The sequence below is a fragment of the Schistocerca cancellata genome, chromosome 3, assembly GCF_023864275.1.
Source record: "Schistocerca cancellata isolate TAMUIC-IGC-003103 chromosome 3, iqSchCanc2.1, whole genome shotgun sequence".
In the NCBI taxonomy this organism is placed as follows: Eukaryota; Metazoa; Arthropoda; class Insecta; order Orthoptera; family Acrididae; genus Schistocerca; species Schistocerca cancellata.
In genome coordinates this window covers 944416318-944488406 of record NC_064628.1, presented here as the reverse complement: position 1 = coordinate 944488406, position 72089 = coordinate 944416318, and positions in this window count along the sequence as shown.

The following is a 72089-nucleotide window of genomic DNA, read 5'->3' as shown; positions in this document are numbered from 1 at the left end:
AAGAAAAGATGTTATGTGGACATGTGTCCGGAAATGCTTAATTTCCATGTTAGAGCTCATTTTAGTTCTTCCACCTACGCTCAATGGAGCACGTTATCACGATTTCATACGGGATACTCTACCTGAGCTGCTAGAACATGTGCCTTTACAAGTACGACACAACATGTGGTTCATGCACGATGGAGCTCCTGCACATTTCAGTCGAAGTGTTCGTACGCTTCTTAACAACAGATTCGGTGACCGATGGATTGGTAGAAGCGGACCAATTCCATGGCCTCCACGCTCTCCTGCCCTCAACCCTCTTGACTTTCATTTATGGGGGCATTTGAAATCTCTTGTCTACGCAACCCCGGTACCAAATGTAAAGACTCTTCGTGCTCGTATTGTGGACGGCTGTGATACAATACGCCATTCTCCAGGGCTGCATCAGCGCATCAGGGATTCCATACGACGGAGGGTGGATGCATGTATCGTCGCTAACGGAGGACATTTTGAACATTTCCTGTAACAAAGAGCTTGAATTCACGCTGATACGTTCTGTTGCTGTGTGTTTCCATTCCATGATTAATGTGATTTGAAGAGAAGTAATAAAATGAGCTCTAACATGGAAAGTAAGCGTTTCCGGACACATGTCCACATAACATATTGTCTTTCTTTGTGTGTTAAGAATGTTTCCTGAAAGTTTGGCCGTACCTTTTGGTAACACCCTGTAGAGTGTCTTGCAGCCTTCATGCAGTCCATAAAGCAATTACTTCCATACAGATAAGGACCAGGTTGCTTCACGTTTATCTCTTAATTTTCCGGACCGTTATTCACCCATACGCTCATCGCCAGCAGTTGTGTATTTAAATTTTGTGCACACATGTAATTTTTTGCAGATGTTTATTGAGATGTTTTATTACTTTCGTATTGCACAAGACGAATTGGTCGACAAAAGTTAATGAACAAATGTTAGAAGACAACGTAGGACAAACAAAGCAATTGTGTCGGGCAAAAGTGATGTAGTCCCTTTCTTGACAAAATGTTGTTGTCACCTTTCCGACAAGTGGTTCTCGTGCCTGTTTAACATTTGAGAGCAGCCGACAAACGTGTGTGCAAGCGAAGCGAATAAATGTGGTGGAAAGTCTAACCTGAGAAAAACAACTATTGTTGTCGATCGACAAGAAACTGGTGAAGACTCTATGCAAAGGATGAATCAGATTGCTGTTGTTTAATGCCATGGACAACGATTATGTTGACTAGACTAAACTAACAAAGTTCGTAACTGGCTCTACCGTATAAGTCATTTCTACAGGCAACGATGCTATAGTAAATTAGCAGACGGACTGACCATTACATATTGAAGTCAAGGAAACTCTGACAAGATGGTCTTTCTGTCCACTTATATTGTTGTCAGTCCCATCGATTTTCCAGAATATCATGAAACCGGTACTCTATTCCCCTTGATAATTCTGGTTCTCGAGTATTACAGGGTATATCTTGGTTCAAAGTTTCCACTGCAGCAGCTACATTCAAAGTACTTCTTCGTTTCATAATCGGTTTCACAATTACAAAACCATATTAGAATGAATATTCAACAAATACGCAGCGACTGACAAATTTCGGGGTACAATCGTTGTAGGTTAATGAAGCTGCAGTCCGGAAGTCAATAATGAAAGAAGGAAGCTTGTTTGAATGTAGCTTTGATGGAACCTACTAATTGTGTTAAGTGTACAACGAAAAATTACACTAGCAGCTGCACAGACGCCAGGTACACTTGATCCCGTTCGACAGTGGCGCACAGTGGGCAATGACGTTTTAATAGGAGCTGGCACCCCTGTATTCGTACATTTCTACCACAACGCAGTACTAAACTCGTTTCTGCTATTCCAGTAGGGAGACAGAAAAATTTCAGTGAAGACAAAAATGAGAAGAAACTGCATTATGACAAGCTGTTCTCAGTAGAGGATCAAGGAGAGAAAGAGCCCAGAATGTGCTGAAGCAGCAGCAGCATCGCTGCATTTGACGAGATCAGTATCCGGTACTCAGACAGTTGTGCTTGTTATATTTCGCTGACATCAGCATCAACATTCGCTGAATTCCCTCCTCCCCTGGGCCAACAGTGTTACGTATGTGCATTTACATCACATCCTCCCCACTCCCCTCCGCACCATTTCAGCAATTTTAATTATTCTAATTCAGTTACGTGAGTGCTGCGACTTGCTGCCTACACTTTATCCTGTAATAAATGCAACCAGCAGCAGCAGCGATCAACTGGCGAAAGTATGACTATCGGCAAGTACACTCCTGGAAATTGAAATAAGAACACCGTGAATTCATTGTCCCAGGAAGGGGAAACTTTATTGACACATTCCTGGGGTCAGATACATCACATGATCACACTGACAGAACCACAGGCACATAGACACAGGCAATGGAGCATGCACAATGTCGGCACTAGTACAGTGTATATCCACCTTTCGCAGCAATGCAGACTGCTATTCTCCCATGGTGACGATCGTAGAGATGCTGGATGTAGTCCTGTGGAACGGCTTGCCATGCCATTTCCACCTGGCGCCTCAGTTGGACCAGCGTTCGTGCTGGACGTGCAGACCACGTGAGACGACGCTTCATCCAGTCCCAAACATGCTCAATGGGGGACAGATCCGGAGATCTTGCTGGCCAGGGTAGTTGACTTACACCTTCTAGAGCACGTTGGGTGGCACGGGATACATGCGGACGTGCATTGTACTGTTGGAACAGCAAGTTCCCTTGCCGGTCTAGGAATGGTAGAACGATGGGTTCGATGACGGTTTGAATGTACCGTGCACTATTCAGTGTCCCCTCGACGATCACCAGTGGTGTACGGCCAGTGTAGGAGATCGCTCCCCACACCATGATGCCGGGTGTTGGCCCTGTGTGCCTCGGTCGTATGCAGTCCTGATTGTGGCGCTCACCTGCACGGCGCTGAACACGCATACGACCATCATTGGCACCAAGGCAGAAGCGACTCTCATCACTGAAGACGACACGTCTCCATTCGTCCCTCCATTCACGCCTGTCGCGACACCACTGGAGGCGGGCTGCACGATGTTGGGGCGTGAGCGGAAGACGGCCTAACGGTGTGCGGGACCGTAGCCCAGCTTCATGGAGACGGTTGCGAATGGTCCTCGCCGATACCCCAGGAGCAACAGTGTCCCTAATTTGCTGGGAAGTGGCGGTGCGGTCCCCTACGGCACTGCGTAGGATCCTACGGTCTTGGCGTGCATCCGTGCGTCGCTGCGGTCCGGTCCCAGGTCGACGGGCACGTGCACCTTCCGCCGACCACTGGCGACAACATCGATGTACTGTGGAGACCTCACGCCCCACGTGTTGAGCAATTCGGCGGTGCGTCCACCCGGCCTCCCGCATGCCCACTATACGCCCTCGCTCAAAGTCCGTCAACTGCACATACGGTTCACGTCCACGCTGTCGCGGCATGCTACCAGTGTTAAAGACTGCGATGGAGCTCCGTATGCCACGGCAAACTGGCTGACACTGACGGCGGCGGTGCAAAAATGCTGCGCAGCTAGCGCCATTCGACGGCCAACACCGCGGTTCCTGGTGTGTCCGCTGTGCCGTGCGTGTGATCATTGCTTGTACAGCCCTCTCGCAGTGTCCGGAGCAAGTATGGTGGGTCTGACACACCGGTGTCAATGTGTACTTTTTTCCATTTCCAGGAGTGTATTTTGTCCTTACATCTCTAATTATTGCTGTGTGTGTGTGTTTTGCTGAACCTAGGTTTTATTTTTATTGTAGTCGAGCACATGCCGATGGTCCTGCTTGAACCACCAGAGCAGAAGCAACATATGTAACTGGCCACAGGATGTATTCCCAAATTCCGGGACCTCCTGCCATTCGACTAGGTCTTTGCACAGCCACAGCAGACATTAGAACTTCAGTCTTAGCTAAGTCCTGGTAGAATACTGCTATTAGCCACTACATTAATTCGGCTGCCAGTGGACTAAGAAGTGTGGGTGTTGGCCTACCACCTAACAGTGACTTCGATGCGATGTTTGAGACAGAGAACGTTCAACATCTTTGTGCTACACTGCATTATGTATGGTATGAATGGGTCTATCTGTGTAGCATGATAGTGTTCATATAGGGGAAGCTAACAACAGAATATAAACCCCACATATTCATTTTAACATTAGCATATTCAAAAATGAGATCGACAGGAAGTGCAAAATGGCTAAGCAGGGATGGCTAGAGGGCAAATGTAAGGATGTAGAGGCTTATATCACTAGGGGTAAGATAGATATTGCTTACAGGAACATTAAAGAAACTCTTGGAGAAAGGAGAACCACTTGCATGAATATCAAGAGCTCTGATGGAAACCCAGATCTAAGCAAAGAAGGGAAAGCAGAAAGGTGATAGTAGTATGTAGAGGGTCTATACAAGGGTGATGTACTTGAGGACAATATTATGGAAATAGAAGAGGATGTAGATGAAGATGAAATGGGAGATATGATATTGCGTGAAGAGTTTGACAGAGCACTGAAAGACCTGAGTCGAAGGCCCCCGGAGTAGACAACATTCCATTAGAACTACTGACAGCCTTGGGAGAGCCAGTCCTGACAAAACATTACCATCTGGTGAGCAAGATGTATGAGACAGGCTGTAACGCCGGAAAAACGAAATACGCTCAGACTTCAAGAAGAAAATAATTATCCCAATCCCAAAGAAAGCAGGTGTTGACAGATGTGAAAATTACCGAAATATCAGTTTAATAAGTCACACCTGCAAAATACTAACGCAAATTCTTTACAGACGATTGGAAAAACTGATAAAAGCGACCTCGGGAAGGATCAGTTTGGATTCCATAGAAATGTTGGAACACGTGAGGCATTATTGACCATACGACTTATCTCAGAAGAAAGATTAAGGAAAGGCAAACCTACCTTTCTAGCATACAAGGACTTAGAGAAAGCTTTTGACAATGTTGATTGGAATTCTCTCTTTTAAATTCTGAAGCTAGCAGGGGTAAAATACAGAGAGCGAAAGACTATTTACAATTTGTAAAGAAACCAGATGGCAGTTACGAGAGTAGAGGACACGAAAGGGAAGCAGTGTTTGGGAAGGGAGTGAGACAGTGTTGTAGTCTATCCCCGATGTTATTCAATCTGTATATTGAGCAAGCAATAAAGGAAACAAAAGAAAAGGTCGGAGTAGGTATTAAAATCCATGGAGAAGAATTGAAAACTTTGAGGTTCGCCGATGATATTGTAATTTTGTCGGAGACAGCAAAGGACTTGGAAGAGCAGTTGAACTGAATGGACAGTGTCTTGAAAGGAGGATATAAGATTAACATCAACAAAAGTAAAACGAGGATAATTGAATGTAGTCGAATTAAGTGGGTGATGCTGAGGGAAATAGATTAGGAAATGAGACACTTAAAGTAGTAAAGAAGTTTTGCTATTTGGGGAGCAAAATAACTGATGATGGTTGAAGTAGAGAGGCTATAAAATGTAGACTGGCAATGGCAAGGAAAGCGTTTCTGAAGAAGAGAAATTTGTTAACATCGAGTATAGATTTAAATGTCAGGAAGTCGTTTCTGAAAGTATTTGTATGGAGTGTAGCCATGTATGGAAGTTAAACGTGGACGATAAATAGCTTAGACAAGAAGAGAATAGAAGCTTTCGAAATGTGGTGCTACAGAAGAATGCTGAAGATTATATGGGTAGATCACATAACTAACGAGTAGGTATTGAATAGAATTGGGGAGAAGAGGAGTTTGTGGCACAACATGACAAGAAGAAGGGATCGGTTGGTAGGACATGTTCTGAGACATCGAGGGATCACCAATTTAGTATTGGAGGGCAGCGTGGATTGTAAAAATCGTAGAGGGAGACCAAGAGATGAATACACTAAGCAGATTCAGAAGGATGTAGGCTGCAGTAGGTACTGGGAGACGAAGAAGCTTGCACAGGATAGAGTAGCATGGAGAGCTGCATCAAATCAGTCTCAGGACTGAAGACCACAACAACAACATATTAAAGGGTGAGCTGTCAATAGTCGATGTCTGTGGACAGGCAGTGCTTGAGGTAACAACTGAAGGTCCAATCACATACATCAAATATTCAAATACAGTAAATGTAAATAATATGTAAAATACCTTAGTGATTGCAGCAAACAGATCAAGATACTAGTATTGTTATAATAGAGCTGCATACTGTGACTTCATTATTTGTGTTTACACACTGTGAATGTAAATCAATTAGAGCAGTGTATAAATCTCAATGTTCATACAACACAAAAATATGCATCTAAAATCCCTAAAAGCATTAAATCTGTGCAGGGTGAAATTAATGAAGGTTTGTCTTTGTATGTAATTGCAATTACAGGCTTGAATGCACGCCAGATCAAGCTATTTAGAAAAATATTATTTGGGTAATGCTGTAACACTGAGTGATTGTATGCATGTAAATGTGTAAATACATTAATGTTTTAAAAAAAAAAATATTGGTTCTGTTTCTTTCTACTCTAACATTCGTGGTGAAAGGATTAATATCCTTCATAAAGAGTGACACGGACAGAACAAATTAATTCGTGGTTTATTGTTGTTAACAATCCAATTTCAAAGTTATTTTATTTTAATAATTATTGTTTTCTCAAGAAAAACATTTCTTATATTCAGAGATATGTGACACTAATACAATTTAACGTTTTTAACATTACGGGCAGCAGCTGGTTGCTTATATACAGCATACCAATGCTAAGTGAGGAGGAGAATGATTTTATATGCATTTCATCATTTTATACATGACCAGAAGCACCTGAATGCCCATATGCCAAGAAATACAAGGCAATAATTACATGAGTAACAGCAGCTAGTTGCTCAGACACATCACACTAATGCTACTACTGTGTATTTTTGTATAGGGTGTTTACACTGCATAGAGACTAGCAGCCCACAGTGCAAATGAAACAAACACACATTCATATGTATACAGAACATAAGTCAGCATATATAGTGTACAAAAATGTATACATACGATACATATTAATAATATATACATTACAAAAGGCATGCATACTGTGCAGTCATTCACATGTATGCACACATACACACAAATATGCAACTGTCCGAACCACTGTAACACACACACACACACACACACACACACACACACACACACACACACACGCACGCACGCACACACAAACACACACACATATTCATTCTTGAGCAAATAGTGTGAGAATAGAAAGATCACATATTCCATCTGTGCAGATGAAGCATCTGTGGGCCACACGTCCACAGGTGTTCAGTTTTTCGTGGTTTTATCTAACTACTTCATATGGATTGCAACCTTCTACCTAGAAAATGAAACTATCTTTATCCATATAAAGTAACTTGGTGTCAGCGAAGTTTGGTTTTGCAAGCTCGTAGTTTAACCAGTGCATGTGGGGTTTCGAGAGGACCCGAATGGAGACCGTCATATTGACAGGCTTCATGAACTCCACTGAAACCTCGGCGATCTTCATAGTGACTAGTTCTTTACTGAAGGGTGTAGTCCACTTAAAATTTGACCTCGTTATGTGACCTCTTGCCCCATAACACCTATTCCAACGATAAAGTAAATGAGTTTCACTACGGTTTCTAACAATCTCCATAGTTTTGCCAAAAACTGAAGTATTCATTCATTTACAAATATCTTTTTCAAAATCACACATTATTAGAGCCTTCTTTTCGGTATATACACGAATGTACTCCTTCAACCAGGAACATTGATTGAAGCAGATGCTACATATAATTCTAATAGGTTGCATCCCACTCTGAGATGTTGCTGGAGGTCTCTACAGAGTAGAATGTATTTCTGATTGCTCTTCGGCGTTGTCATCATCTTGGGGAAGAAACGATTTAGCGGAACTACTTGCTTCCGACACAGCAGCAAGTCACTCTGCAAATCATGCGACTTGGCAGGGTCTTCCGCGTCTGCCTACACGACTTATCACGCACCTGCATCAGCTGCTACATCTTGTATCTCACATTTCAGTCTGACGATTTCTTCTCTGGATAGCCATCAGAACCGTGGATGGCATGCTTGTTGACACTAAAGTAAATGATGTAACTCAATTATTAGATGGCCTCTATTTCCCCTAATTATCCTGCAGGTTATTTGCCTTGGCGTATCAGTGCACATATTCCGAAATTCCCCTGCCAATCCTGCACCAGAGAAAAGAGCAACAAATCAACATAATTCACCCATTTGATCTTTACACATGTTCTCACCACTGCATCCCATGAAAGCCCTGGTGCAGTGCAATAGAAGGCAGGATCCTGAGAGTATCTGTCCAGGCGTACACTCTACATTTTCTCAAAAATGTTTCTGGGCAATTGCACATTGGTGTTTGTGTATGATCTAGCACATTCCCCCAAAATCAGTGATGTCGAGCTCCTACCAATCATCCACCACATGCCTGTACTCTGCATCCATTATAGCAGTGCCTGCAAGTTTGTAGTGAATGCGGTTGTATCAGAAAATGTGTTCTTGTCGAGTCCCTCCATCTAATCACGGTACTTACATGGGAAGCTCAAACTTTACATCAACTTCGTTTGCAGCTCTCGTGATGTGCATAGCCCTCAGGAAGTTTCTCAAGAGGTGTGTGCAAGAATCGTAATTAATCTAGAAAGTAAGTGCTATTCTTGACACCATGAATTTTTCTATGTTCCCTGCTTGCTTTTTTCCTTATCTACAGCCAGGCCATAAATGTGAATAAAATAATATCGGTTTTACATCTCAAATTTTAGTATGTCTGTGGTTTGAAATTATAATGTTTCCATATGTTAGATGTCTTCTATGTATCTGTACAATATGCAGTTTTCAGGTAATTTCTATCTCAAACTACAAGCGACCATGCGAAGCGATATTCGTCCTTCTCATCTGGATTCTGGACATAAATACATGCCTGACTAGTGGACTATTGTTTGGAAGAGGGGTAAAACTGGACCACGCATTAACACTTTGCAAATGAGCGACATTGATCCTTCGTCGCACTGATTTACTCCAAAAAGGCAAACAATTAGAATCTACGTCTGCCATTTCTCAGCTGTGTAAATGTATTACAACCTGTTTTATGTCTATCGTCTGCATAAAAGTATTCAATGACGTTCGTACCACCGTGAGAAAATACAGTTGACAGCACCTGTCACTCGTCTGGCAGGAAAGGTACGTCACTTTCCCTGTGGTGTTCTGATTCATCTCACAGCCATGCACAAGGGTTGCACGTCAAGCATAGGATCTCTATTGCTGTGTGTGTTATCAGCTTCATGCTTTGTACCTGTCCTCAAGATGGAATTACGTGATGATGAGATAGAGTTAGTGCTCAATAATAGTGGTTCAGAGCTGGTGAGAAATATTTCGGTTTCCAAAGCAGTGATGATGAGCTGTTTGCTTCGTCACGTTAATTGTCTGACTGCACTTACTGCCAACTCTACATCAGAAAGCTGATGTGTCAGCGAGCACTCAAGATGAAGCTGCTGAAGTTCATTCTGTATCAGAGATCCCTCTGTCTCAACCTATCAATCTGTCTTCATAGACTGGGCGGTGGACGTATGACGACACTTTCACTTCAAACCATCCAATTTTTGATGAACCACACAGAATTAAAATTCAAATTGACCAGAACTCTTCTTTGTTTTACTGTCCCAACAACACTTTTGAAGAAGAACTGCTGAAGAAGCTAAAACGAGTGACAAACCGCTGTGTTAGAACAACTATTGAGAAGCTAACAGTCTGATACAATCCCCGAGCTCAGGGGTTGTAATATGTCAGATCCACCGAGAGGTGTGGTTCGGGAGACAGGGATGACTCACCCGGAATTGTGCAGTGAAACACAGGCAAGAGTGTCATTGACACTGTCACATCGAACATGCACAGAGCACCTCCTGCTGAACTCGTAAGGCAGAAAGGCCGTAGACTTAGGTGCCACTTCGTTGCTATCGTCACTCACCCGTTCCACAGAAGGCAGATCAAACGTGCTTTGCGCTATCAGCCTTCTGTGCAACGAGTGAGTGACGATAGCAACGAAGTGGCACCCAAGTCTACGGCCTTTTTGCCTTACGCAGGAAGCATTTCCAACAGTATTGGCCGTATTTTGCGGAAATATGATGTGAAATGTGTTTCTCGACCACCTTCTAAGATTAAGGCCCTGTTGGCGTCCGTAAAAGATGATCTTGGTTTGCTTAAGGCTGGGGGTCTATCGTATTCCTCGCAGTTGTGGCATGTCATATATTGGTCAGACAATCACGACTGTGGAAGATCGGTGTATTGAACATAAGCGTCACACACGCTTACAACAGCCGAGCAAATCCGCTATTGCAGAACATTGCCTTGACACCGGTCATCCTATGGAATACAAGAACACGGAGATTCTGGCTTGCACGTCTAGCTATTGGGATAGTGTTATTAAGGAAGCTGTTGAAATCAGACTATCAAGCAACCTTATTAACAGAGATGGTGGATTTTGTTTAAATGCTGCTTGGAATCCGGCTCTGTCTCTCACCAAAAAACAGAGGGACAGAATTGGTGCTACCTCACCTGTTGATTAATAGTAACCATCGATATTTCAGATGTTGGTTATCGTCCGCAGCTCGTGGTCGTGCGGTGGCGTTCTCGCTTCCCGCGCCCGGGTTCCCGGGTTCGATTCCCGGCGGGGTCAGGGATTTTCTCTGCCTCGTGATGACTGGGTGTTGTGTGATATCCTTAGGGCAGTTAGGTTTAAGTAGTTCTAAGTTCTAGGGGACTGGTGACCATAGATGTTAAGTCCCATAGTGCTCAGAACCATTTGAACCTTTTTTGTTGTTGTTGGTTATCTTTGGTTGTGCTGTGTTCCTTGTTTCTCCTCTGTGAACCGAGGTATTAAATTTGCTTGCACATTTTTTCTTACTTGCTATTGTGCCTTGAGAGTGGCAGGGTGTGCTCCTGCCGAAATATCGGCGGTGTTCGACGACGTCACCCGGCAGCAAACCCGTAAGTTATTTGAACATTCAATTCGCCGGGAAAAGTTAAGGTCTCAGTGTGTGTGCTATCGCCAGTGAAAGTTGGTTCAAATGGCTTTGAGCACTATGGGACTTAACTTCTAAGGTCATCAGTCCCATAGAACTTAGAACTAATCTAAGGACATCACACACCTCCATGCCCAAGGCAGGATTCGAACCTGCGACCGTAGCGGTCGCGCGGTTCCAGACTGTAGCTCTTTTAACCGCTTGGCCAACACGGCCGCCCGCATCTCGTGGTCGTGCGGTAGCGTTCTCGCTTCCCACGCCCGGGTTCCCGGGTTCGATTCCCGGCGGGGTCAGGGATTTTCTCTGTCTCGTGATGGCTGGGTGTTGTGTGCTGTCCTTAGGTTAGTTAGGTTTAAGTAGTTCTAAGTTCTAGGGGACTTATGACCACAGCAGTTGAGTCCCATAGTGCTCAGAGCCATTTGAACCATTTTGAACCAACACGGCCGGCGCCAAAGTGAAGGCCGGCAGTGTCGGCTCCCGGTTCCCCAGCCCCGAGGACGTAGGGCTCCTATCCACGCAGTCCGCAGCTCGTCGTCTTGCGGTAGCGTTCTCGCTTCCCGCGCACGGGGTCCCGGGTTCGATTCCCGGCGGGGTCAGGGATTTTCTCTGCCTCTTGATGGCTGGGTGTGTTCTTCATCATCATTTCATCATCATTGACTCGCAAGTCGCCGAAGCGGCGTCTGCTACAAAGGACTTGCAATACGGCGGCCGAACTTCCCCGCATGGGGCCTCCCGGCCAACAATGCCATACGATCATTTCATTTCATTTCCTATCCACGCAACGGCTAAGTGGCCGCCGCGTTCGTTAGCTGCGTCCGACAGCCCGGAGCACGGTTCCCTGTTCCCTCGAGCGCGACTCGAGCGACGAAGGGGAGCAGCCGAGCGCCTTGGCAGCTCCCTCACAGCCGCCCAGGGCAGGTGGTGCAGTGTTCACAGACAGCTCCGACACCGCGAGTTCGCACAGCTTGCGGTCCGCCGGACGTCACCCAGAGAGCGCAGGCCAGCAGCCCTCTCACGACCACAGCGATGGCGCGTCCGTGCAGCGGAGGTTGGAGGTAGCTTCAGGGGGCAGGCTGGCCGTCAATATCCATCACCAGGAGGTCGTCGTGCTTGGCCTGCAACTTGAAACAGTTGTCGTTCTTCGGTTCTAGACGCAGACAGAATCGCGATACGACTGCCTGATGTGAGCCTCCGGGCTCTCTTGTTTATACGTCTTTCTCCCATGCCTGTGACATAGTTCCTGTGGAGGGGACAAGTGGTGTGCTATAAAAATTCTTGAGCCCGTTTCAGTCCCTACACACAGTTTGCTTGGCGCTGTTGTAACTGCAACATATGGGTTCTTCACAGCACGTCGGTGCCCTGCACTACCATGATTACTTCACACTTGTATACTTCACACTTGCGCCCTCTAGCTTGCGAGCGTTGTCGTAAACCTGACACGCATACTCTACATCTACATTTATACTCCGCAAGCCACCCAACGGTGTGTGGCGGAGGGCACTTTACGTGCCACTGTCATTATCTCCCTTTCCTGTTCCAGTCGCGTATGGTTCGCGGGAAGAACGACTGTCTGAAAGCCTCTGTGCGCGCTCTAATCTCTCTAATTTTACATTCGTGATCTCCTCGGGAGGTATAAGTAGGGGGAAGCAATATATTCGATACCTCATCCAGAAACGCGCCCTCTCGAAACCTGGCGAGCAAGCTACACCGCGATGCAGAGCGCCTCTCTTGCAGAGTCTGCCACTTGAGTTTCTTAAACATCTCCGTAACGCTATCACGGTTACCAAATAACCCTGTGACGAAACGCGAAGCTCTTCTTTGGATCTTCTCTATCTCCTCCGTCAACCCGATCTGGTACGGATCCCACACTGATGAGCAATACTCAAGTATAGGTAGAACGAGTGTTTTGTAAGCCACCTCCTTTGTTGATGGACTACATTTTCTAAGGACTCTCCCAATGAATCTCAACCTGGTACCCGCCTTACCAACAATCAATTTTATATGATCATTCCACTTCAAATCGTTCCGCACGCATACTCCCAGATATTTTACAGAAGTAACTGCTACCAGTGTTTGTTCCGCTATCATATAATCATACAATAAAGGATCCTTCTTTCTATGTATTCGCAATACATTACATTTGTTTATGTTAAGGGTCAGTTGCCACTCCCTGCACCAAGTGCCTATCCGCTGCAGATCTTCCTGCATTTCGCTACAATTTTCTAATGCTGCAACTTCTCTGTATACTACAGCATCATCCGCGAAAAGCCGCATGGAACTTCCGACACTATCTACTAGGTCATTTATATATATTGTGAAAAGCAATGGTCCCATAACACTCCCCTGTGGCACGCCAGAGGTTACTTCAATGTCTGTAGACGTCTCTCCGTTGATAACAACATGCTGTGTTCTGTTTGCTAAAAACTCTTCAATCCAGCCACACAGCTGGTCTGATATTCCGTAGGCTCTTACTTTGTTTATCAGGCGACAGTGCGGAACTGTATCGAACGCCTTCCGGAAGTCAAGAAAAATAGCATCTACCTGGGAGCCTGTATCTAATATTTTCTGGGTCTCATGAACAAATAAAGCGAGTTGGGTTTCACACGATCGCTGTTTCCGGAATCCACGTTGATTCCTACATAGTAGATTCTGAGTTTCCAAAAACGACATGATACTCGAGCAAAACACATGTTCTAAAATTCTACAACAGATCGACGTCAGAGATATAGGTCTATAGTTTTGCGCATCTGCTCGACGACCCTTCTTGAAGACTGGGACTACCTGTGCTCTTTTCCAATCATTTGGAACCTTCTGTTCCTCTAGAGACTTGCGGTACACGGCTGTTAGAAGGGGGGCAAGTTCTTTCGCGTACTCTGTGTAGAATCGAATTGGTATCCCGTCAGGTCCAGCGGACTTTCCTCTGTTGAGTGATTCCAGTTGCTTTTCTATTCCTTGGACACTTATTTCGATGTCAGCCATTTTCTCGTTGGTGCGAGGATTTAGAGAAGGAACTGCAGTGCGGTCTTCCTCTGTGAAACAGCTTTGGAAAAAGGTGTTTAGTATTTCAGCTTTACGCTTGTCATCCTCTGTTTCAATGCCATCATCATCCCGGAGTGTCTGGACATGATGTTTCGAGCCACCTACTGATTTAACGTAAGACCAGAACTTCCTAGGATTTTCTGTCAAGTCGGTACCTAGTATTTTACTTTCGAATTCACTGAACGCTTCACGGATAGCCCTCCTTACGCTAACTTTGACATCGTTTAGCTTCTGTTTGTCTGAGAGGTTTTGGCTGCGTTTAGACTTGGAGTGAAGCTCTCTTTGCTTTCGCAGTAGTTTCCTAACTTTGTTTCCCGTCTCCGGCCATCCTGATTTAGGTTTTCCGTGATTTCCCTAAAACGCTTCAGGCAAATGCCGGGATGGTTCCTTTGAAAGGGCACGGCCGATTTCCTTCCCTATCCTTCCCTCACCCAAGCTTGCGCTCCGTCTCTAATGACCTCGTTGTCGACGGGACGTTAAACACTAATCTCCTCCTCCTCCTCCTAACTTTGTTGTTGTACCACGGTGGGTTTTTCCCGTCCCTCACAGTTTTACTCGGCACGTTCCTGTCTAAAACGCATTTTACGATTGCCTTGAACTTTTTCCATAAACACTCAACATTGTCAGTGTCGGAACAGAAATTTTCGTTTTGATCTGTTACGTAGTCTGAAATCTGCCTTCTATTACTCTTGCTAAACAGATAAACCTTCCTCCCTTTTTTTATATTCCTATTAACTTCCATATTCAGGGATGCTGCAACGGCCTTATGATCACTGATTCCCTGTTCTGCACTTACAGAGTCAAAAAGTTCGGGTCTGTTTGTTATCAGTAGGTCCAAGATGTTATCTCCACGAGTCGGTTCTCTGTTTAATTGCTCGAGGTAATTTTCGGATAGTGCACTCAGTATAATGTCACTCGATGCTCTGTCCCTCCGTCCTAAACATCTGAGCGTCCCAGTCTATATCTGGTAAATTGAAATCTCCACCTAAGACCATAACATGCTGAGAAAATTTATGTGAAATGTATTCCAAATTTTCTCTCAGTTGTTCTGCCACTAATGCTGCTGAGTCGAGGGGTCGGTAAAAGGAGCCAATTATTAACCTAGCTCGGTTGTTGAGTTTAACCTCCACCCATAATAATTCACAGGAACTATCCACTTCTACTTCACTACAGGATAAACTACTACTAACAGCGACAAACACTCCACCACCAGTTACATGCAATCTATCCTTTCTAAACACCGTCTGTGCCTTTGTAAAAATTTTGGCAGAATTTATCTCTGGCTTCAGCCAGCTTTCTGTACCTATAACGATTTCAGCTCATTTGCAAAATATCAACATCGCCCGCACACGCCCTCCGATCTGCCAATAGATCCCTTAACTACTGCCTTCCAGCCATAGCTGTACGAAATTTACTGGAATTCCCCAAATCCACACCTGTACCTGTTCGTGGCGCAGCATACTTCCTCCCTTCTGGGAGCAATCTTTAAGATCGTGCTCCAACTCAACTACCTTAAATCTAATAATTTACGCATTCAGGGAAATCTCCCAAATTCAGCATACAGGACTTCCGCTTTCACTGTGCAGGACTTTTGCTCACATTTTAGTACTCCCATGTAGCCCATATCAAAAATAATTGCTTCCATGACAAATGCCGGACAACCATTCTACTGATAATTTGTGTGTTTGCACGTCCACAAAAAATGGTTAAAATGGCTCTGAGCACTATGGGACTCAACTGCTGACGTCATTAGTCCCCTAGAACTTAGAACTACTTAAACCTAACTAACTTAAGGACATCACAAACATCCATGCCCGAGGCAGGATTCGAACCTGCGACCGTAGCGGTCTTGCGGTTCCAGACTGCAGCGCCTTTAACCGCACGGCCTCTTCGGCCGGCTGCACGTCCACAGCCTGAGCCAAATGGCTCAAATGGCTCTGAGCACTATGTGACTTATCATCTCAGGTCATCAGTCCACTAGAAATTAGAACTACTTAAACCTAACTAACCTAAGGACATCACACATATCCATGCCCGAGGCAGGATTCGAATCTGCGACCGTTCGGACGGATCCAAACTGAAGCGCCTAAAACCGCTCGGCCAATGCAGCCGGCTCAGCCTGTGCCCTCTAGCGTCTTACCCAGAAATACAGTATGCAAGAGCCTGCTCGAAATACGCGATAATTGGTGGCCGATACGCTCACCACTAGTAATTTATGCTCCTGCTCTTCACTAGGTGAATGTACATACCTTTGTTCCATCGAAATTCCTCCTTGCTGGGACTCTATTAATCTGTTCATGGAGTGCAAAAGCTCTGCATTGAGTGTGTCATTCAAGTACGTTAAATTTTGATCGGGAAATATGCTCAGAGGTCCTTCTGGCCAATACAACGTATTCCGCAACAATGTCACAACAGTTGAGGATGTGAGCGTAGCCGTATGACGAAAATCCGTCCCGATTACCTCAGAAGTCATTCCGTTTTCCCGAGGTTCGAGTTTTTTCAATCCTGCCCGTCTGCCTCCTTCAGTGCAATTCAGCCAATGAGTAGCCATCTCCTGGAAGTACGTTCGGGCTGGCAGAATCTACTTCCCACAACTCATTCCGTTCACTTCCCCCAGAAACAAACTCATTTCACATGTCCGCATGACAGTCGGTACTTGGCAACCCTGAGAGTTCACCCCTTCCCTCCCTGCGAGAATACACAGTCCAGAAAATATCAATATCGGTAATAACGACCTGAAGAACTAACAACCCCACAAAAAGAAGAAAAATAGCGAATATTCCTTCCGGCCATAAAAATACGTACTCCCTCATTAACTAAACAGAAATAAATAAACCAAAACATTACAAAAAATGGTTCAAATTGCTCTGAGCACTATGGGACTTAACATCTGAGTTCGTAAGTCCCCTAGAACTTAGAACTACTTAAACCTAACTAACCTAAGGACATCACACATGTCCATGCCCGAGGCAGGATTCGAACCTGTGACCGTAGCATTCCCGCGGTTCCGGGCTGAAGCACCTAGAACCGCTCTGCTACCGTGGCAACAACTTACTTACGTCATTTTACCCTATACAGCACAACATGCACTTTACGTTTCTCACCAATTGCAGGTTCCTTCCTTTTACCCTTTGTAACTTTCGCCTCCTGATTAGCTGCCGATAACTGTGGTATCTCTTCTACCATTTCTTTAAACAGTTTTGTGCCACTCACGTGTATAAAAGACGTTTTTGTGGGGAACAGTATCTTCACGATGAGCGGTGAGGTCGCATTCCCGACCTGGTGTGGTCCATGGTATTTTGTTAAGAATTTCTTCGTTTTCCCCTATGACGTATAGAGACTCGTGACCATTAACCATTGCGCCACGTGGTATTGCGGAAATTTGCCCATGCGTCTATTTTGTTGCTCCTGGCGTTCTAGGACCTTCGTGTTAGCCTTTTCACATTCCGCCAAACTTGTCTAATTCTTCTGGCAAACTTCCTCACCGACTCATCATCTGGTACTAATTTTGGAATAGAATCCAAAAGGTCAAAGAGCGAGGTCATTTTCCTGCCGTACACCACCTCAAATGACGACAAGCTCGTTGCTTTGCACAATGAACCTTCGAATTATAGCCGCATTTTTTAGTACGTATGGTAAGTAGGTGCTCCAACCGTCGTGCCTGGAACCTACGTAACAGCTCAACATCTTTGCTGTCGTCTTGTGCACGCGTTCCGTTCTCCCATCGTCCTGCGGATGGAAACTTCTTCATACGCAAAACGCGACAATACCGCTCCATTAAATCCGAGAAAAAATTCGTATCTTGGTCCGTAATTATGGTGTCAGGCACCCCAAACTTTAATATTCAATTGTCAACTAACGCTCACGCTACAGTACTAGCCTGTTGGTCTGGCATCGGCACTATTGACAGAAGTCGAGAGAAATGATCGATGATCGTGAGAATACACCTATTTCCTGCAGGTGATTATTAAATCACCAGAGGTCAACCAACTTCAAAATAGAAAATGGACTGGAGGCCTCTGGTAACTTCTGCAACGGCAGTTTCTCATGCGTAATGTCAGCGACCTGCGCGCATGGCACGAAGCCCTTAAATGTACTGTTCCACGTCACGCTTCCTGTTCCTCAACCAAAACTGCTGTGCTGGGCGTCTGTCCGTCGCGCGTCGCCCCCATGACCTGACAGCATATGGTAGTGGGCTTGCTGCAAAACTTCCTATCGCAAAATCCCCTGATACCATGACACGTGATCCACACGTCGTCATTCTATACAACAAACCCTCGTGCAGAACGAAATGTGGCTGTGATTTAAATGCGTGTCACTCCTTACCCGCCGGCCGGGGTGGCCGAGCGGTTCTAGGCGCTACAGTCTGGAACCGCGCGACCGCTAAGGTCGCAGGTTCGAATCCTGCTTCAGGCATGGGTGTGTGTGATGTCCTTGGGTTAGTTAGATTTAAGTAGTTCTAAGTTCTAGGGGACTGATGGCCTCAGATATTAAGTCACATAGTGCTCAGAGCCACTCCTTACCCCTCGCCCGTGCCTGCTGTCACTCTTCAACACTCTTCCCTAGTGTACTTAACATTTGAATCCCGCGGCTTGACGAATCTGCATTTGCATAAGATGTTCTTGGTTTAAGGATTACCTCGTACTCGAATTCACTAAGCTTAAGCGCCCACCTAGTTAATCTGCTAGATGGATCTTTCAAACCAAGCAACCATTTCAGTGAGGCATGATCTATTGTGATTAAACTTACTAATATACAGGTAATAGCGAAAATATGTGATACCTTATATGACCGCCAACATTTGTTGAGTAGTTACGCTCCGCCTTCTTTAGCTGCTTTGAAGCGAAAGCTACTGGATGTACCTGACTATCTACCATCTGTCACAAAGCACAACCGGCGTCCTCATTTGGAACATCACACGAAAGGATAAATTCTTTCTCGAAATCCGTAAAAACCAATACCTGCCTTTCTTGCGAGCAATGGAATTTCGTCCCCTTCTTCAGTGGCTTGTTCTAGGGTCCGGCTATTTTTGCAACGTCTTTCCCGAACTGTCTACAATAATTACTGAGGCCAGTGAATGATTGTACCTGCTTATATGTTGACGCTATCGGATAATTTTGAACTGATACTGTAAGACGAGGATCGGTCTCTGCACCGTTCTCACTAATCACATGTGCTCCAGATAGTTTACCTCAGTTTGCGCAAAATGTCACTGGCCACACTTAACGTTAAACGTGCCGATTGTAGTCTACTAAAGACATCCTCCAAACGTCTCACAGGCTCTGGTATATCCTTTGAGTGCAAAATTATGTCATCGAGATAGACTAGATAAGTTTTTGGCTTTAATCCTCTCAGTACCCCATCTAACAACCACTGAAAAGATTCCGGTGCGTTCTTTGGTCCAAGTGCCATGCGTGTGTAATGAAAATGTCCTACTGGGACGGCAAACCCTGTCTTTAGGCACCACCTCCAACTGATGGCATCCACTCCTGAGGTCCATAGTAGTAAAGAACAGACACTGACCCAGATTATCCTGAGTTTACGTGATGTTTGGAATTGATAAGCATCCGAAATGGTTAGCGCGGTTAGGTTTATGTATTCACAGCAAAATCTATATTTCCGTGTCCCGTCCGCCGACTTTTTTGGCACAATGACAATATTTGCAGTCTAGGGACAATCACTCGGTTCTACAATGCCATCTCGTAGTTGTTGCTCAATGCATCCTTCTATCAATGATTGTAGCTGCTTTGCTATACGATATGGCTGCCTGTAAATTAGTGCACTATCCACTGTCGGTACGTGATGTTGCACCAGCAGGGTTGCTGGTAACATTCCTTTCGCGCAGAATTTATCACTAAACCTCAACAACAAGTTCTCCACAGCCATTCGATCATTGTCCTCCGAATGGTCTACTTTCCCACGTAACACTTCCTTATCGACGGTTTGCTTGTGGCTTTCCTCTAGGCTCTATGTATCGAAGTCCTCATCTTTCACGACTTCCAGAGTGGCTCTTCTTGCACTCTTTGACAGAGTCACCTCCCCTCCGCCAGAGTTATTCACAGCAGTCGGAACCATCTGTTCCCCACTAATGTCACTCAACTGCCCTAAACTCCTGCGGATAAAACAATGCGAAACATTCTAACTCTTTATTGCTTAAGAGCGGTTCAACCACATATAATGTTTCCCTAGGCAGATCGATATCCACTGAAACCCCCACTACCTTTCCCGTACCTGCTGATATTTTATCCTGCTGATCGATCTTTACTGAAAACGTACCTGCCGGCCGCGGTGGTCTAGCGGTTCTGGCGATGCAGTCCGGAACCGCGGAACTGCTACGGTCGCAGGTTCGAATCCTGCCTCGGGCATGGGTGTGTGTGATGTCCTTAGGTTAGTTAGGTTTAAGTAGTTCTCAGTTCTAGGGGACTTATGACCTAAGATGTTGAGTCCCATAGTGCTCAGAGTCATTTGAACCATTTTTTTGAAAACGTACCCAGTTTAGTTGGTCTCACCCCCATGACAGATGAACCAGTCGCAACTGCTTACCCCAGTTGAAACTATGTCAAATTGTGTTTCACTGTGTGTTGTAGAAAATCAATCTTAACATGAAGTTTGTCGAGAATGTCTAGCCCTAGGATCACTGAATAATCTTCGCCTACGCATGACACCACTTTCATGCGTGCGCTAAATTTAGTCTTCCCGACTGAAAACTGCAGTGCTACTGTACCGATCGATTCCACTCTGTCACAGCCAACCCCACGTAACCTATACCTGTACCGTGTGGTCCAGATTGATAACGGACACATTCGCATCCGTATCCGCCAAAAATCTGTTTTCTGCCACCCATTAAGCCCACCAAGCTACATTCCTGCTTTCCACTAACTTGTGCCGTGTCACGATGTATCGGGATTTCCTTCCGACGGTTGAAGCTACCGCGTTTGCTCTTGACGGCTGCTTCCCTTGCCGCTGCTTTCCACCCTTCCTAGCTGTTTGCCACATGCACAGCACTCTGGTCGCTTACACTGCTTCCTTACATGCTCCTCCCGACCACATCTACAACGCTTGTCTTCAGAAGCGAACACTCTTTGCTTTGTGGTCATATCCATCTTCTCTATAAGTTTAGCGATCGCAAGAACTGACTGGGTTCTCCATCCGTGACATCCGCCGCTCCATTTTCTGCCTCCTGTAACGGTACCCTATTAGCTTCTGTGTTCTGGGTCCGTGCGTATATCTTTGCGTTTAGCTTACGGATTCTGTCCGAAAACGGTTCCGCAGACTCATTGCGCTCGGAAACAATGTACTTAAATTGCCCTGAAAAAAAAAAAAAGTGCTCTGTTCTTGGTATCTCTGGAACAATCCCGTGACCCACTCTTGGAACGTAAGTGCTTTACTAATGTCTCGTGTTAGACAACGTATGCTTTGGAGTTCCGCTGCGGACGCAGGTTCGAATCCTGCCTCGGGCGTGGATGTGTGTTATGTCCTTAGGTTAGTTAGGTTTAAGTAGTTCGAAGTTCTAGGGACTGATGACCTCAGAGCTAAGTCCCATAGTGCTCAGAGCCATTTGAACCATTTTGAAACGCATATTAGCAACATACAGGGTTACTTCCGCAGCGTCCCTAACATGCTTAACGAAAATTTTCACGTCCTCCGTTGCCTTGAACGATAGAGAGTAATCAGTGCGACCACTGCGGGCCATACTGAACAGAAATCTCTCTCAGTCCAGACTTACTTTCACGTGACTCTTATTGCGACTGTTCATTCCTCTCCCGACGAGCCTCTAAGTACGAAATTTCTCTTCTTCATACTCTTTAGATTGCTCTGTCAACGCTTGCACCTGCGGAACTGAACCAGCAACTGCTTCTGCGGTAGTAGCATGTGTTTACATCGTTTTTCGTACTCTACTTCCAACTTAATGCAACAGATTTTTTTTTAAAACAAGACAAAGCACTAACTCGCATTCAACTCTACACAAAAAATAGGAACACAAATTGACTCCTCTGGCGCATCATCGCCCATCTGCACTCAGTACAGCTACCAGACACATGAGTAGCACGCCTACATCCAGAACAAACATCTGCTACAGCTCTGGTACACGGCAACTCTTGTCCAGACAAACTGCAAAATGGGAGCCTCACTGGTACTAAATTGTCACGTCCACCATTACCTCTTAAAAATGACAAGTCCACAGGTTCCTGTGGCGTCACAAAGGTAAACATCTTGTACCCTAGCCCACACAACTAAATCTGACAACGAGAGCAAACATCAAAAATAATGTAAATAAAACTTAGACCACATTGCGCTGTGCTGGTACCTACGTCAAGTGCCACAGCATCACTCGTCACTCACCAAAACCAACTCTCTCACGCAAACTGTAGCGTTCGTCGTGGACGGACATTTTCCGACGCAACGCATTGTGTTGGAAAGCGAAACGACCACTTCGTGACACCAAACTGTTACAACTCCCCGCTCTAAGGGGTTGTAATATGTCAGAAAGAACGGGAGGTATTGTTTGGGAGAACATGGAGCCTAGGCAAAATATTCGCTTTTCACATGAGATGTGTACATAATTTCACGTATTAATTGGTTAGGAATTTATCTGTTACCGAGGATCCTCCATTGATATGTGGCAGCAGGTTGCTATGAACAGCTTTCGACTTCAGCGTTTCATAAAAGAAGTCTCTAAAACTATTTCTCAAATCCTTCACGAGCAGTATAGGCAACATATACGAAATACCTTCGTGAAGACTGTAAGTGTTGTGGTGGAAAATATGAAGTGAATAAATAAAAATTCAAAGTTTTTTTAAAAAACTATTTATTTATTGCTAATCCAAATTAAAAGAATTAGTTCTTTTTGTGACGTGCACATATAACTGCAGCTTTTGTTGCTCTCATATATTTGTTTGGGTCTACCAATTTTCGGGCAGTCCAATGCCTCGAGATTTTGTATTGATGCATGCTTGATGATATGCAGCCACAACATTTTTTCACTGTCTCTGACACAAACTATACTGTCTGTACGATTATACGAGACATGTTTTTTAAAGTAAGTACTGTTTTGAAATTAAAAAAAGACGTGCTAAAATATCTCAATAATTTTAATTTTACATGAAAGCCTGTACCCTAAACTAATTTTCTACATAATTTCCGTCCATATTGAGGCACCTGTCATAATTTTGTACCAGTTTTTTAATACCGTCCTCATAGAAGGTGACTTGTTAACCACTGCTTTGCCTTCGTCATTGTCTTGAAGACCCTGACCGCCCAGGTGTTACTTCAAGTGCATGCCATTCCATGGACTGTTTCTTTGATTCTTGTGTGGCGTAGGCCACCCATGTTCAGAACAAAAGATGTCGCAAGTATTCTGATCTATAATATTCAGCTCGACATGGTCTAATGTCTGCACACTGAGTGGGAGGCACCTTCACGATTTTGTAACATGAACCCACTGTGGGAAAAATCAATACATTGTGAGAATTCATCTATCATTAACGTATGAATTAGTTAAGATATGCCACTTAACACAGATTGTGCTTAGAGGTAAAATATCTACTTGTTCATTCGACTAGTAAATTTCATAACTATTACCTCTCAGCGTTTGGCTCCTCGAAATTCTAGTAACTATCCTGCTGAACTTCTGTGGATAACGTCTGTTTTGATGTTTTTATCTCTTTTTTAAGTATATTAACGTTTGAACGTAGCTCAAAGCCTTGGAAAAATAGTTTTATATACCCATTCGAATCGACGATATCGTACGAGGCAGGAGATTATACCACAACACCATCATTCCCTCCATGCAATTTATTGTTCCTCTCGGTGATGTTAATTATGCTGTTAGACGTTGACAGATCAATCAGCGCAGTACTCCACTCCCCCTTGCTTAGATTACTGGGGGGAAGTAGTTCGCTCTAATCGAGGAGCACTTTTTAAAGTAAGAGTGTATGATATCGCATCTAAGTCTCAGATGATGTAGTGATATGCACACTGCATGTTTTTTTACTTCCTCAGGAGAAAAATTAGACGGAAATGGCCACAGAGATACGAACTGAAGTCTTGGTGGTGTAAAAAATCGTCGAACACCTGATTCCTATTAGCGCCATTCTTCAGGTTGTCTCAAACCACAGTACGAGTGAAAGTGGTACATGGTATTGTAATATCATACCTATAATACTCTTATAGTAAATAAGCCAATTTCCGATCTTGAAGTAAAAGGAATGTTACTTTTCTACATGTTCCTGAAACAGAAAAAGGTTAATTCGACTGGTGGACTACACAAAGTGCAATGTGTGTCTCGATATGGAAGTCGTCATTCTCGCAGCAGCATAGGGAAATAAAATGTTTCATGTGTTGCAGACTCGTCCGCTGAGCTGGCATCTCCGTATCAGGCTCATGCCCTCGAGCAGGAACCCATGTTCCTAAATAATGAAATGAGTAAGTGGATAACTGCAATTTTTATTCACCATCAATGGGTATTCAACTCTTGAACCAAATAACTCCTTAGGCAATAGTGCCGTAATTCTTCATTCATTCCTTCCCACAATTTTTCCACAGTTTTACCTGCAACGTAATACAGAAATCAATATATTTTCGTGCAGATACTGTATTGAAACCTATATCCATCCAAAACAAAGCCAATCTCTTTGTCTGGATAATCATTCACTTGAACTCGGTTCAACTGGATACTGGAGAAATCAGGGAAATGTAATATGTTGATCATCATTAACTCTTTAGTGAACATCAGAATAGCGTGATGAATGTAGTTGACTCACCAACGGAGTCGCTGAGAGTTCACTAATGAACATGTTTAAGGGATAATAACTTCCTCACACCAAGACAGCTACGGCAATTTGTGCATTTCAAAGCACTCGTCACATGACATGCCGGCAGTGTACGTGTTTCGAGTTTATTACATTTGTCAGTAACTTTCTAATCACAGTTATTTACAAGAGATTTAATACTGGCTTCAGCTAGTCTCTACATTCATTCTTTTTACTGGTTGGCTGCTAACTGTCACACATAGGTTCTGATAATAGATGTGTCCGTGCATACAGCACACCATGTATTGTACATCAGTGGGAAGTTTCATCTTAATTACTAGTCCATATGTTTTTATATTTCTGTAAGTGTACATTCACCAACTGATTTACACACGAGGTACATCACATACACACATTTAGAATCATTAGCTGCTAAGTTACAAGTTTTAATAATGTGTTTGAAGGCAAATATGTGCACCTGTAAACATTCATGTACTGACCTCTCAAATACCAAGGATTGGGGACTGATCATTCATATGGAAAAAGTCTTAATATGCAATTAGGAATTCACGTAATCCCTCATGTAACTAGTGTAGTCAGAAAATTGCAGTCACTCGCTAATCACGACTCAAAAATACATCACTTGTGAGAAAACTCCATAAGAACTATTAATTTCTATATTTATTCCGTTCTGTAATAAACTTAATGAAAACTTAAATTCTCAAAAACTCCATTAAGGTAAGCCTTATGTAATGTAATGAGTTAAAAGTTTATATAATGACATATACATACTAATAATCCTTGAATAAGTGAAAAATAAGTGCAACAGAACAACATTTACCTTCGATCACATTATTAAACATATAGCAACGTCCAAGAAATTTTTAAGTGAATTTCAAACTGTAGTAATATTTTAAATCTCTATGGGGTACAACGATAGATAGGCACTTAGTTGGTGTATCATTCCTGTCTTAAATGGGCGCATGAACACAAGTCTTCATGTCTTGTTCCGTTTTTTTTTTTTTTTCTTTTTCGATACAGAAGACTTGGGATGGTTTTTCAGAAGTGCCATTGCTCCAGTTTCAAACGGTAGCCTCTTTCATCCGGTTTTGTAGTATTGATACCTTTTCTATCGAGCTCTTACCGTCAGGGTAATGAATGATTCTTCAATCTGTTGTTCCCACGCTTCTTGAATCATTGGAGCTCATGGGATTTCCTCACTCTACTCATTTCCTTCCAGTCTTTGAAACATTCTCTTTATCTCGCGGTATGTGGCTGATCTTTACACCCAGGAAATGGCATAATGACTGCACGTGCAGTATGGTTCGGTGTTCAAATGACAGACGTACCGTTTGATCAAATCAGGCTTCTGTTTAAAAACTTGTTCGTAATTCATTAAAAGATCTGACAGTTGAATCTACTCCAGGGTTCACAGGTGCCATGAATTTTGCAATTTCTGCGTGAACCTGTCCACTTATCTCATGGTCTCAGCGTTGACAGGCAGCTGTTCCTTCGTACTGGCTGTTGCTCTTCTTATCAGTCCTTCCAATCCTTGACAATACTTTCCGTGAATGCATTCTGCGTTCCTTAGTTAAGAGATTTACTGTGGTCAGGATTCTTTCACTAGAAAATTTAAGCTTGCCTTCAGAAAAGATGCGATGTCTTTCTCTTGCAGCCAGTCATGTGCTAACAACCAATCAACAACTAAATTTGGTACAGCTAGGAATGTGCTTGATATGGCTCCATTACTGAGAATTTTTTTTTTTTTTTACTTGTAGTTGTGTTTACGATTTCACCGATGACGATCATCCATCAACAGCATTATCCGACAATTAGCTTCTGGAAGAGTGGGTACACTGACTCTTTCCTTAGTTATTTGGGACAGAGCTTATGATATGGAACTGACATATGTATCTGTGTCAAGAACTGGATTCCCAGTTAGATATTCGATTTCAGTACAGATGGCAAATTGCGGAATCTTAACTGAATTCATATTACATGGATGACGATCCTGAACTAGATCCTCTTTTACATACTCCCCTTCATTGTGTTGCAACATTAAAAATCCAACAATCCTGACACTACTACAGTTCCTATGACTACGCTCGATCAACACGCTGGGGTGGTATGTGGTCGATTTTAGTGTAACTTCAATGACTGGGCAGTAGGGCGATTATTCTGCAGCACCTCTGTGATAATTGAAGGATTATTCCTCCAGTAATTGTTTACATTAGGAGAAGCCCACTGTTTCTGGTGCCACTGATTAGTGCAAGAACGTCCCTGGTATCCTGGCGTAAATCTTCGGTCTTGCCTCTTGTTGTTAACTTACTTAGTCTTGTGAGCATTACTGGTCCCATTATGGTGGTTCTGCTCCATTGTGCTCGTCACTAGGTTGTGTGAAGTAGATACATTTCCGTTCCAGAAAGGCCTGTTATTCTACAAAGAATTAAACCGTCTCACATTGTTCTAATCACTTGTACCGAATTGATAATTGTATGAGGGTCCACTCGCATAATTATCGTCTGTCCCCCCCCTCCTTCCTCTCACTCTACAGTTCGGTTCGTTAGCAGGTCGTGAATATTATGGCAGAAAAGTCATTGTAACTTACAATGGATTGGTTGTCATGCAAGGCATCTTTTAAGCCCACTAGCTCAAGCTCACGACATGCTGATTAATCTCTTTGCACCACTGAGAGAAATCCTCAGTGATCTGAGTCTCAATTTACTTTATTGTGTAGACTAAGTTTTTGTTCAATTTATCTTTCCCTGCGGTAATAGTCGCGAGAGTAATGTGAACTTTCTCGTGTACTTCGGCGGTGAGCTACTCCTCTTTTTACTGTAGGCATATGTGAAAGTCTAGATCTACTTTATCTCTCCGTCCATTATAACACTGTACAATAGCTGTGTCATGGCTGACTGTCAGGCTCGACACTTGTGCAGATAAACCCTCTACAGTAGTTGATAAGGTGGAATGATCTTGCTTCAAATCTGTCAGTTTATTACTATAAACTTGTACATCGAAAAGTAGATTAACATGCGTTTCTCTAAACTTGGCAATCTAGTTCAGTAATGAAGAATTCTACTGCAACACTCCCTGCGTTCTGGGTTTCAAGGCTTCTGATACAATACTGAATCAGTCTCATTATGTAAAATATTCCGAATTTCTCACATTTGATTCGATAATTCGAGCTTTAAACTCTCTGTTAGATCCTGCTTTAAACGTTCGGATAACTCTTGCTTTAAGTTTTCTGTTAAATCCTGTTTTACAGTTTTGGGCTGCCTACACAGCTCCTGTTTTAATTTTTCGGATTGTTCTTGTTTATGAACTACCAACATTGCTTACATCTTCTGTAACATTTTGCCAAACTGATCCTAGTCTTGGTGTTCTGTTGTGATCTGTACTTCGCTGTTCACTACTTGCTAAATATTAGTTCCACTCGGGCGTGCCATTCCTTTGTTTTTATTTTACACACCTACTTCAGCAGGACAAAAAAGAGTAGCAAATCTCCAAGATCATGGAACGTGCCAGTACACGAAATTACAACATAAAAGTAATAACAGATGAAATAAAATCTTTATAAACTCAAAAAAAGACAATCCATAAGTATCTGTGGACACAATCAACAATTTAACACAAGAATCACCTTCATGTTTCAAGGAATTCCTCGACGGAATAGAAGCAGTGACCCATGAATAAACGCTTCAGTTTCGCTTTGAAAGCGCGTGTATTACTGCTAAGATTTTTATATTCTTGTGATAGCTTACTGAAAATGTATCCAGCAGTACACTGCACACCTTGCTGCAAAAGAGTTAAGGAAGTGCGATCCAAATGCAGTTTGGATTTCGGCCTTGTATTAACTGAGTTAAAGCTGCTGGTTTTTGAAAATAAGCTGATACTGTTAACAATAAACGACAGTAAAGAATATATTTATTGAGAGGCCAGTGTCAGAGTAGACAGAATAGTGAACAAGGGTCGACGAAGTTTCGCGAACTTACACCACTTATTGCCCGAACCACCCGTTCTTAGCCAAAAATATCCTTTCAAAATGGGAAGAGTTACCCCAAAATATAATACCATACGTCATAAGCGAATGAAAATAAAGTAGGCCACTTTTCGTGTCGAACTATCACTTGAACCAGATACCATTCGATTACTAAAAATGGCAGCGTAGAGTCTTTGAACAAGATCCTGAACGTGGTCTTTCCATGACAGTTTACTATGTATCTAAACACCAATAAATTTGAACTGTTCAGTTTCACTAACTATGTGCCCATTCTGTGCGATTAAAATGCCGGGTTTTGTTGAATTGTGTATTAGGAAATGTAAAAAATGAGTCTTAGTGTGATGTACTATTTCCGTGTCAACACCATAATACGTTATTAATATGGAAATTTTGTCAGTCTCTTCTTACTTAATAGAATTATTATTTCTAATAACATTAAAGTAATAACAGCCCTCGGTCGCAAAAATTAAGTCTTTTGACCTGGTTTCGGTACTAATGTGAGTGCCTTCATCAGAAGCAAAACATTCAAACTGGCCTATAATGTAAGTACAAACATTATGGGAAATTTTTTTATAAAAGTGTAAGTACTAACTAACAGTACAATAAAGAAACAGTTTTTACATGACACATATAAAATTAAATATCAAGTGATAAAGCTCTAGACACAAATTTTTTAAAAAGGAACGGTTGGACTGCAAGCCACTACGGGCTGCTCACACATATCAAGCCACAGGTATCAACAGACTGAGGCCGCAGCGTTAGCAACTGCTAGGAGGTGAACATTACACTAAGAGTACCACCTAGTAGCCCCAAATACAAATAGGCTACTTAATATTCAAAATATAGGCAAATGAAAATTCTGAAGAACATTATTTAGTACCTGAAGTAAAAGGCTGACCAAGCAGAACTTTATTATTTCTAATCTTATATGAATGTCCTTATGACAGCTAATATCGTAGTGTAAAAACATATGAAAAAGCCATGTAACATTGTCAACTATATCCACATGCTGCCAACATCTGTAAAGAAGAAGAGTAACTAAACGTAACGCGCAACTCAATGACGGTTTTGGATAGCTCGACAAGCACCTTAGCACTGTGAAGCATAGAAAGAGAAGTCAGAACACGTCATAGCCCTGTGTAATTCCTATCAGATCTCGTTGCAATACACGTTCCAGTCCCGTCAACATCGGAATCCATACATGAACAACAATTTATGATTAATATAATACCCTAAACATTAGAGACTCACAGAGAATATAATTTACTAATTACAAGAGTTATATTTCTCATCAGTCATGCACAGAGCTGCCTGACTAAAATATAACACCTACAGTACTCTTATAGTATATAAGTCAATTTTAAATCCTGAGCTAAAATGTATGCTCCTTTTATCGATGTTCCTGAAATGGAAACAGACTACAGGCAGTGAAATGTATGTCCCAATATGGAAGTCAGTGTTCTGATGTGGCGTGGAGAATACACCTGACCTTGTGCTGCTGGCTTGTCTGCCGAGATGGCGTACCCCTGTCACACCTATGTCCCCGATCTGGAACCTTTATAACTCATTAATGAAAAGTGTAAGTGTAGAATAGAAATTTTTTCTCGCCAGCAATGAACAGCTTATTGGCCATTCAGTGCCTAAATCCAAATAATTCCTTATGCAACACTGGAGTAATTTTTCATTGACTTCCTTCTTATAGCGTTTTCCGCAGTTTTACGTACAACTTAGTACAGAAATCAATATGTTTTGAGTCACAACTCGATTCAAACATGTATCTGTCCAAACGAAACCAATCGCTTCAGCATGTAACTTTACACTAGTACGTAATCGCTATCAGTGTTCGTTTCATATGAACATGTGCGATAGTAGAGCGTAGTCACAAAAGGGTATAATACAGTAATTCGTTCCTTTTTAACATATATGGAATCCAGTAGCCGCCATGTGCTCTCACAACAACCAAAGCTGCCGTCGTCGACTTTGATAACATTCCATGAAATCGTTGTATTTTCAGTTTCTTCACGATTTGAAGTAAATCTGTATTAGTAAGCGGTCTCTCTGGTAGTATCCTTACGTAATATTTTCTTTATAAACAGTTCGAGCTCTTTTAGTATGTTTTTAAGTAGGTTGTCTACTGGTAGCGATGGTCTCCATCAGCCTATCATGTCTTTTAGATTCCTCTAGTTGCTCCTCTGCGCTTTACGTATTCTTCACTGATCGGGCAGTGGCAGCATCTCCCCCGGATAGGGAGCCGAGAGCTGAGAGTGTGGCAAATGTGAAGTGGAATGTTTCCCCCAGATGAATGTAAAAACTGCCAAAACGCGTTCTCATGTAAATATGGTCTGCCAACTTTGCTTCTCTGTACGCCACTGTGTTTCTTCTGGTAATTCTAAGTGAGTAAGAAAGGCACCAGTACAAAACAGCGACTAAATACTTGAGTTTCTTGATAAATTTATTGTTTTATAGATTTTTTTGTGCTGGAAACCGTAGCTATTTGTGGTGGTTTCAAAATTTCTGTCCATTATATTTGCTCTTTTTTTAAAAAAAAGATTTCTTTAGCATCCTTTTTCATATGTTCTGTTTCCACACATTCCCATTGACTATGTCTAGGGCGCTACAGTTTAAAATATAAGACATTCGGTGATTTAAAAATCTGTGCCTAGGTCACTGCGCCCGAACATTGGAGTCCCAGAACTGCAGCTGATGGAGGGTTATGGAACACTGTAACGTTAACAAGCCAAAATCAGCAATGTCTAGGGACTTTGCGTTAAATAACGAAAAATTAGGAAATATTGAGGATGATTTTTCAGTACTTCGCTCTATGATAAGGGCATAGCATTGAATAACTTGGAAGAGATCGAGATTTTCAACTGAAGACTGAACAATCGTACACTGCTCTTAAGGAGCAAGTTGAGCTCAAGCATAAAAATCTCCTGCATAGCTTTGTACAAGCTTTCAACAGCCAGTCTGCCTTCTCTGCTCCTGTTTCATAAAAATCCCATACCTCCTTAATCTGCGGTTTGTATCTTTAAACGCATCAGATGATCAGTTACTGTAAAATTGTACATTTATTTTTCAATCTTTAGATTCTTGTAAGGTTTTAATTTTTTATCTTGTATATGTAATAGCTTTTTATTTCACTGATTCACAAGCTGTCATTTGTTACGCTAGGTGCTGTCTGCGATTGGATATAGATTTGACCGTTTTATATTTTAAATGTTTAAGAGTTTAATTTCACTCGTTTACAACCCATTATTTATTATGTTAGAACTTTTCTGCTATCTGAAGCAGATTTTGGCAGTTGTATGTATTTCTGCTTTTGGCTTATGTCATTATTTGTGTTAGCTTTCCATGCCATGTGCGTGTTGCATTGTTGCACTTACTCCGTTATTTGTCATGCTACTTTTTCTTATTTGTTTTTTTAATGCGAACATTTAGCTTAATGGACTTCCAGTTATTACCTATACTGAAACTGCATGTTTTCGACATTCGTAGATGCTTGTACCTTAGTTCGTGTTCTGCACCCCCCCCCCCCCCCTCGTGGTGTTTACCACGAAAACGGACAACAGCTTTACTGCTCAGTCTAATTGCTATAACGGCATGACTCACGTAGATACGCTGTGTCATTGTTTGGTTAAGTGTAGGCGGTTTCGCGTTGTTCGTCATATCAGATTGTAAGCTGACTTGAGCTTCCTGCAGTGCAGGTCCTCATTTAGTTTAACTTTGGTTTAGCACATGAATTTCCCTCATCTCCTTCGGTGACCTCATTGTTATAGGCTGCATGCCTTCCAGCTGGCAATTTTTGGACAAGAGTAATTTTCCCAATACACGATTGGAAGTTGGAGTTCTTTGCAGCCACAATGTAACGGTTGCAATCTACTCCTCCTTCCTAATTGCTGTTATTGTCCATTATGAGCACAGTCTTTTATGAATAAGTTGAGAGGAGACAATATTATAATAAACTTTCTAGTTTACTTAGCTTCTTGTGTAGAGTTGACTGCAGTTCTTCTTGTCTAGGGGTCTCATTCCTGATGCTGAAATTCTCACATTCTAGCTCCTCATGGCTGAATTGATCTAAATAAATTTGAAGATTGTTCTTGCAGAATTTTTTTATTATGTTCATATATTTTGGCACATTTTGGTATATCATACAATATTTTCAATTTTCACGTTAATAAAGCCGAAAGTACATTGTACGCCCAAAATACAAATATACGTCTGATCGCATTAGAGGCATGCTTACTGCTACTTCACTCTGCGGTAATAACCATATTCGAAACTGTTTACAATTTCTCTAGAGTATGAATTTCTATTCCTTTCCATTATTTTTTCATAAATGAAACCAGAAATAAACATAGTAAACAGTACTGGATTTCTTAATGAATAATATAAATTTTAAGTGTGCCAAATAATTAGTAATTTCAAATGTTTCTAAAAAAAATAATTTTAACTGTTCATTCAGCGCTAGTACATCGAAAATAAAGTAATTCCATTTCACAAATCTTAGCTCGAAATATACCCTATTGTGTATAAAGTTACATGAAAGTTTTCAGAAAAGCCGCTGAGATAATACAGAACTGTCCAAAAATCGAAAAATTATACTGGTATCGACAACTACTGTTGAGGGAAAGTAATACAAGAGGAGGATGTCCAGCTACACGATCCACATACGGTAAATATTTGATTATTAGGTGTTAGGTTGTTTAATCATTTTATGTGTTTTTCAGTTTCTAAATGTCAGTCTACAATTGCTTAAAAATTTCTTGATTGTTCCTTGGAATAGGCTACACTATTCTTTTACTTTAGATTTCAAATATACATGATGATCGGGCTAAGACCCCGAAACCACGTTAGTGTACAGCGACTTCTGTTGTGCAAGGCTTCAGTCAGCAGAGTATTTTACAACTGTGTGCAGAGTTGTCTACCACGAACATACTTAACTAAAGCCTTGTTTCCTTGAAGTCTTATAACATGCTCTACGAGAGACGCATAGGGTTAAGAGATTTTCTGTAATTGTGTAAAAACTTCCAGCAGTCTCTCCACTATCATTGACCTTTAAGGTACAAGTTATCGGGTCTGTGCATTGCAGTTTGGGAACTATGAATATCTTCATTGACTGGTTCAGCGGAATATGTTTTAAAATACGTACCAAACAACCTACATTTTATTTCTGCTTGTAAAGATTCACTTGCATAGTGTGGCTGTATACTGTACGTAGGAGCCCATTTTGCATACCATATTACGTTTCATTTTAATCGTACTGTGTCCAGTTTGATTATACTGCTCAGTCATCTGTGCACGGGATCACCCAGCCCGTACTCAGCAAACGAATACTGAGCCACTGACGCCATTAGGCAACGGTAATGTAAAAATAGCGATCAGATAATCACACTCTTCTTTCTTGTGCAACAGATCCCTCAAAGAACAATTTTTACCTAACACATTCTGTTCAACGAACAGTACCTGAAATGAAACCTGTCACCAGATGTGGAGATGCATAATGTCGTGCTCTTTCAAAAATAAATGGAACTGCTGTTGAAAACTAATATTGGTTTCTTCTTTCACAACAATACAACTGCTAAATTAATACATTAATAAAGCAAACGTTCTTTTAAGTTAATTCCCAAGTTTTATACCGACCCAGTATTCTCCAAAATCTCTCTTTCCTCAGGAAAATCGTGCAGTCTCACTCACTGTACGCTGCCAGCGTGACCAATGACCTTTTGTAGTTAATAATATGCCGATGGCGTGTTTCATTCCTTCCCGCTACTGCTGATATTATTGTTAACGTGGTACAGTTACGTGAGAAATACTTTTTCTATACACATTATACTCTATATTCTGTGCTACTGTTTCCATTAAAGAATTATTGATTCTAGGTGCATGCCACACGTATCAGTGACCTGCTGCTACCCCTCATTTCCACAGATTCTCGCCTCTACCGTCTGGGAATTGATTATTCTATACAAAATCTCTTTACCTGGTACGAAACACCTTTCTACAAAAACACGTTTACATATTCTTTGAGATTTTTTTTTCATTTTTAATCATCTTCCTTTTTCTGTCCTGCGGTTGTAGAGCTCTTCAGGTCTTTTCTCTTTTTTTTTTTTTTTTTTTTTTTTTTTTTTTTTTTTTTTTTTTTTTTTTTTTTTTTTTTTTTTTTCAAGAGATACGTGCTCCAGGCATACGTCCATTTCTTTTAGAGGGTCATCTACTGGGATCCTTCACATGACACAGTTCCACTCTCCCGCCACTTCTGCTCAGTGCATGTAGTAATGAAGATTCCACTGCCACAGCAGTCCGTTCGATTCCGACCTTATTGATTCGTGTAGGCGCATGACAAATGCAAATACGCCACTTGAAACACAAATTTTCATTACACACCATGTCAGTAGATCCAGAATATGTACATACTAATGAGGAATTATTTCAACACGGCTCCCGTTTGCCCTAGTGGAAAATCTGTTCTCCGTCGCTGGGCGATATTGTTGTCACTCTCAGCAAAACCACGTCTTGCAGATTGCTATTTTGCGCTAGAGAAAGACTATATATATATATATATATATATATATATATATATATATATATATATATGTGTGTGTGTGTGTGTGTGTGTGTTATATATATAGCATCTAAACTATATCATGATCGGCTGTTATCTAATTACTTCTTCTCCAATTTCGTTATTATTAAACAGTTTCTGAAACTTTGTACAGTTTCAGATAGACCCAATATTCTATAATATCTTTCTTTTCCCACGAAAATTGTACAGTCTTATTCATTGCGCGGTCCCACTAAGACCAATGATCTGTTGTACTTAATAATCTGCCGCTGACGTATTTCATTCTTTCCAGCTACTGCTGATTACTAATTAGGCTGCATTGTTAAGGTACGGTACATCCAATTGTTCCGGGAGGAAAAGTAGATATTGTGGCCACGTGTTCATCACAAAAAGCGAATGCAGCTAGAGCTTGAAACGATACATCTGTTTCAAAGCACTCGCGTGGTACTGATTTTATGCGTTCTTCAGCAAAACACTGATTGAACAAGGTAAATTCGATGTGTTTCATCACACACCCCTAAGTCTGCATTTGAACTTTTAAATATTTTTCCAAAGGAACTTCTAACCATCAGATAGTAAATTCAGATTTGCTTCACTTTATCGAATGGTTGGAGCGACCGATACTAGACGAGGGATTTAACCCGTGACCTACCGAAGTGTTGCGTGCCATAATGTGCGGTCGGAGATGGAGACAGAACAGAAAACTGAGAGTAATCGTGTTGCTTCTGTAATATTTTTTCAGATAGAGACAGACTGACTGATAGCGTAGCCCGACGTCTACGTAGGTTGAGGGACGCCTGCGTTTGCATTTACGTTTCGCACGTGCGTAGGATAGGTGATATCTCAAGATTCCGTGTAATACTTTTTTTCTATATTTCGATGTGAAATGGAGTGAATGTACGAATGTAATTCTATATTCATAATACACACGTGAGTGATTGTTATATAATATATTGTACAGCATTCTAGGTATTAAGCTACATGTAAGTTTCCGATAGACAGGCGAATTCTTCTAAAGTTCGTTGTTTCGTATTGTTCACTATTTCTATTAGTGTTTGTTGTAAATAAAATAGACATGTGACTAACTGTACATCCCTACTCCATGCTTATCTGATACCATGTAACAGTACATATTCTAACATCTGTAAATATAAAATAAAGCCTAGTCCTAGCATTACCAATAGCTGCAACATTGTAACTGCTCAGTTCAGTTTTATGGCACGTTATTACCACTAGTATTAGAAATAGACTGTAGTTATGTTCAACTCTAAAAAGATATGCTACCATTTCTCCACGGAAAGCTGTGGTACTTACATGAATGGAGGTTTTCCTGTGGAAAAGGGAATACGAAATAATAAAGAACAAGACACATACAGGTAAAGCAACAGACTGAAACGGCCTGCAGTAGATCGGTTACTAGTTAATGATATAATAAATCATATCACATTCAAAAAATGACTGATTTCACATTGCACATACGTAAAGGTTCATGTAAAACACAGTTGCACGAGTGCAACGAGTGCAGAGGATATTTATTGTTACAAGCATTCCACATTGTAACATCATAATTACAACGGTTTAAATAACAAGTTTCCATGAGTTACCAGGTGCATCAAGTTCTAAGGCCTCCGATTTTTTTTCTCCGGACTGAAAAGAGATAGAAACATGCGCATTGTTTTAAAATGAGGCCGCGTTCATTGTCAATACGTCCCAGAGATGGCAGCACCGTACGGCAGATGGAATTTTACTGCCAGCGGCGAGAATGAGAACTGTTTTAAACACTTAAAATGGCGACGTTTTCCTTACTTGAACAGCGTGCAATCACTCGTTTTCTGAATTTGCGTGGTGTGAAACCAATTGAAATTCATCGACAGTTGAAGGAGACATGAGGTGATGGAGTTATGGATGAGTTTAATGAAGGCAGAACATTGTGTGTCAACAAACCGAAACAACCTCAGGCTCGCACAAGCCGGTCCGACGACACGATCGAGAAAGTGAATTGTTTTGGGGGATCGCCTCCAGAGTTGGCATTTCTGTGAGTTCTGTGCACACAATCCTGCATGACGACCTGAAAATGCGAAAAGTATCATCCAGGTGGATGCCACAGATGCTGACAGACGACCACACGGCTGCCCGTGTGGCATGTTGCCAAGCAATGTTGACGCACAACGACAGCATGAATGGGACTTTTTTTTCGTCGGTTGTGACAATGGATGAGACGTGGATGCCATTTTTCAATCCAGAAACAAAGCGCCAGTCAGCTCAATGGAAGCACACAGATTCACCGCCACCAAAAAAATTTCGGGTAACCGCCAGTGCTGAAAAAATGATGGTGTCCATGTTCTGGGACAGCGAGGGCGTAATCCTTACCCATTGCGTTTCAAAGGGCACTACGGTAACAGGTGCATCCTACGAAAATGTTTTGAAGAACAAATTCCTTCCTGCACTGCAACAAAAACGTCCGGGAAGGGCTGCGCGTGTGCTGTTTCACCAAGACAACGCACCTGCACATCGAGCTAACGTTACGCAACAGTCTCTTCGTGATAACAACTTTGAAGTGATTCCTCATGCTCCCTACTCACCTGACCTGGCTCCTAGTGACTTTTGGCTTTATCCAACAATGAAACACTCTCCGTGGCCGCACATTCACCAGCTGTGCTGCTATTGCCTCAGCGATTTTCCAGTGGTCAAAACAGACTCCTAAAGAAGCCTTCGCCGCTGCCACGGAATCATGGCGTCAGTGTTGTGAAAAATGTGTACGTCTGCTGGGCGATTACGTCGAGAAGTAACGCCAGTTTCATCGATTTTGGGTGAGTAGTTAATTATAAAAAAAATCGGAGTCCTTAGAACTTGAATGCACCTCTTAAGTATTTTCTCCAAGAACCCGATGAAATATTCTGCAAGTGTTCAGAACAACTGCCATCTGTAGTTGGCATCAGGGCAAGAGATGCAATAACGGTCACAACCGGTCGAAGTGAAAGAACATATAAACTGAACGTAACAGTTTACTAATAACAGTAATAAGACATTTATTTGATCATTACATCACCAGTCCGTCCTCATTCCATTGTCATTTATTGCAAACAATAACTTGCATGAATAATAAATTGCATGAAAATTACAGTCCTCAGAATAGTAATAATATTTTCAAAGACTATAATGTTTCAGAACTCAGTACTAACAATGAAGTTCATTTAAACTGCAAGTTCAAGGGTCTGTGCGTTGGTCACCTTTGTTAATCCATTTGCTGATTTAAATTTTACAAACTTAATTTACATAGTTCAGTTAACAACTTTCAGTAATTACGAGGGCTATTCGGAAAGTAACGAATGATAGGTCGTGAAATGGAAACCACAGTGAAAATAAAAACTGTTTTATTTGCAACGGTTAGCTACATCTTCCAGCTACTTCTCTACACAGACACCGCTCAGACTTAGACATCTGACGTAGCGTTGTACCAACTTTTCAATTCTCTCGTTGTAGAAACCAGCAGCCAGTGGTTTTCGACAATTTTTCTACTCTGCACTGCAGCTCGTTGTCTGCCTCAAAATTTTGTCTTCATAGCCAGTGGTTCATTTGAGCAGAGATGAACCTGAGGGGTAGCCAATTATGGGCTGTATTGTGGGCGATGAAACACTTCCCATCGAAAACGCTGCAGGAGCATCTATATTGCCCCTGAAGAGAGCGGCCGAGAATAGTCGTGTAGAACGAACCGCATGACAGTGATGTTATGTGGATTACATAGCTTCAGGCGAAATCTTTCGCCAGGCCCTCATACTTGGCAGGAGACGCTAATTTCGGGCCATCTTTACGTTGTCACTGTGAGCTCAGAACTGAGAAGAGCGTCATGATGCGATCTACGGGCGTACTAGACACAGTGCCCAACATATCTGTGCAAACTTTCATCAGATTTTCACTGTATTTTCCATTTTGCGACCGATCGTTCCTTACTTTTCGAATAACCCTCGTAATTACATCAGACAGTTCGAATGTGGCTGTCGGAACATAGCATAAGAATCAGTTTGGCTTGCTTACATCTTAGACTTTCAAGAAGAAAATACAGTTAACAACTTCGCTTTTAAGTGTACAGTAAATTTCAAAATCATTTAAAATCAAGGTAGCGTAGCGGCTTTACTAGATTCAGTATTTTACTTCCAGCCACTCATCTTCACATTGGCGCATGCCTCTGTACCTCAACAGCGAGGAGATAGCATGCAGGAGGATGGCACACTGAAATGACTGAGAATCATGACATGCCTCTTTGGCTGCTACATCTGCCCCTTCATTCCCCACAACAGCCCTGTGCCCCATTACTCAGCAGATTGACACCTCCTTTCCCAGAGGTTGTAGCTGAAGGAAGGTATCGTGGATATTCTAGAATTGTGGAGAGTTAAGGGCACTTGGAGGATCGGAACAGACAAGGAATTTAGCACCTGAATCACATCTCAGCTGCTCCAGTGCCCTCGAGAAGGTATAAAATTCTGCGTCAAAGACTGTAAAGTCGTAAGGTGGTTGGACCTTGAAGACACAATCTGGGGAAAGAATAGAGCAACTAAGAGAGTCACAAATTCATAAAATGTTTTAAAACAAATGCAGTAGTACAGTATCTCTCGTACTACACCAGATCTAAAATTAATCTGGGTCTCTAGAGTAAACATTGTTGCAGGCGTTTAAAACCCTGGACCTGGAGTTGTATATTCTCCATACCAAGTACTCCATAAAATGCCGAACGCAGATCCCAAATGACCATGTCGATTGTGAACAACTGGAGAAAATACGTGCGGTATGTAGACGAAGTCAGAGCTGCGAGGAACTTACATGCCTGATGCGCCATGAGGAGTTGACGATGTGTGGCGAGTGGTGGTTCACCAGCCTCAGTACAGACCTGGTATTGGGCTCGTCCAGTAAGCACCCTTGACAGCCTGATATCCTCGTGGTGGATAACGTCAATAATCTTTATATAGGAAGGCCTCGTTGACCAGTACACTGTACATCCATATTCTAGCTGCGAAACCACAGAAGTCGAGCAACCGCGCCATGTGTTCTCTCCAAGGCCTGAGGCATAAGATATTCAGTGCCTTCTGAGTTGTGGCTTTCAGGTCTCCCAGGTGTGGTAATCATGAAAGAATGAAGCCCAGTAACCTCACTGAGTCTTTAATCGTAAATTGTGACCCGCATATGCAAGTCAGTTAAATTAAAAATATGACGAGAACAACTAAAATGTATGCACACGCACACTTACCTGTGGAAGTCTGAAAACATATCTTCTCAGCACACTCCTCTAACATCTGCACAGCGAGATGCATCCGACGGGCCTCTGCTGCAACACTGGAGAGGGAGTGGAAATGGTAAAATTGTTCATAAATAAGGGGCATTGTATGGGATTCCTGACGTGATACTGTTTATGGCTATAACAAAGAGGATAACACCTAAAACCCTGCCGTAATGGACACCATACTACTGCTCAAAATGATGTGACAGCGTGTCATCAAGTTGGAACCTACAAAACTGCTGAAAGAAGAAGGACTGGATAAAGATGGCGAGATGGCCACGAAAGCCCCATTGTGTTGCTGTATCTCCTAGTAGTATCGTATGCCATGCTGATATGAAAGCATATTCCAACATAGTGATTTTTACATAAGAAAGCCTGCTGAATAGCCGCTCCTAGCAGGGTCAGGTTGTCAGCAGTGGAACGAAATCTCTGGAATCCACGCATATAGTGGGTAAGGAGCTGTCTGGTCCCTAACAACCAGACCAGATGACGGTTAACCATTCACCCCAAGGTCGTTTCTTCTACACAGCTCGTTAAGGGGAAGCTCTGATAACTGTGGGGACATGGGCAGTCCTTTGCTAGTTTGAATTACCTCTCTCTACGAGTTGTGAATGCTGTCTGTCTACCATATAAGATTACAACATTCGAGTAATATTTCCTGTTGACGCTACTGCAAATGTCGAAGCATGCAGCACCAGATTTGGTCATGTCTGGATGCAGTACCAATTCCAGCTCCCACATGGAGGAAAGGCGGTTGTAAGACAGAGTTGTATGATCTGAAGTTCCATCTGACCGATCCTGTAGTCACACGGTGGCGGCAAAACGCTGGATCCTGGCTGGCATCGGCAGTATCTGTTGCAAAATGCTGTGTCATCGTCTGACCAATGTATTTGGGCCTTGTTTAGAGACTCCAATCTTTCAGCACTGCTGCTATTGTTAAAAGACTTGGTTACCGGAAATCCAGATGGCTTCCTATATTTTTGTTGAACAAGTGGAACGGTTGATGGAGTTCAGTAACGCTTGTCGTGACTTTTTCTTACTCTCTGTGATCACGCATTGAGCCTTCGCACTTGTGACCTGAAATGCTGTGAGGTTCTCTGGTGTTGGATGGTGCTTAAACCGTCAGAGAGCGACAAGTCTGTCCTGGATTGCTGAGCGGCACTCACCGCCCCACCAAGAATCAAATGTTGAAACGTGTGTGAAATCTTATGGGACTTAACTGCTAAGGTCATCAGTCCCTAAGCTTACACATTACTTAACCTAAAGTATCCTAAGGACACACACCCATGCCCGAGGGAGGACTCGAACCTCCGCAGGGACCAGCCCCACGGTCCATGACTGCAGCGCCTCAGACCGCTCGGCTAATCCCGCGCGGCCACCACCACCAAGAAACAGATTGCCTCCTGAGATGACCTGAGGATTGGCATGGATAAGTCAGTGGCATGTTGGATCACTCGTGTAATTTGGTCCACAGTGTTCAAACACAGCCAGCCGGGTGAACAACGTCCAGTTAGCGGTGATGTCCACCAATATTCCTGGTTTCTCTTCAGGTAGTGCTCCGTTCAGTAGGTGAATGCGGAGTAGGAAGTTTCACTGGAATAAAGGCCGTCAGCAACATCCCCCTGAATGGAGACTGCAGGCGTTGGAGAGAAGAAAGAGTCGGTGGCTGATCAGTAGTAGCACAGAAGTTAGTGGGAGTGCCTGTGTTTAGGACGCACAGCTCGTGAGACATCATAAGGCTGTCCAAATCACGACACCAATGGCAAACAGAATTCGAGATAGACAAGATATGATGGTTACTGAGGTGCCCCAGTGGGAGAAATCGTTGTGGAAGTTGTTCCATTACATCTGTGAAGGCCTCTGCTGCATCTTGCGGAGGCAGATACAGTGAGCAAGCGGTGATACCCTGACACACATGAATTTCAACAGCAACTGCTTGCAAATCAGTAGCCAGGTGGCGAGCAGAGGAGAGGAGTTCACACTATTGACAAGCGATGTGACCCTCCCTTGGCCTTTACCCCAGTCAGGTCAATCCTTGCGATAGAGCGCATAAACTGGCAGTAAAGGGCATCAGACATTTTAAAATGCATTTCCTGTAAACAAATGCACAGTGGGCGCACCTTTGTTAGGAGTTTGAGTTCCTCCAGATGTGTCCTTAAAATTTTAATGATCCAATGTGGGATAGGAGACAACTATCGTGGAGGTAGTAGTGTCTGCCAAGAAGGAGCCTGCAATGGATGGAGACAAAGTCTTGTGGCGAGATGATTGCCCCCGTCTGACACCGACATCCATCACCTATGAAGATGTTTCGAAAGAGAGGTCAGAGAGGATGACATCGATTTCATCGGATCGTGTACTTCTTGTTACCGTCAGTGGACGATTTTTCACCTTTCACTAAGATTTCTTGCTCTGAGGAGGATTCAGAGCCACGACTGTGGAAGTGGTAGTGACAGTGCTGGATGGTTGACGTGACTGGAACTTTGGAGGGGCAGGTTTTTCCTAATGTGCTGGGGGAAGTGACAGGCTCTTAATTAACTCTAGCAGCAGGAGTCATTGACAAATTCAGACACTAGTGCTGAGATTAGCACCCTCCGTTTGAATAGTTTCATCAGTTTTCTCGACGGGCTGTTTTGAGAACGGAAACAAAGAGGCAGCGAACGTAGCTGGCTGCATTTTCTGTATATCTTTTTGGCTTCACCATATGCTCCTCAAACGAAGGCACTGCAGTTTCTATTCCAGACAAGGTGATACCCAGAGCTGCCGACACACTTTGCAGGAGAGGAACAATCAACTCCATTTTAGGTGGCTTTACCACATTTGCTGCAAGCAGCTTCTCCCTTACAACCAAGAGCAATGCGCGCAATGTGCTGGCATTTAAACAGCACTTTGGGTTCAGGAAATGAGGCCATATGCTCAGGCGAAGGAAACCTGCCTTGAAATGCTCCTGAAGTTTGGTGCTGTTAAAAGGAAGTGTGAAAGATTTTGATTTGACGTCGCCATCCACCGTTTTCAAAATATTTTGCACGTCCAGAATGCCTTTCTGGGAGCACTCATCATTCTTCTTGAGGAACGTCAGCCAGATCCTTGCAAGTCATAACAGCTTTCCTCTTATTCAAAGTCTGTGCAGGTAAGTTTCAGTTGCCTACTCCCCGAGGCATTGAGCTTTCTGGATTTCTGGACGTTTTTCACATGCAGGAAACTAGACATTTCGACCAACGAGGTTCCACTGCTCTAGTGTTTGACAGATTTCAACGTTCCAGTAATATCTTCTATATCTTTCTGTACCTAAAATAGGGAAACGTTATAATAGTTAAAAGAAAAGAAGGCAGTATCGATAAACGCATTCTGACAAACAATATGCGTTCTGTCATCATTTACTGAGTCATAAGGACTGGTTACCCGATCCCGATCTCGAAGGCTCCATCACGGTTCCATGAGCAGCTAGGGAAATAAAAGTCCACCTAGGCCGAGCCGTGTGCCTAAGTAAGCCTTATACAACTGAGTTTCGGGAATTTCCCGAGAGGTTGAGGTTCCATGGTGATGAAGTAGTGCAAGCAGGATGTAACAAGCATTATTTCCTTTTTCTAACGCTCAGGGGTTCATCCTCCAGCACCTCCGGCAACAGATTTTCTATGAAGGTGTGATATCTCCATGCGTTGGGGCGGAATAGAGAATGCTGGCATACATGAACACAGAATCGATGTTGGTAAGTACGAAGTTGAGTCCTAGTCGATTCACATGCACCCAAACATGTGATATGTGGATGTTGAACAGAATTGGCGGTGTGCAGGACCTCAGCCACACAGGAGGGTACGGCAGTCTGTTGTAGAAATCATTGTGCGATCCGCACTCGCGATGGAGAAAATCTTTAGTTGTTAGTACTAGCAAATACGCTTAATGGAAACTTTGACAGCCATGCATATCGGCGCACTGCACATTTTGAGGGGGAGAGGTTTTTTTATAAAGGATTTTACCATCCTCACGATACGAGCGTTCAAGCACGATCCCGCCGGCCGCGGTGGTCTAGCGGTTGTAGGTGCGCAGTCCGGAACCGCGCGACTGCTAAGGTCGCAGGTTCGAACCCTGCCTCGGGCATGGGTGTGTGTGATGTCCTTAGGTTAGTTAGGTTTAAGTAGTTCTAAGTTCTAGGGACTGATGACCACAGATGTTAAGTCCCATAGTTCTCAGAGCCATTTGAACCATTTGCCAAGCAAGATCCCCATTCCCTGTGACAAACAACCTTCTCCCGCCACGCCATAGAGTGGTTGCTGCAGCATATCAAGAGCTAACTGTAATAGGGGACTGGTGGCGCTTAGCAGTGCCCAACTCAGGAACCCCAGGTTCGCGAATCACCTACTCAGCAGCACTCAGCAAACGAATGCTGAGCCCCTGAGGACCTGAGAATGATGGACGAGTTGCAGTGACAGGGTATCGACATCACTTTCCCAATGAACAGTTTCCACAACACCAAACACTCGGACGTCTGCATCGCCTGCACTTTCTGTGCAAGTATGTGTGGTAGAGGTCGAAATGCAACATGTGAAATCCTGAAATGAGAGACGAGATTCTGCAACATGTCGTGAACACTTCGTCTACAAGGATACGACGAATTTAAAACATCCTTGTGAAATGTGTTACATAACCAGCAGCTTCATCCTCTCCACTATCCGTGTTCGTGTTTGGCAGTACCAGCATCTGAAGGTTTTCTGCATCCCACGTGCAGTTCGCACAATGCTTTCTAAAACAGACTGCCCTGCACATCTTTGTGACTGAGGTGTTGCACACTGCCAGCTGTTTCAGCATCCACATTTTGCGTGTTTGGGCGCATGTGAATCCACTAGGTGCACAACCTCGTACTCATCAACAGCAATTCAGTATTCGTGTGTGCTTGACCGGACCGTACTTTGCTCCATTCTCCCTCAACGCGTGAAGATATCACACCATCATGGAAAATGTGTTGCCAGAGCTGCTGGAACGTTAGACAAAATGTAACAATATTAAGCTTTGCCTGTTACAATCTGCTTGCACTATTTCATCAACGTGGAAGTGAAATCCTAGAAGATGCTCTTTAAGGTTTGGAAACATGTGAAAATTGGATAGAGCCAACTCAGAACTCTACGGAAGATGAACGATCACAGTGAACCGAAAGTGTCGGATTGTTGTCCAACTTCGCAGCACTCGCAGCTGTCGCGTGTCTTCTGGCACTATGAAACTGAAGAAGTGTGTTTGCATTCTTTTAATTCGAAATTGGGTTACAGAAAGCTGTTCCTTACGCACCGACAGTACCATGCTACGAACCGCCATCTTACATGCTACAATTCGGAGACCTGTAACGGGAGACGGTTGCAACTTGCGTCAACGAAGCGGGAAAGTCAACTGAGTAATAATCATAACATATAATACCCAAACCAACATTGAGCAGAGAATGCGATATTCAGAGTCATTAATTTAAAAAAAAATGGTTCAAATGGCTCTAAGCAGTATGGGACTTAACTGCTGAGGTCATCAGTCCCCTAGAACTTAGAAAAATGGTTCAAATGGCTCTGAGCACTATGGGACTTAACATATAAGGTCATCAGTCCCCTAGAACTTAGAACTACTTAAACCTAACTAACCTAAGGACATCACACACATCCATGCCCAAGGCAGGATTCGAACCTGCGACCGTAGCAGTCGCGCGGTTCCGGACTGAGCGCCTAGAACCGCTAGACCACCGCGGCCGGCTAGAACTTAGAACTACTTAACCTAACTAACCTAAGGATATCACACACATCCATGCTCGAAGCAGGATTCGAACCTGCGACCGTAGCGGTCGCGCAGTTCCAGACTGTAGTGCCTAGAACCGCTCGGCATTAATTTTCAGCACAGCCTCGTAGTAACTGATATCTAATCCTTAAGATATAATAATTAATGTAATCACGTGTCGTACCTTTCGTGTAGGAACTCGTGGGTCTGCACGTGCGCAGTTCCTGATGTCCGGCCACCCACATGTCGGAATGCTAATGGCACTTGCAGCACCTGCGAACACAATCACGGCGTGGTTTTCTTATGGTGTTAGTGAAGTTTGAATTTACTTCGACCGGAACTATCGTCCAATTGGGAGCCATCATGCTCCACACGTTGCACTGGTCCCTGTATTTATCACGGAAGCAGCAAAATTGTGTTGTAAAGCAGCAAACTTTGATCAGTGGCTCAAAATCTATTTATGTTCGCCACCAATTACCTTTCTCACAGAATGTTAATGGCTAGAAAAATCATCGCCATTCGGATCCTATTAAAAACGTAGCATCATCTTAAAAGAGAAGACGTGTTATTTTAGATTGCATGCAGAATCATCAAGCGTTATTATAGAAAACTTACAGTCGATGCACACACGTTTTAATGCTGTCCTGGACAGCATATTACATTTACTCCACAGTGCAGTGTGAAACCAAACTCTGATGTCTTCTGTCCCCACCCCTTTCCCACCTCACCACCCAGACATATTTCACTTAGGCAGTCCAGCGTCCAATTAAGCTCTCTCCGCCTTCTGAAAACAGTTTTTTTTCTTTACCTTACAAAATGTATCTCAGTTTAAATCGGATAAATATGTAGTTTCATCCTATTATTATTAGTGCTTACGTTATGCCTCAATCAGCTGCATCGGAATTTCATGTGCCTAATTTTGAATGTACAGTAGCCTAGTTGTTTCTGCGGCTAGTAGATGGCGCTCGTAGCAACACCATGTTTACTTGCCCACACTTTCTAACGTGGGCACCTCAGTCTTGTTGCAATCCTTGTTCACTAAAGTACGAGCAGCCCTTAGGGGCTCGCCATCTTACTATTCATGACGTCGCCTTTCCGACTTAGATCTTTTTTAATATGTGACTTGTAAGTACTGCACCTTTTCCAGTAAGTACAAACTTTAATTTTATTAATGTATTATATACCTAATATGTTTTAGAACAGTTAGTCTCATTCTGAAGATGACGCTCATAGTAGCGTCGAAACCTGGTCAATTATGTCTTAATATTTGTGACCGAGGGCTTATTTGTTCCAATAACAATCTGACACGGTCACTGAACCTTAGCAGCTATGTACAAAGTTGATCACTGTTGTTATTTCTTAAACAAATATCGGTTCAGTGACGTCTATGTCCATCGACTTCGAGAATTTTTACCCATGTCAGAGTTGACTCAACACATCCATAATTTAACTGATGTGTAAATGCGGTGCCATATATAGAAAACAGATTTTATTACCTAGAGATTTGCAGTTTCCACGATTTACTTTCAAGAAAAATTGTAGTTTTGTATCTGAAGTGTTCAAAAGACAACAAGTGATCATGTATTGTAGACGGAAATTCTCAAAACTACTACGTTTTATTGGTTGTTGGTAACAGAAAACGTGGACTGTTATCATATCGCTTTGACAACGAGACGGGTTTGTAACACAAAGCCAGACAGTGGCTGCCAAATCCCAACTCTGTGCGAGTTGGACTCACAGACAAACTTTGCTCTCCCAATTCCGGGCGTGTGTCCCGCTAGTCGAGAGTACGTGCAGTTCGGTGGCGCTTCGGGGCTGGGGGGCGGGGCCAGCCGGATAGTTTTCCGACAGCAGCGCCCGAGGCGGCCAACTGCGCCGGCCGCGCCGCCTGCATTATTCAGCGCCTCGCGCTGTGCTGTTGTGCTGCGGCTGTAGTTCGCCCTGTGGCGGGGACCTCCACACCGGGCAGCGCTTCATTCACTGCGACGGCCGCATGCAGATTTGAAAACTGACCAGAGAGGACAGCGCATTACGTACGGCACTCTACAGGTGCGCAGACAGCCTCAGTTTTGCTGGCGTTATCTAAAAGTAAAGATAAAATACGTTGAAGAAAGTTATAATGGGTGTGCTTTATCTAGCAATAAGATGTCTTTAGTTTCGTGTCTGATCCGAGCTCATTTCGGATCTACAGCCCAATGTGCAAAGTGTGCACTGAATTTCTACATCTACTGTAGATTACCGCCTAGCACGTTTCGCCCACCTTCCCCTTTTCCTTGAACACATCCGCACACTACATATTGTCCGCCCCATTGATCCCCCTCACCCCCTGGTGTTTCCCTTCCTCTTCACCCCCGACCCGTTGCCGCGCCTTTACCGTTGTGTCCCACCCTCTCTCCATCTCCACACCCTCCACCTCCTTTCCCAACGCAACTTCCACCATCTACCCCTCCCGGATGATGAGCTTCGCCCTGACATCTACCCTTCCTACCAACTCTGACCCCATCTTTCTGCCTCTTCCTCAGGGCTCCCTCTTCTCCCTCTCCCTTCTGCTGAGTGGCTTCCCCCTCCTACTCCCCCTCCCTCTCTTGTGCCCCCTCTCAGTGTCTCTGCACTCCCTCCTGCCTTGTCTTCCCACTTCATCTCCTGCCCCTCGTGCCTCCTGCCTCATACTGTTCCCGCTGACGCCCCTACTCTCTTCATCCCGCCGCCTCCCCTGCTGCCCCTTGCTTTCGCCTCCTCTCCCATCCTCTCCGACCTCTCCCTCGGCAGGTCCCACGTAGAAGATTTATTCTTCATCGTGTGTGCTCCAAGTGGGTTTTAAGTGTGTTGTTCTGGAGTGTTTTAAATACTGTGGCCGACTTTTAACATGTGCATGTGCATTCAGTGTCTTCTTTGTGCTTTTTTTTTTTAACTTTCTGGTGACTTTCTTAATTGTCCCCCCATGAACGTTTCCATGTCAGTGTATTTTTACCTCCATTATCTCCCCTTACTCTGTTTTATGTTCCCCTTTTTTATCGCCTCACATATGTAACATTTTATTCCTGTTTCCATATGGGGCAGGGGAATGAAATCACAATAAAGAAAAAGAAAAAAACATCACCTAGCATTTCATTAGCAAAGCCTGTGCGATGATATTAAAGGGCACAAACGAATTTTTAATCATTACCTTCATCTTAGCAGGAAATATTAATCATTTGCATCAGTCAAAGTGTTTCACAAATTGAATAGCGTTGTAAAACGTGCTTTTGGCTATACGGCATTATTTACATGGCCGTATTTAACATGTGTGTCTAGGCTGTATTAAATAACCAGAAGCCGGCCGCGGTGGTCTAGCGGTTCTGGCGCTGCAGTCCGGAACCGCGGGACTGCTACGGTCGCAGGTTCGAATCCTGCCTCGGGCATGGGTGTGTGTGATGTCCTTAGGTTAGTTAGGTTTAAGTAGTTCTAAGTTCTAGAGGACTTATGACCTAAGATGTTGAGTCCCATAGTGCTCAGAGCCAAATAACCAGATTTGTTTACATTTGTGTAAACGCATATAATAAAATAAAATGATTCAGAACGTAGGTTGTTAATGTATTATTACTCTGGTAGACCCTTACACATAGTCACCTCAAAATCACAAAATTTTCCACGTTAATAGACTAGTATGAAGTCGAATGTCTTGGACGAACAAAATAAAAGAATTAGACTAAGGGCGGTGGTATTCCATATTCAGCAACGTCTACAAAAACCCCTACCGTTTCAGACATCGTTTACATCAGCTTCCATTTCAGAACTACACCCACATGCAGGAGAACTGTAAATGTTTGTTCGATGTAGGTGCACAGGAAACGATGCAAGGTCGATGCGGAGTCTAATGATGGTAGGTGTCATTGATCAGTCCAAATGTGTTCCCATAAACCACGACGAGAATTAATTCGTGGTTGTAACACCGTAAAATAACTGTTACGTCTGCCACAGACGGCCCCTTCCAGGCAGACTACACTCAAGACACCCCTGTGTACCATATAACATACACAAGCACTTGCAGGCGCAAACAAGAGGAAAACAGTTCTTCAAAATAAACAGAACTTGCTAGAGACTAATGCGAACCTTTTTCTGCAGAGGTCGCCTCACAGATACAGGGAAAGTTGGAGTACTCCGCCGACCTCCGCCGGCTTTACGAGGTGCATTCAAGTTCTAAGGCCTCCGATTTTTTTTTTCTAATTAACTACTCACCCGAAATCGATGAAACTGGCGTTACTTCTCGACGTAATCGCCCTGCAGACGTACACATTTTTCACAACACTGACGCCATGATTCCATAGCAGAGGCGAAGGCTTCTTTAGGAGTCGGTTTTGACCACTGGAAAATCGCTGAGGCAATAGCAGCACGGCTGGAGAATGTGCGGCCACGGAGAGTGTCTTTCATTGTTGGAAAAAGCCAAAAGTCACTAGGAGCCAGGTCAGGTGAGTAGGGAGCATGAGAAATCACTTCAAAGTTGTTATCACGAAGAAACTGTTGCGTAACGTTAGCTCGATGTGCGGGTGCGTTGTCTTGGTGAAACAGCACACGTGCAGCCCTTCCCAGACGCTTTTGTTGCAGTGCAAGAAGGAATTTGTTCTTCAAAACATTTTCGTAGGATGCACCTGTTACCGTAGTGCCCTTTGGAACGCAATGGGTGAGGATTACGCCCTCGCTGTCCCAGAACATGGACACCATCATTTTTTCAGCACTGGCGGTTACCCGAAATTTTTTTGGTGGCGGTGAATCAGTGTGCTTCCATTGAACTGACTGGCGCTTTGTTTCTGGATTGAAAAATGGCATCCACGTCTCATCCATTGTCACAACCGACGAAAAGAAGGTCCCATTCATGCCGTAGTTGCACGACAACATTGCTTGGCAACATCCCACACGGGCAGCCATGTGGTCGTCCGTCAGCATTCGTGGCACCCACATGGATGACACTTTTCGCATTTTCAGGTCGTCATGCAGGATTGTGTGCACAGAACCCACAGAAATGCCAACTCCTGAGGCGATCTGTTCAGCAGTCATTTGGCGATCCCCCAAAACAATTCTCTCCACTTTCTCGATCATGTCGTCAGACCGGTTTGTGCGAGCCTGAGGTTGTTTCTGTTTGTTGTCACACGATGTTCTGCCTTCATTAAACTGTCCACCCATGAACGCACTTTCGACACATCCAGAACTCCATCACCACATGTCTCCTTCAACTGTCGATGAATTTCAAATGGTTTCACACCACGCAAATTCAGAAAACGAATGATTGCACGCTGTTCAAGTAAGGAAAATGTCGCCATTTTAAGTATTTAAAACAGTTATCATTCTCGCCGCTGGCGGTAAAATTCCATCTGCCGTACGGTGCTGCCATCTCTGGGACGTATTGACAATGAACGCGGCCTCATTTTAAAACAATGCACATGTTTCTATCTCTTTCCAGCCCGGAGAAAAAAATCGGAGGCCTTAGAACTTGAATGCACTTCGTATAAGGACAGTGCAGCAGCAGTACAGCCAGTTCCTCGCCGAGCTAGGACCAGCTCCGACGGACCTCACCGACGCTATTAATGGCCGTCTACATGTTATTTGTTTTCTTTGTGTGTATATAGTGATATTTCGAGAAGTGTAGTTCAGTTTCAATAAACGATGTTATACTGAGTGTTCTACAATACTGAGTATTCTTCAATAACCAAGCTTCATTTGTTGAGACAAGTTACATAACAATTGCTATATGTTTTACGTAGCTCCCGATCTCACATAACTAGTCTGTATACGGCAATTCGACATGAAGGAGAGACCTTCAGAGGCGGCTTGCTTCGCTAAGACATCAGCTTCCTCATTATAGCGGATGCCAGCGTGGGAATACGGGTAGACTAAGTGGATAATTAGTTCCCTCTGTTTAATGTGAAAATGTCTCAAGGCCGCATCTAATATACACACATACACACATCAAAAATAGTTTTGCATCACCTCGGTTCCCGGATCTCCTGAATATAGACGTTGACTGTGGATATTGTATCACAGACACAGTCGGCTTTGACTGTTCAGAGATGTCACTAAATTCGGCCAAAGATGAAAACAACCATGCAAGAGCAGCGCCTATTAGACGTAGGGGGGAGGGGGGGGGCCGACCAGTTCCAGTCATTCCACCAGGAAGAGGTACACGGCTCGTGTTTTCTGTAGTTCAACCATGCCTAGACGGTCAATACCTCGGTTCGATCGCGTCCGAATTGTTACTTCGTGCCAGGTAGGGCTCTCAACATGGAAAGTGTCCAGGCGTCTCGGAGTGAAACAGAGCTATGTTGTTCAGACGTGGAGGAGATAGAGAGAGACAGGAACTGTCGATGACATAACTCGCTCAGGCCGCCCAAGGGCTACTACTGCAGTGGATGACCGCTACCTACGGATTATGGCTCTGAGGAACTCTGACAGCAACGCCACCCTGTTGAATAATGCTTTTCGTGCAGCCACAGGACGTCGTGTTACGACTCAAACTGAGCTCAATAGGCTGCATGATGTGCAACTTCACTCCCGACGTGTACGGCGAGGTCCACCTTTGCAACCACGACACCATGCAGCGCGGTACAGATGGGCCCAACAACATGCCGAATGGACCGCTCTGGATTGGCATCACGTTCTCTTCACCGATGAGTGTCGCTTATGCCTTCAACCAGACAATCATTGAAGACGATTTTGAAGACAACCTGGCAAGTCTGAACCCCTTAGATACACTGTCCAGCGAGAGCAGCAAGAAGGACGTTCCCTGCTCTTTTGGGGTGGCATTACGTGCGGCCGACGTACGCCGCTGGTGGTCGTGGAAGGCACCATAACGGCTGTACGACACGTGAATGCCATCCTCCGATTGACAGTGCAACCATATGGTAACATATTGGCGAGGCATTCGTCTTCATGGACGTAAATTCGCGCCCCCATCGTGCACGTTTCGTGAATGACTTCCTTCAGGATAATGACATCGCTCGAATAGAGTGCCAGCATGTTCTCCAAACAGTAAGCCTATCGAACGTGCCTGGGATAGATTGAAAAGGGCTGTTTATGACGACTGACCCACCAACCACTCTGAGAGATCTACGCCGAATCGCCGTTGAGGAATGCGACAATCTGGACCAACAGTGCCTTGATGAACTTGTGAATAGTGTGCCACGACGAATACAAGCATACATCAATGCAAGAGGACGTGCTACTGGGTACTAGAGGTACCGGTGTGTACTGCAATTTGGACCACCACCTCTGACGGTCTCGCTATGTTGTGGTACAACTTGCAATGTGTGGTTTTCATGAGCAATGAAAAGGGCGGAAATAATGTTCATGTTGAACTCTATAGCAGTTTTCTGTGCTGGTTCCGGAACTCTGGAAACCGAGATGATGCGATTTTTTTTTATGTGTGCATAACGCTTGGTTGTTTTATCCCGTCTCAGGTGTTGAATATCTTTAAGGAGGCTCTAGTAGTCACACACGATATTTCTGAGAAAACAACTGAATAAACACACTTGGTTGCTTCCAAAAACGCCATTTTCTCCGCCGTATAAACTGAAGCGCTATCCGGCAGTTTGAAGGCTTTCTTGACTTGCAGCTGAGGGCTTCGCATCCGACGTACTCATCTTGTGGAATTTTGGATCCATCGGTATAAATACATTGGATCACTGAGCTGGAAAGAGGTGATTGAAGCTTCAGTTGACATCAGCACTGGCCGTGTCAAAATAGCAGAGCGGAATCTGGCAGCCAAATGCGAAGAATGTCGAACAGAACGTATTAAGGAGACAAGCTTTCAAAGCTGATGGGTAAAAGTTTATGTCACCTTTTGGGGGCAATCCATAATCCGTAAAGCAGTCTCCACTTTTAAAGACAGAAATGCCTGTGAAAGCGATTCCTTGAAGGTAAAATGTATCTGACAACATTTCGCGTCTAATACTAAATGGCATCTCCGCTGTCTCTACTACTAAAAGACCGTAAGATACTGAGATGTACTCCCCATGACATATGGCATATGGTTGAATTACATTCAAACCTTGTTAACGTTTAGTACTGGTAGACCGAATGTGAGGCGCCCATCCTGACCGAGAGTCAAATATCATTCCTAGGAATCCAGCGTACTTTCCACACGTGCCGCGGAAAGTAGTGCGAACAGCATGGATTTGTAAACTGGGGCGATTATCGAGTTCTCCGATGAGGCCATCAGTCCGTTACTAGACAGCCATCCGTCGATGCAAGCTGTAGCATCAGCGAGTAATGCCCCTTCATCTTAAGCTCCCTTATCGTCAAGTAAAACGGCGACTACTATTTATTTCGCCCGGAAGGCTGAACTGATATCCGTAGCAAGTCGTTTTGCCTTTTCTGAATTCATTTTGACTCCTAGGTATCGATTTATGATTTTCAATCCATCATTCCAGTATCAATTTTACCATTCGGTCTAAAGTTTGTGCAACATATGCAATATTTGACGACAATGCGATCGGTCGATTGTTAGAGGCCATATTTGAATCCTTCCTACTTTTCAGACTTCGAATTATGAGCTACGTCGTCCGTGTCGCTAAGAGCTCTTGCTGCATCCATTACCCATTACAAATGTACAAGAGTAGTTATTTAGCTTCCATGGAGAAGTTCGCAGGCACTGAGTAGTAAACAAAATCAATAGAAGGCAGCTATGTGAGTGAGTAGCCTGTATTTGTGTATGTGTTATCGTAAATACAGACCTGGGAATGTGAACTGACAACCTAAGTGTGTTACTGAGCTCAATACCACATCACTTACATGAAATTGAAAGGAATGCTATGTGTGTGAAAAACGATTAAGCAAATAAATAAGCAAACCAACAATTTCACGCTCAGTAGACTTGTTCAGTACGAACTGTTAAAAAAAAAACGTAACTGCATAAAAAACCGAACTGTAATCTCGTCCAGTATAAGAATGTGATCTGAAAGAGAGGAAGAAGAAACTGACAGGACCTACATTGCGTAAAGGAAACGAAACATTCACGAATAATGACTCTCAACTGCAAAATGAAGTACTGGCAGAAACAACAACAGCTAAAAAATAATGCTAGAAACTAACTATAGTTGGATAGTTGGCCCAGGGCCTTCAAATATAAAAATAAGAAATCTTTTTTTATGTCCGTGTGCTATCAAACTATTCCTCCTCGTAATACCTCGTAATAAATCTGCAAGTCACATGCGTTTGTACACTCAACGAACCCCGCCTGCTGCTCACTGCAGCGATCCACTACTGCTATAAAATATTCTACGACTGCACAGTGCTGCCATCGCAGACACAGATACTGTTGCCTAACAACTGTTTCTCTCACCACAATTCTTCAAATGTTCCATTTTCCTCTACAAATATTAACACATTCAATATCATCATCAGAAAAAAAAACATCTTTACAGCTGTCAGTCGGTCATTTTAGAGAACCATTGAGTTCTCCTTGAGAAAGGATGAAACAAGATTTGATGTCTGTCACCGTCAACCGGAGGCAGACGTTTTAGGAGAGGCACATAAGGCGGAATGGGTGTATCGATAAATTTCTGTCTCCAGCCTGTGAAAGTACGAAGAGGAGGCAATCGGTTGTTTGTAAAAGCTTTTGTTTTTTACTAAATGCTGGTGGTACTCGTTGCGTTACTGAGTGAATTGTAAAATTTAATTCATAAGTGTTTTTTTTTTCAGTCACTTATTAAGGAGTGGACCTACTAGACACATTTCCAAGAAATTGTCCAAAGTAGAATTCTGGCTGAAGGTTTTCAAAGCAAGTCTGCTTTTGGCTTTATCGAAAGCGTTCGGGGTTCCCCCAAGGAGCTGAAAGCTGCTTCATAAAAATGAACTATTTTTTCTTAGGAGTGCCGACCTCCGCTGCAAATTCACCAGCGCTGGTTAAAGCTTCCACAATTTTCCACGTATTACTGGCGTTACATATTGGGTTCAAATGGTTCAAATGGCTCTGAGCACTATGGGACTTAACATCTGAGGTCATCAGTCCCCCAGAACTTAGAACTACTTAAACCTGACTAACCTAAGGACATCACACACATCCATGCCCGAGGCAGGATTCGAACCTGCGACCGCAGCTACATATTAGGGATTATCAATATTTATATTTATGTGTACCTATACTGGAAGATGATCAGATCCTATGGAAACTGTTTTAACGCGCCAACTAGGAAGTGCAGTAAGCAGTGGGTACAAAATGTTACAGCTATTGCAGAACGGTTATCGCAAATGGAAAATACCATGGTAGGAGCTCCATCGTTAGCAATTTCTAGGTTATTGTCTTCAGTAATAATTATCAAAACCCTGCTGTTTTTGACGGTCGTGCCTCCTCCCTGCGCTATGTGATCGGAATTCAACTCTCTGCCTTGCGTGCAGCGAGGCCGAAGCAGATTTACCGATTACCACCAGTCGCCTTCCACAATACTATGGTGGGAAGCTTGATATAGCGATACAACTGTAAAGGCGGTGTGAGCAGAATGTATTTGCACAACTAATTCGGTGTCATCGTTTCTAACATTGGCCAGGTATGTCTGATGTGGTAGTAAATTTTTTATCAATATAACAACGCCGCCGGCCACGGTGGCCGTGCGGTTCTAGGCGCTCCAGTCCGGAGCCGCGCTGCTGCCACGGTCGCAGGTTCGAATCCTGCCTCGGGCATGGGTGTGTGTGATGTCCTTAGGTTAGTTAGGTTTAAGTAGTTCTAAGTTCTAGGGGACTGATGACCACAGCAGTTGAGTCCCAAAGTGCTCAGAGCCATTTGAACCATTTGATTATAACAACGCCACCTTCCACACAGAAACGGTCCTACTGTTTTACGAATTAATTTTTGAAGCGAACAGTCTGTTGCGACTAGAACCATACCAGAATGGTATGAGGCCGGCTAGTAAATAATTCTCGTTGCTAGCTTCCTCTGCTGGAGTTAGCTGATATAGCGTTCTGCTGCAATACTTTTATAGGTTTCATAATTTAGGGAGAAAGAGAATGCCTTTTACGAGATGCCAGACGTCCGTATCGCTTATAACACACTTTTATCAATGAGTTCAGCGTGAACCAGAGGATCTTGTTGATTTTGTACATAAGGAATTAGTAATCTGTGAGCACCAGGTTGATAGTGATTCTGGCTTATAGGTGGGGTTGAATGTTGCCTGGGCTATAGCAGGCTGTGGTACTGGGACCATCCACTTACATTAATGTGTTTGGTTGCTTCCGTCTGGGGGTTACGGCAAGAAAAAGGAATATAAGTGAGTTGTGTTAATACTTTCATCCTTCTTTACCTCCTCTGCATTACTGCAGATGACATGTCACTAAGCACATTTCCACTGTGCATGCAGTACACGTGAGGTGCGTAGTTGTTTCCACTGCCCTGTGTGGAATACGTAAGTTCTTGTACACTTCACTAACCTGCTGTCTTCATGATGATGATGTCCCCAGCGCAGAAAACAACACGCAGGTCGTGGATTTTTTTTTTTTTCTTGAGGATGAAATTAACTTCGCAAGGAACTGCTGCTACGAATAAACTCTAACTCATTTGGGATGCCACTCACGTTTTTATTGATATAGACACGAGAGACTATTCTTGATCACAACGTATTGAACATATCTTTCCACAGTCATTATATCTGGCTAAAAGAACATGAAATACATCCTGCCACAGACAACATGTCTGTCTACTGGAACCGTCAGAACTGGAGAACAAAATTACATGAATCAAATACTGCTATTACAGACAACATGTCTGTACCTAGCGACGGTCGGAGCTGTAGTAAATAAAATTGCATGAAACAAATACTGCTATAACAGACAACATGTCTGTCTACTCGAACGGCCAGAACTGGAGAGCCGGACTGCCCGACACACTTCGCGCGCCAAGCCAGCAAGGCGTGGCCCGAACGCCACCGAAGTGCATCGGCAGTAATATCGTCAATCTTTTGTTCTAGTAATACTTCGATTTCAATAATTTTTAAATGACTGATTGATAGCTGGCTGTTGAGAGACATTTATTTAAAAAATGAAGTAATTTGGGTGGCAGGTTTAATTAATAATAGCAACAAAAGTTTAACGTTTTGGCGCCCTACCGCCGAACACAGCACCCAATCACAGAGCAGCAGCATCATGCAGGCAGTCTTTCTCACGGGAGTGGTACCGAATCTAACATCTGTCACCGGTACCTCATCCCAAATTGCGTCATCTCTATGCTTCTTGCATCTCCACTGCCCCGGGGAAAAGCTTCCTGGAGCCTAATATGATGGCTGAATAAGCCAGAAATATTACAGGGTCGCCGGTAAGGTCAGTGAGCGGTGATTGCTGAGGCACATCCACCCGCGGAGTTCGCTCCCTATTTCCGCACTGTTGACTCCGCATGCGTGTGGCGGGCAGAGGCGGTTAAAGCCGTTGGTTTTGCATATCTGGAGTGCTAAAATTTGTTGGAGCAGCAAATATCGGAGCAAACAATAAATGATGTTGTCCTGCGATGACGGGCAAGTAGATTGTCAGACGAGCAATGTTTAGTGCACTCCTGAGGTCGATGTTACTGAACATAGTTAGTTATTGGGCTCGTCGACTTACATGATAGTCAGGGCAGGACCGATTCGTGGACGGGTGTTGTCCTCCACAAAGTGCACAGGTAGCAAGCAGTAGGAGAGGCGCAAGGTTCAGAAGAATGAAGCCCACTACATTTCACGCATGTCCTCGGGAATAGGCAGTATCTACTGGCGTTCTTGTAACGAAGGCAATCAAAACGCTGCCTGACAGTTTGCACGTAAGTATCTACAGGACATTTAGTTCCACGGATAGATAGAGCTTTCGTTGTAGTTTGAGACTCAAAGGTTAACAAGCGGATCTGCAGTCTGACAATCTGACCTTTACCCCATGTCTTCGTAAACCCGTGAACATCTATTATGGGCAACATAAATGGCACGAATTACAAAATCTTCGCTTCTTGAATGTCAATATCTACTCTTCTGAATACTCCCAGATTATGAGTAACGGAAGAAAGAATGTAAACTTCTGTGTTTTTATACATCAATATTTCAATGTTGCCTAAAAAATTAGCCTTGTCTGGAGTTTTCCATTCAATCTCCGTTTTGGCTTTTTCCACAGAAGCGATATTAATTATAGTGTTCTTTTGTTCTGGTAAAGAAAAATACAGGAGTTTTACCTAGAGCCACAGTATGCTGGCGGCCTATTTCTTTTATCCAAGCCTTCCATACAAAGACTGTACGTCCCATCACCAGTACTTTTGTAGAATTCAGGAGACAGCTAAGTAGTTACAGTTTTCACGGAACGGGTATTGGCAACGGTCTGCTGGTTTGGAGCAGAACAAGAAGCTGGTGTGACAACGACGTCAGCTACATGTGAAACATTAGTAGCGACTGAAGCTGGGTGAGCTTCAGTAACGGAGTTTTTTGAATCCCTGAACTCTAGACCTACCTCAGTTTGTCGTTTGTTTCTCGCGCTGGAAAAGCTAGAGGGATTCTGTTCTGACACCCCCATCTTCTTTTCGCCGAGATGCATTCCAGAACATTTCCTGGAGAAGCTGGAACGGGAAGCGTGTGTTAATACAGCCTCTCGTTATCCGGTAGTTATTAATGCTATCCAGCAGGGAGGTCGAAATCGCCTTCCCCTTCCCCATATACCCAACACAGCGGAACGTGACGTTACCGAGAGGAAATTCAAATGTTAAAGTTTGTTGCAGGTAACGGAACCAAACGTACAAGCAGTATTCACACATTATAAGGAAGGAGCTTCTGTGTGCGCTAGATGTAAGTAATTCGAGCTACGACTTCGCAGAAGTATTTTTCGGCAAAGCGAAGTGGTAATCTTGCCACGGTGGCAGCAACGCCGTATTGATACCGGATAAACATGATAATACTGAGGAACAGCCCAGAATTCTTCCACGCTGAGCGCTGTCACACGCCGCCTGTCCATCAGCACGTTCACGAGCGACAAAGATTGCGTAAGACGGAGATCCAGTTTCGTAACCAGAATACGATGTTCGCTGTCGTGTTTACATGTTAGCCTGAATCTGTTTTGCTAACCCGATGAGATATCGGTTTCCGACTGTCACCTGTCTAACACGAATGGCTAATGTAAATCTGATGTTCCGATCTAGTAAACTCTGTGAAGATTATCAGAGCATTTGTAGTTTTTATGTAGCAGAGAGAGAAGTTTGTTCAAAACTCTTATCAGTGCCAGATCACTAGTTGAACATTACTGTAATCAAACATTTTGGATACTTAGAATAGCTATAAATATTCCGGTTGGGTAAAGCCATAGCGAGAAATTAACGGTAGATATTTCACGTGATGCTATAGAGCATTGATATCAGTAGTGTTGTTTCAAGCAGTGGTGTGTTGTTAAAGACTTACCTGTGACAAGACGGAAGTTATAGGTTCTGAATCCCTACAAGTGCCCTAAAATTTTAATTTTCAATTCTTCATTAAAACGAATTTAATAAATTATTTTTATTCAGTTAATTGTATTTATTTCATTTATAATCCTTTGTCTCGTCATTTTTATCATAATATTAACTTACTTTTCCCACCATCTTGTAGAAGGTTTCAAAAAGACGATCTCACCCCTCCCATAGTTACCGAATGTTTTGCTGTTAGTTACCGAATGATTGCGGACGTGAGTGTTTGCCAATAAGAGGAATTACGTACAATAGTTTACAAATTAGACTAGCATAATATAATTGTCGCCAGTTAGTTTTATTTGGTTAATCTAGAAACTACTTCAGCATTTTGCTTGTACACAAAAAGATGAATTGTGATTCACCTTAAGAAAACGAAGAATAGGCTTCACGGTCCATTTCTAGGTGACTGTCAGATGCTTTGGTTTTTAGGTCATGTATGAGAAGTGAATCCTTAATGAAACCGATGTCTCCACCTGCATGCATAAGACATCGCCGACTGACACATTCGACAACACTCCTCGCACTCTGTCACTTTTTCAGCAGCCGGCCGGTGTGGCCGAGCGGTTCTAGGCGCTTCAGTCTGGAACCGCACGACCGCTACGGTCGCAGGTTCGAATCCTGCCTCGGGCATGGATGTGTGTGATGTCCGTAGGTTAGTTGGGTTTAAGTATTTCTAAGTTCTAGGGGACTGATGCCCTCAGATGTTAAGTCCCATAGTGCTCAGAGCCACTTTTCCAGCACATGTTTGGGGTGAAATGGTGTGACTTCATGTTTCATGTAAGAAAACCACTGACAGCTTTGATTCTGATGCTCCGTTCTTCCAAAAAATCCTAATGCAGTATCCCAAATTTTGGCACCTTGTAAAATTAAGTACCATAGACTGAAAAAAACGTTACTAATTGTTTCTTTGGTAGCTTTGAACTTCAGTTAAGTGAAAACCGTTTGTGCAGTATCCGCAAGGTTGGTAGTTCCATATATTGTTACTAATAACGTAGAGACTGCTCCCTGACAATACATTTACCCATATCGTCAATGGAATACTGACTGTGAGCACCTTGCTTCTCCTTCTTCCGGTCAAAAACTTTAATTCCAGTGCGCTCGGCTGCGAGTCCCTCCTTCCGTATTTTGCAAACCGTCCTGTAGGTCAACTTTGAGGTTTTATCTGCACGTTCTGTCGGTTTAATAATAATATTACTCAGAATAATACTCAGAAGAGTGTTCCTGTGTGGGGTATTTCATGGTCCTACTGCAATTGCTCATTGGACATGAATGGATGCACGTGATCAGACGTAGCAGGGGTCCCATATCACTCCAACTGCATACGCTGAACACCACTACAGAGTCTCCACCAGCCTGAATAGTCCCCTGCTGACATGCAGGGTCCATGAATTCAGGAGGTAATCTCCACACCAGTGCACGTGCATCCGCTCGATACAATCCGAAACGAAACACGTAAGACCAGGCAACATGTTTCCAGTGATCAACAGTCCCATGTCGGTGTTGACGGGCCCAGACGTGCCGTAAAGCTTTGTGTCCTGCAATTATCGAGTGGGCCTCCCGCTCCATAAGCCCATGTCAATGATGTTTCGTTGAATGATTCACACGCTGACATTTGTTGATGGACCAGCATTGAAATCTGAAGTAATTTGAAGAAGGGTTGCACTTCCTTCACCTTGAAAGATTCTCTTCAGCCCTGGTTGCTCCCGTTCTTGCAGAATCTTTTTCAGGCCGAAGCGTTGTTGAGAATTTGATGTCTTACCGGATTCCTGATATTCACGGTACACTCATGAAATGGACGTACGGGAAAATCCCCACTTCATCGCTACCTCGGAGATGCTGTGTCCCATCGCCCGTGCGAAGACTAACGTTCAAATTCACTTAAATCTTGATAACCAGTCATTGCAGCAGCAGTAGCCGAACTCCTTCAGACACTTGTTGTGTTCTTTAGGCGTTGCCGACCGCAGCGCTGTGTTTCGCCTGTTTACATATCTCTGTATATGAATACGCATGCCTGTGCCAGTTTCTTTGGCGCTTCAATATGTAAAACATGTCTTGGCGACCGCTACCGTCGCAGGTTCGAATCCTGCCTCGGGCATGGATGTGTGTGATGTCCTTAGGTTAGTTAGGTTTAAGTAGTTCTTCTAATTCTAGGGGCTAATGACCTCAGAAGTTAAGTCCCAGAGTGCTCAGAGCCATTTGAACCATGTCTTGGCTGGACAGAAATACCAGTTGCAGCTAGACACCCGCTGGCAAGTATCTAGCACACCTCTGCAGTGTTCTTTCTCAGAAATGAGATCAACTGCCCACCGTCTGCTGCCACTAAAAACCCTGTAAAACACAATATCATGCGACTCGAAGCTATACTTGTTTGTGCCCTGAATAACATCGAGCGCATGACTTCATTCCTTTCGCCTGTGTAGTCGCCTGTTTAGCCAACTGCTTACGCATTGCAAAACTGTTTACGTGGCGTGGCATGCACAAGCTGTTGATTAATGAGCCGTTCGCGAGCAATGTGCGACTCCACCCGACAAATTGCTGGCTGCTCAAATTTGTCGGTCGACAGGATACCCGAATCGTACTGGTCTAGTATTTGTACTGCTTGCTGAAATGATGGATCGGTTTGTTTCAAAAGCTGTTCTCTGAGTTTGACATCAGTTACATTGTACACGATCGCATCACGCAACATAACATATGAATAAAAAGCACCACAAACACACCTGAATTTGTATTTTCTCGTCATACCCTGCTAGTCTGTTACCCATTCGCGATAAGTTTGTTCTGAACTTTTCTCGCAATTAAGTAATTGGTACCTAGCCACTACCACATCCACTTGTTGGTCACAATAGTTAGTGAGCGAATCCACAACCTCTTCATACGAAAATTCAGTCAGAGTGGCGTTAGGAAAGAGTTTTTGAATGAGGCAGAACACTGCGCTTCCTACCATGGACAATAAATAAGGCGATTTCACAGAACCTGGTACGTTGTGAGCAAGTACATAGGGTTCAAACTGTTGCAACCACTCGAGCCATTCCTCGCCTTCTTCATTAAACTGGCAAAAAGGCGGTATGGCACTTGGAGCTGCTCAAGGTGTTTCTTGTGTTGCATTAGTAGTTTGGTTTGCCGAGAGCTGCTTTACCGTGTTTACCATCGAGGTATTTGCTGCCCCTGGAACTGAAACATCTGCATTAGCTGAATTGCTTCTAATGCTTGCAGCTGTGGCGCCTGAGCAGGAGGTGGGACAGGTGGGGTGGACATGTTGAAAGACACAAATGTCATAAACGGACAAGGAAAGCAAGAAAAATAAGTACAAAAGCAAAGAACATTTGTGCGACGCCTACATTAAAACTCTGATTTGCAGAAACACGATAAGATACTGTTAAAGCAAATAAACACCCCTGCAAAGAAAAGACAATAGAGAAATACGACGCCAGAAAAGCAATAGCCCAGGAAAAGTCAAAACAGGGAAGCAGTGGTGGCTCTCGGCTCGTGGTTTGTGGTACACCTCGTCTCCAACTTTGTGTTCTGCCCACTTGTGTACTATAGGGTGCCTCGGATCGCTAGGCAATTCAAATAAATCGTACTGATAGAGTTCCTTACAAAAGGAAATGATTACAATACTTAACTTTTTGAGATATAGGCATGTCGCAACCAAGGGGCGATAAACAAACATAGGCAAATTCTTCAGTGTATACAATTCGTAATACAAGTGAACCAATGAAGTTTTTAAGTGACTGCTGTAGCGTTCGTAGGTCGGATCGACTTCGGCTCCGCCCGCGGGTAGGTGGCGCGGCGATATATTCTCTTCGTGTAGACGCCGCTCCTGCCTCGGTATCGTCCTAGAGACGGGTCCGTCAGCGTAGTATTGGCTGACGTCGGCTCGCAGCCCTCTGTGCGTAACGTTCCGGCCGACTTGCCGGAGTTTGACGTTTCGCTGGAAGAGAGTTGGAGATCAGTCTCATAGAATGCGAGCGGTTAGCACACTGGCCTCGCATTTGGGAGAACGACAGCCCAGACCCGCGCCTGCGATTTCCTTAAATCGGTCCAGTCGAGTGCCAGAATGGTTCCATTGAGAGGGCACGGCCGATTTACTTTCCCACTGTGGAAACAACTCGAGCTTGCTTATGAGATAGCTGTCCGCTGGACGTTAACACATAATTTTTCTTCCTACCATCCTTCAAAGAATGCGACGTTGGTGCCTGTGGAAACTATGAGTAACGATATTCATGGTTAAATTTTTGTTGTTAGGAAAGACATTTTATTTTATGTTACTTATTTTAATCTACGCTGATACGCGAGAACGTTATGATCATATGCTTGACTGCGTTTTCGTCGACTTTGGGAACATAGTCAGCAGCGTTTCTGGTTATCACCGTTTCATTAAGTATTTGGTTGGTGCATGGCAGTGAGTGAATATGTATAACGTACTCAATTACCGTAAATTACGGGTTGGAGTTTGGTGACTGTCGCTATGGCTGCCCGGATGTGTCACAGGCGGGTTCAGGTCTGGCGTACGAGGTTCAAAAATGGTTCAAATGGCTCTGAGCACTATGGGACTCAACATCTTAGGTCATAAGTCCCCTAGAACTTAGAACTACTTAAACCTAACTAACCTAAGGACATCACACACACCCATGCCCGAGGCAGGATTCGAACCTGCGATGCGTACGAGGTGTCTAAGGAAACAAGGCGGGTTCACTATCCTGCTCCTCGCAGCACTGCAGACGAATCGCGGATTCTGACTCTGGGAGCTATCCTGTTGGAAGGTACCATCGCCGCGCGGAGAACATCGAGCTTGTATGGTGGCTACTGGTGGTCAGCAATAATGCTCAGGTGTTCCACAGCTTTCGCTGTGTCCACCGATGCTGACCCTACGGGACACATCGCAGCCCACAACATAATACAGACCCGGCCGCCGTGCGTTAGTGGCGCAGTGCGTGCTCGAGCAGCTGTTCGCCTAAATGACGGCGTATCCGGGCACGACCATCGACCTGGTGTAACAAGAAATATAATTCATCCAACCGGGCGCCATATTTTTGATGACCTACTGTTCAAGCTCGATTACCCCGTGCTAAGTGCAGTCGTAATTTGCTGTGTTACCGGATTAACATGGGAAAACGTAAGGTTGACCCTTGCAGAGTCACTTGTTCAAAATGTGCTCTGAAAGTCGTGCGGCACCCCTGTGCTTGCAACTGCATTGTAAGTTTTCGTCAGATCTGCTCTTCCGTCGATCGCTGCCTATCCTGCTTCACAGATCGGACAAGCCTCCGACCCCACAGGTTCTGTGATGTGTCGTGGTCCCGGGGTATGTCGCCTTCACGAGGTTTCGACCATTTTCCCCACTTGTGAGACCACCCACTCGCAGGTGCCGGCCCATAGCAATTTGCCCCTTGTGGAGGCCACTTACGCCAGTCGTTTACCAATCTGCGGCCCGTGGCGTTGTCACGGTGAATCGCCTCTGCTTCGGTTATATGTCTTCCTCACCGCGTCTCTCGCCCTCGACACCGCCAAGTGACGTTCGTTCTCGCAGTGGACTGTGGGGACAACGTTGTGTTCTTCGAATTACATACTTCAAATTGTTTTTACGTGAAATGTCTTGCAATTAACATACATCTTAGAATGTATGCGTTCCTAAATCCTTGCAGAAACTATGATCCCATTTTCTGACTGGGAAGTCCTTTGGAACCTAGAATATGAACTGAGAGTAAATGGAAGGAAGGCGAATGGAATGAGGAGTATCAGAAATGAGAACAGCGAGGAACTTAGCAAGTTAAGGAATTCTGGCACCTGGACAGCAAAATACCCAATGACAGACGGAGCAAGGAGGACATCAGAAGCAGAATAGTCCCGGCAAACAGGACATTTCTGGTGAAGAGAAGTCTAATAATATAAAACATCTGCCTTAATTTGAGGAAGAAATTTCTGATAGTGTACGTCTGGAGTAAAGGATCGTATGGTAGTGAAACATGGACTGTGGGCAATCCGGAACACAAGAAAGGTGTGGTGCTACAGACGATTTTGAAAATCAGGTGGACTGATAAGGTAAGGAATGAGGAGGCTCTGCGATGGATCGGAGAGGAAAGGAATATGTGGAAAACACTGACAAGGAGAGGGAATAGGATGATGGGACACCTGTTATGACATCAGGGAATGACTTCCATGGTACTAGAGGGAGCTGTAGAGGGCAGAACCTGTAGAGAAAGACAGAGATTGGAATACATAGAGCAAATAATTGATAACGTATGTTTACCTGTGGCGGGCCGGAAACAAATCTAAAGACAAAAAAAATACAACAATGGGCCTTGGGGAAGCGCCCCATCTGATTAAAACGTTCTTTACATTTGGAATAACCCTCGCAATAAACCAACTACTAGGACTATTTATTATTATTCAACAGATTCCAAACATTAAATGTTTTTGGCTACAAGTGTAGCTATACATATATGAAGATTACTAAACTACCATATATTAACACTTCAACACAACTTCCAGCATAATAAAACACAAATGACAATTATAGCTATACGCAGATGGCAAGGTCTTTTACGTAGTTTATCAGACCAATCGTCACTGTCAAGAAACCTTTGAATGGGTTTTGGCAGTGCCCTCTTGTAATGTTTCGTGTCTCCTGGCTGGATGAGAAGAGGATGGTATAGGTGGATGGCCAGTTTCTTCTCACTACAACACAAAATGCGCACATGATTAAAATACACTTTATTACAGGAACCAGTTGGGTACTTAACTTCAATGAGGTCCAGTCTGAAGTTCTGTAGTTAGCAGAAATCAAGTATCATGTACTAATTCTTGACTATTGGCCAAGTCCATATCACAACTACATATAATGATCGACGTTCTCTCACAGCTACCTAAGGCACGGGGCAACGACTATCACTGGGAAAGACTAGAGCACAGTGCGACGTGTTGAGGTGCCATGCGGACTGAGTCCCGATACGAATTGTTGAGATACTGAGATCGAGAGACTGAGCAGTTCGATCAGGTGTGGCGGCCTATATGCGCGCTGCCCAGGGTGTGTTACCAGCGCGTAGCGTGGGGGCGTGTCTTGGTCCTCTCTGGTCGTAGGCGTGTCTAGTTCACCGCCTGCTATACAATGTTTCCTAGTGCCGACCGGAGGGCTGGAGGAGGTGTACGTCAGCACAGAAAGAACCTTTGTAGCCACTCTCGTCATATGCTCATACACAATGAGCAGCTGTCTCTCGTTCAGCACCACCATCATTAGGTTGCAAGACTGCACTGGACTTGCCGTATGTCCAGGCGACTATGAACTTACGCCTTGACAGCAATCACTTTAGCTAGTAACCCACTTGCTACCTGGCCCGTGTGTCTGCTAAACTGATGCTTCCCTTTGACTTTCTTTGCCAATCGTCGATGGGTGATTAATTCATCAGCAACGGTTTCATCTTTTATAAAAGTTATGGCACCAGTTTATTGATTAAAATAATATGACAAACAATACACGTTAGCATGACGACAAACCATGTACTTTTGGCAATAGATGTAACAAATAGTTAACATTCCACTGGGTGGTTACTCGTTGGCAGAGACTAAGGTTTGTCTGTCTGAACTATTTTAGCGAGCTCACAACCTGGATAACGCAGTCTGATATCATTTAACACTGAGTACTCTGAGGGATTCACATTACGCAGAAGTAATACTACGTTGGTACAGCTGAAAAGAAGTGGCGAGACTGTGATTCTGTTTGTCCTAACAAGCCGGAGCAACAACACTATACACGTTTCCTGACGCGTTGCGCTGTTGCAGGTCACGGTCGTGGGTCAAGCATCCACAGAGCAGCGATATGGGGTGCCTTTAATTCGCTATCACGGGCTCGAAATAAACAAAATCGCTTCTGGCGATCTTCTAGACGGATCACAATTAGTCTCTAATGAAACCTTGAAATCTCCACAGATTCCAGCGTGTGACATTCCCGTTCGCCGGTCATACCATGGACCAATTTGACTCACTTATACGGCAGCGCGCACAAGGAAATCGAACATCAAGGTGCCATACCTATCACTAATAAGACTGCCTTGGGCACAACGAGTTGTCAGAGATGACTGAGGTCTAAACTGTTGGTACAGCTAAGTCCTCACCTCAGGCTACACAGTCAAGAGCAAGCCAATGCGGAGTCTCCCTCAGGATAAACGTCAAGACCGGATCTTCTCCAGACTGAATTAGAAGACCAATCAAGACTGGAGTCTGAATCAGAAGACACTCCAGACTGGATTCTGAATCGGAAGACCCGCTCCAGACCAGTCTCTTCACGAGTAATGTCCGTAACCGTAACCACATCACCATTCTGTGGATTTTTCAGCATTCTCTGCCTCCATGATTTACCCCTGCTCAGTCACACACCAGGTTTCAGTGATCCATAATGGAGAAATGAACAATAATTATAAATTATAAAAACAGATTCATTCTCAAAATCTAAACAAGTAACGTTTCTCAAATGGTTCAAATGGCTCTGAGCACTATGGGCCGTAACTGCTGTGGTCATCAGTCCTCTAAAGCTTAGAACTACTTTAACGTAACTAATCTAAGGACATCACACACATCCATGCCCCGAGGCAGGATTCGAACCTGCGACCGTAGCGGTCGTGCGGTTCCAGACTGTAGTGCCTAGAACCGCTCGGCTAGTGCGGCCGGCGACGTTTCTCATCTGTTGTGCTTATTTCTTCGGCCTACAACAAATTTGACAATTCACTCCATTCAAGCCGAATTAACATAAATGCTTGACAAAGTATCTACACCGGATCTGTTGTACAAAAATATTATATCAGTTCCACAATAAAATATGCAGTATTACATGAAAATCTGAATCATGAATCATCCTACCCCTCCCTCCACAATGGCCCCTGGGGAGACGCTTTACATTTGCGGAGTTACTTCGCACTAAAGATATACAGAATGGTTCTGGACTGGTTGAAGCATCGAGGTGCAGCGAGGTTGCGCCGGACTGAGGTTCGGTCTCCATTCAGTACTTCATATAGGAGCAGCAGCCGATAACTCTGATAGCCCACATTGTCCATGACAGTATCAGTAAGGTAGCTGGGCTGTTGGCATCATCTCATCCTGGCATCTGCTGGCAGTTTAGCCCGCTGCCAGGCGTGAAAGACGTGACATCTGGTGGGAGGGAATGAGCCACCTGTGTTGTTGCACAACACACAACACCTACAGCTCAGACAGTGACGACACTGCCCTGTCTCTCGACCCAGTAGCTGAAAGAGTGGAGTCTTACCTTGGCTTATGTGGTGATACAGCATTGCATTTGATGTGCAACCCATCTCCTAGTGAGGATTTTCTCTCTCCCACCGTGCCAAGGGGTAACTCGTGATGTCTCCGCCATCGCCAGTGTCAGTCAGCGTCATAGTACACGACAGCAGAAGCGACTCGTCCAGATCATGGCCACCTGGTTCTGCACACCGCATGTAGATTCTCTGAGCCCTGCTGTGGTGCCTGCTCATATGCTGGTCATACCAAAGCGTGGCATGATGTCAGCCTCATTCTGCCAACGGCCTTGCCAAAGAGGGCAGAGGAGTGGATAGAGGTTCAGGGCACTCTGTTGTCCTAGGGGTGGGAAAGTGCCCTTAAAGGAGGAAGAATCAGTAATGATCAACGACATGAGGATGCGGAAGGCAATGGAAACCACTGCATTAAAGACCCGTAACGTGTATCCACAGGACATGTGGCCTATAATCGAAGAAGTGTCATGATGATCTCTCCATTGGCAAAAGATTCCGGAATAGTCCCCCATTCGGATCTCCGAGAGGGGACTGCCAAGGGGGAGGTTACCATGAGAAAAAGATTGAATAATCAGCGAAAGGATAACATTCTACGAGTCGGGGCGTGGAATGTCAGAAGCTTGAACGTGGTAGGGAAACTAGAAAATCTGAAAAGGGAAATGCAAAGGCTCAATCTAGATATAGTAGGGGTCAGTGAAGTGAAGTGGAAGGAAGACAAGGATTACTGGTCAGATGAGTATTGGGTAATATCAACAGCAGCAGAAAATGCTATAACAGGTGTAGGATTCGTTATGAATAGGAAGGTAGGGCAGAGGGTGTGTTACTGTGAACAGTTCAGTGACCGGGTTGTTCTAATCAGAATCGACAGCAGACCAACACCGACCACGATAGTTCAGGTATACATGCCGACGTCGCAAGCTGAAGATGAACAGATAGAGAAAGTGTATGAGGATATTGAAAGGGTAATGCAGTATGTAAAGGGGGACGAAAATCTAATAGTCATGGGCGACTGGAATGCAGTTGTAGGGGAAGGAGTAGAAGAAAAGGTTACAGGAGAATATGGGCTTGGGACAGAGAATGAAAGAGGAGAAAGACTTATTCAGTTCTGTAACAAGTTTCAGCTAGTAATAGCGAATACCCTGTTCAAGAATCACAAGAGGAGGAGATATACTTGGAAAAGGCCAGGAGATACGGGAAGATTTCAATTAGATTATATAATGGTCAGACAGAGATCCCGAAATCCGACACTGGATTGTAAGGCGTACCCAGGAGCAGATATAGACTCAGATCACAATATAGTAGTGATGAAGAGTAGGCTGAAGTTCAAGACATTAGTCAGGAAGAATCAATACGCAAAGAAGTGGGATACGGAAGTACTAAGGAATGACGAGATACGTTTGAAGTTCTCTAACGCTATAGATACAGCAATAAGGAATAGCGCAGTAGGCAGTACAGTTGAAGAGGAATAGACATCTCTAAAAAGGGCCATCACAGAAGTTGGGAAGGAGAACATAGGTACAAAGAAGGTAGCAGCGAAGAAACCATAGGTAACAGAAGAAATACTTCAGTTGATTGATGAAAGGAGGAAGCACAATCAAGTTCCGGGAAAATCAGGAATACAGAAATACAAGTCGCTGAGGAATGAAATAAATAGGAAGTGCAGGGAAGCTAAGACGAAATGGCTGCAGGAAAAATGTGGAGACATCGAAAAAGATATGATTGTCGGAAGGACAGACTCAGCATACAGGAAAGTCAAAATAACCTTTGGTGGCATTAAAAGCAATGGTGGTAACGTTAAGAGCGCAACGGGAATTCCACCGTTAAATGCAGAGGAGAGAGCAGATAGGTGGAAAGAATACATTGAAAGCCTCTATGAGGGTGAAGATTTGTCTGATGTGATAGAAGAAGAAACAGGAGTCGATTTACAAGAGATAGGGGATCCAGTATTAGAATCGGAATTTAAAAGAGCTTTGGAGGACTTACGGTCAAATAAGGCAGAAGGGATAGATAACATTCCATCA